Source organism: Lissotriton vulgaris, unplaced genomic scaffold (assembly GCF_964263255.1).
Source record: "Lissotriton vulgaris unplaced genomic scaffold, aLisVul1.2 SCAFFOLD_4172, whole genome shotgun sequence".
NCBI lineage: Eukaryota > Metazoa > Chordata > Amphibia > Caudata > Salamandridae > Lissotriton > Lissotriton vulgaris.
This window is the reverse complement of record NW_028242404.1, coordinates 1-72,089: the sequence shown is the minus strand read 5'-3', so window position 1 is coordinate 72,089 and position 72,089 is coordinate 1. Positions and strand designations below refer to the sequence as shown.

Here is a 72,089-nt window from a genome sequence, read left to right as displayed (position 1 = left end):
TATTCTTGCACTTTAGAGATTGTTATGTATTCTGCACTTTATGATGGAAGAGCAAAAAAAAAATGTTTTTGTACGGAAGAGAATTGAATAAGTATATTTGTATAGAGTGGTACGTTTACTATAAGAGAGTTGATTATAGTTTACTAAAGCACTTGCACTTAAATTTTTTGAGTACTGTAGAACAAAATGTTTACATTGAGAAAATGATCAAAGTTTACATAAGCACTAGCACTTTATTATGTATCTAGGTCGATATAAATATAAGCTGCTTCTGTGCATATCTTGAATTTTCCATATTTTTTTATGGAGAGTTTTTAATGCTTGAGGTTTATTATTTCCCCCGTACTGCATTTTTGCACTTTATATGCAAATTAGGAAATACTGCACTAGCACTTTTTTTCTATTTAAGGAATAGCAATGTTGTTTTGTGTGAGAATATATGAAAATACAAGAAATGGCACTTGCCAATTTAATTGTGATGAAAAAAGAACTAGTTCAAAATCTAGTATACGGACATCTATACTCTCATTATGTACGATTTGTACAGGGGAATTTAATTACATAAATCCTGTTAAAATGCATAGTTGGAATATAGATATTTTGACTATAAAAAAAGAAATACTTTTTGTTATAATTGTACATGAAATATATTTAAAATGAGGCTTGATGTCTGACAAAATCTTGGCGAAGTAACACGTTATAATATGGCAGCCATGTTATATAGAATTGTGGTGTTCTTAAATGCTGAGTCCATTGTTTGTTTTCACTACCTCCATGAAGTGTGTTTTAATCAAGCCAAAATGGTGCTGAAACATCGTGAACAAGGGAGCTAGACTCCTGAAACGCGTAGATGTACCTCATCATAAGAATAAAAAGGGCTTTTGTAATCTACCCTGGAGTGCCGGATGATTTATTATTTCAGAAATAAGTCTTATATCGAATATATATATATATATATATATATATATATATATATATATATACATATATATTTTGCTTTTCCCCATTGTAGAAAACTAGCTACGTAGGCAAACATTGGAATATAGATATATATATATATATATATATACATATATTTATATATACATATATATATATATATATATATATATATATATATATTCCAATGTTTGCCTACGTAGCTAGTTTTCTACAATGGGGAAAAGCAAAATGTGCAGTTTTTCCCTCACCAGGGCTTATAAAACATCTTTTATAATGTCCCTGCTTATAGTTACAAGGCACCCTCCTCATGGCCACCTAGAGGTGACCATATGGGTGACTTGTATGTACAAATAAGGTTGTCTGAGAATTTGGAAGTACCTTTAAATCAAGTCGAATTGGTAAGATTTTAAGATTGGTGTTAGGATTCCCACATTGTTTAGAGTTTACAAGGGTTTTTTCAAGCAGCAACAACATTGATTCAAGGAAATTCTGAAATGCATGTAGAGTGTTAGAGAGATCTTCATAATCACCCACGGGTTTGTAAAAGAATTTTTTAACCCCTTCGCCGTGGGGCTAATTCCCCCGCTGCGCTGGGTGGAGGAGGGCGCGCGCATCGCCACCATGCTTGTGATGAGCTCATCTCGTCCCGCTGCACGGTGGCACTGTGCTTATGACGAGCTGAGCTCGTCATGACCACTCCCATTTAATGGAACGCTCAGCACCGGGGGGGAATTAGCCCCGCGTGTGAGTGCCGCGCGTGTCATGACGAGCTCAGTTCGTCATGAGCACACAGCCACTGTGCCTCATGACGAGCTGAAGCCGTCATGAGCACAGAAGGAGTTAACGGAAATTTAGATGAACAACGAAGATTGTTAAGTCAATCACTTAAGGTGCTGCTAAAAAAACATTAGTGTTTTTTCTCAGTTTTATTCTTCCTTAACTATGTTAACACATTCAAATCAACTTCTGGTAGTCTATACGCAGGGGGGCAATGCCTGACTGATTTTCTTCTAAATTCGAACATTATTCAACTTATTTTCAAGAGATGATGCATTTTTTGTCTACAAGAGATAAAGGGAAATTGTACTGGTATGTGCCTTCAGTGTCTGTCACAGAAGCAAAGTCCTGTGTGATAGGATCATCTTCAGCATTGCCCTTGCTTTTTTTTAAGTGAGCTTTCCTGTGGCAGTAGATTTCTGTTTGGGAAGACATTTGAGGATGGATGGAAGTCCCTCTGGTGAAAGAACATGCAGACATGTTTTCAATCCTCCTTTTGCTCTTGGTGCCACGGATTGTCTTTTCATCCAAATACATCCACAAGGTATTTGATATACTTATTATTAAAATCAATCAAGATAGGTTTAAAAAAGATCATAAGATTTTAAAAACACCTTTAGTTAGAAGCTCATTGCTACTTCAGAACGAGCATGTGGTAATATGCAGGGTTATTGCTCACATTAAAACATCCTCCGACCTTAACTAGCAATCAGCTTCTAACTAAAACACTTATAAATTGATTAAATTTTTTTAGAAAAGCATATGCATCTGGATATTAGAGAGCCAGTGTTATAACCACTAAGTGATCTATGCATGTATACACAGGTACACTGCCCAAAAAGCCATTTCAGACTGAACGTTCTCCCATCTTCTGAAACACTTACACAGGCAGAGTACTCCTTCCCAGTAGACAGCACCTACTATGGCAGCACCTACTATGGCATAACAAGTACCTGGTCTTCTCACTTTTACGCTATCACTGTTTTCGACACAAATACGTTGTATGGTCTCCAGCTTTACCCATACCTAGTTCAATTCCTGCTGTGTCTGTCTAAAGCCAATATGCCACCAGTTACTAATTATGTCCCACTGCTTCTGGCGAAAGCTCTGATTTCACATGATTACTTTTATACCTGGCAGCCTCAGGCTGGTCTCCCCCAAACTTTTCGCCTGCTTGCCTCATGTTTTTGCTGATTCTTTTTTGTTGTTTCCTTAGGACTCTGAGTACTTTCCCACTGCCAACCTGTGCTCTCTCCCCTAAACATGATTTGATTGATGTATCCACAATTTGCATATTGAATTTATTTATAAGTCCCTATTAAATTGCACAACAAGTTCTCTGGGCCTGTAAATTAAATGTTATTAGTGTAACTACTTTTTAATAGTTGGGGTGGAGAACTCCACACATAAAAAGATAGGCATGTCATATATTTGTATATGTTGAGCAAACTTCTTATTAAAATGCCGTTTTGTGAATTCTAAAACACACATAAACTTACACAAAAGTGTGTGTTTAGCTTTATGACTGAGAGCCACAGTACACTCCTGAACCTGAAACCTCTCTGTCAGGAAGAGGAAGTGCTGTGTGTAAGGACTGCCAATCTGCTGGACTGCTGCTCTGGAAGAATTATTCCTTGCTGTTAGGCCTTGCTGCCTACTGCCTTCTGAATGGGTAGGCCCAGACTACGGGATCATCACCAACACATCACTCCACTCCACCTTGCATCTTCGCCTCTTGGGTCCCTACATCTGGCCTGCACTCCATCGCAGCCTTTTTGAACTTTTGACTTTGTCCCAGTCCGGCATGACCAGATATCCCTACAGGAGTGTATTGCTTTAAGTGCTATTGTCACCTTAATTTCTTAGAGATTCATATCTTGACTTCTACTTATTGGATTTTGTCACTTTGATCTTGTTTATTTATTAAATTTGGAGCTATTTCTCTAACCTGGTTGGAATCTTTTGGTGTAGTATTTGCGATGTTTTACTGTTTGGTGTGTTGCACAAATACTTTACACATTGCCTTTAAGTAAGCCTGCCTGAGCAGTGTCAAGCTACCAAGGGAGGAGCACAGGTTAGTTTATAGTGCTTTGTGACTTATCGTGGTTAAGTTTGTGGTTCCTGCTTGGACAGGTATCATACATCTGCCAACCAGAGACACATTTTCTACCAATTTTCTATTGATTTGTGAATATAACCTGGGTCTTATACCACTGTGTTATTATTTGAACATGCACTTGTAGAGGAAACTAGATGTGCTGAGTTCATATAGTGTGGACTCGTGTGTGTATTTGTTTGAATTATTGTTGAGGATTAAATTGAAGACATGGCTTGTGTTTTAATCGGATCCGAAGTAGCCTAAGGTTTTATAATTACATGATAATGTGTTTATCACTGTTTATCTACTCTAAGTGCTCTCTTTCCTACAACATTTTTCTACAACTCTTGTTAAATACTTGTGAAAGTATTGTGTTGTGATTTTATTCTCGCAATTTCATCATTTACACATATAAGATTTATTCTTTTTGTATTGGATTTGTCTATTTCTTCTGTTTACAAAATACTTCAATAAAATCATTTTGAACAAAAAAATACTTGTGGAAGTTCTCCAACGCAAATTCCGTGATGAGCTAGTATAATTACATTTAGGTCACGGTATCTCAGACAAGAGTTGTCTTTACAAGTGTGTTTTCAGACTAACAACTGATTACATGCCCGTCAATCGCTTCGGACATTAGTACTACTGAAGTCCCTTTGGATTGTAACAATTAGTCTTTTGCGCCACTCTCTGGACATCTCCTGTACTGCACAGCAGGTTTTTGCTTTAAAGAGTGATGTATTTGCTGCACTGTGTCTCTAGCACAATAATACGTGGCCGTGTCTTCTGCTTTCAGTCTGTCCATTTGTAAATAAAAAGTGGAGCCGTCCTTGGAGGCCGTGAACCGATCTTGGATGGCGCTGTTATAGTGCTTGTTGCTGGGATTCAGGTAGTAAACGAGCCATTCCAGGCCTTTCCCCGGGGCCTGCCGGACCCAGATCATCCAGTAGCTGTTAACATTAAACCCGCTCACAGGACAGCTCAGCTTCAGAGACTCCCCCGGCCTCTTCACCTCTGAGCCCGTCTGGGTCAGAACTACTTGAGAGCGCGCACCTGTGAACAAGTGAAACATAGAGAAAACATGAATTGCAATGTTATTGTTGATTAATATCTATATTCATACGTTCTGTGGGAGCGGTGTCCTTACATGAGGCCGAAATGAGAACACACAGATAAACGAGCACTGGACTCATGTTCTTCTAAAGTAAACTTCGACCCTTTGAAGTATTCTCAGCCTCTGAGCGGACGGCTCCAGGGAGACCCTTTCACAGGCCATTTAAAGAGGAAACATAACAGTGATTTGCATATTGTGAACAACATATACGGAGGTTAAAGCCTAGCAGGTGCTGTGCAGACCCACAGGAAGCTTCAAGGGTGCCAGCAGTGTTCGGAGCTCGACTACTACGGCTTTCTCCGGGGTTCTGGGCCTTGGTAGAGACAGATGTATTACGATTTATACTTTGGTTTTGTAGCACTGATGGCCAGTGAGTTAATGACCCCTCCAGAGAGTTACTGATTCTGACAGTGGCTCAGGTGCTGTACATTATAGAAATGGTTCAACTGGGTCTTATGGTGAGTTACTTGTGGTTGAACTTTCAGCACCAAAACATACGGAGAATAATTTAGTAACATTAGCACCCCTGGTACACTGATTATGACTCAGCAATGGCATTATTTGCACTGATGTCAAATATTGTATATAGAAAATTTTTGCACCTAAAACGCGCAGGAAATGTTGTTTATTTTTTCCTTTTTCTTTTTAGTCAGCTATACTGGTCATTAAACAGCAGGATTGGCCATTGTGATTGTTGTTTGTATGATGTTTGTAGATTAATAATCCAGACTCACAAATCATGGAATTTTCTCCAAAGCTGTAACTGCAGGCTCCATCCTGGAGATGGATTCAGCCTACACCAACTTATTCATCATTGCTGTAACCAGTGGCCCAGAAACATCATATCCCTCAAAACATCTGTTCTGGTGCCATGCTGGTAACACTGGGCAGAGAGTTAATTATTCTAAAGGACTTCTCATGAAAATGACTACCCTCAGCACCACTCATGTTTTCTCTAGCATCGCGTGCAGCACGTCACAACTGAGTGGGTGCTTAAACAGCAGGCTTTAGGGGGCATATTATCAAGGGGGTTTATCTCTGCTTTTTTGGCTTTAAAAGCCAAGAAAGCGGAGATAAAATTATCTCCCTATTACCTAGCTGTCGCTAACACCAGTTAGCGACAGCTAGTAGGAGATAGCGACCATCTTGGGCCCCACTTTGCATGTCAGTGATATTTATCACTAATGACATGCAAAGTGGGCGTGCCAAGATGTTAGAGACTGAAAACAGTCGCTAACATCGCTATCTCCTATTACCAACTTTTGGAGATATTTGCGCTAAGCGCGAATATCTCCAAAAGCTAACACCTGCCCTGAGCAGTTCTTAGCCATGTTATCCAATGGGAGGTGGATAACCTGGCTAAGAGCATTAGCTCGGTAATGCATGAATATCGCTGACTTTTCAGCAATATTCATGCATTGCTGCGATTTTTATCACATTTGCGATAAACCTTGGTAATACCAAGGTTTATTTGCGGTAAAAATCGCCGCAGCTCAGCGGTAAATTTTTGTCTCTAACCAAGCAATAGCGATAATTATCGCTATTGCTTGGTAATATGCCCCTAGGACCTTAACTAATGATACTTGTTATTTCACAAACATGAGGCTGACGCGGGCTCCCTGCCTACAGCTACAGCGGGTCTTAACCATCAAGGGATTGCACTACCATTTAGCAGCATGTCCGGCATCGATACCCGCACACCCAGAATTTCTGACCTCATTTCGATATTTCGAGCTAAACAGGGCGAGGGCAGTGGCCCCTGGCCCCACTGCAGACAGGCTCTAGAGCACATCCCCTCAGCAGACAGACAGTGCAAGGCCTCATCGATGGTCAGTGTTTGCGTCTGCCCTCGCAGTGGAGAGTTGCTTTGTTTGGCCTCGCGCTGGGCAGAAGTACTTGTCCCCTCAGTGGATGAGTAACAATTCCAGCAGGTAGTGGAACCTGCCCTGTCAGCTGATTACAATGTCCAGCCTCTCACTGGGCAGGTCACATTCAAGGTCGGGCTGGCCCTACCGGGCATCCGACGTTTCCCGGAAGGCTGGAAGGGTGGGAGCTGGTTTTGTTAATGGGTGCCGGTTTTCTACACCGGCAGCAGTTTTAAAAGCAGCCTCTGCAGAGTTCCTTGTATATCCAGCAATTTTCAGGCAACAATCAAAGTGTCAAGATAACTCGGATGATTAATGTACCCATGGCCAGGTTCAGCGCTGGTTGAGGCTAATGTGACTAACTCCCCCCACCCCCATGATCTCTTCCTTGGATTCCCTCACTAACACCTGGCAAAGGTACCCGTCACCCCTACATGACCCCTCTCTCACATATGTTTCATATGTTTTAACCCCTTTACTGCTAAGGCATATATTCTGATTATCATATAATTTCCATTGAAATCAATGGAAAGTCCATGACGAGTTACCCTTGTCATTAGCAGCCAAGAGGCTAAAGCGCTGGTATAGGCTGACTAATAATCCACTCAGTAATCCACATAACATACAGATATGCTCTTTGCAGCAGGTATTTTAACCCTCTGTGCTACTTTATGGTGAGTCAGAACTGCCACTGAACAAAACTTTTATCTCTCTCCAATAGGAACATTAATCGCAAGAGTTATCTTGACATTTGTACTGCTTTCTGAAAGCTGGTTGCACAACGAACTCTGCAGTAGGTGCTTTTAAATCCTACATTATTGCTAAACACAACTCCACCCCTGAGGCCGGTGCCCCCCCTCCAGGTCAGCACCCAGTGTGGATGCACCAGTCACACGCCCTAAAGCCGGCCCAATGTACCTGCTGCAACTAGAGATCTCAGTTTTGTCTAGTGGCAGATTGACTCATCTACGGTAGCATAGTTTGTACTGTAAAGGGCTCCAACACCCTACACTAGTATGAGAAGCACTATAAAATCAGTGATAGAAGTGGGCGGGATCGGAAGGGCATGCTGTGCCCCTACTTCTAAAAATTATTTCAGTCCGTTCCCCTACTTCTTTCTTTAAAAAAATCGGCCCGGGACGGCAAGAATAGTCCTTCCTAAAAACCTTAACTTTTTCATTCAGCTTCATTGGGCTGCTCGCACTTCTCTGTTGAACTCCAGAGGCTGCAGCAGCCCCTCACTGAGCTCGCACAGACTGAGGGCAGGCCCATTGTCATTCCGATTGAGGCTTATTATCCCCTTTTGAATGACAATGCGCCCGCGCCCGCTGTCTGCCTTTAGCATATCATGTGAGAGTGAGATCATAATGAGTGATTACAGAGGAGCTTTCCCCAAACAGAGTACTGTGGGGAACTTGTCCCCTTGTGTAATTTGTCAATGTTGTACACAGAGTGAACTGAGCAGGAGCAGTGACGGGACAGAAGTGACGGGACAGGAAAAAGGACAGGGCAGGAGAGGCGATAGGGCAGGAGAGGCGCCAGGGAAGGAGAGGCCCAAGGGAAGGAGAGGTGACCGGGCAGGAGAAGTGATGGGCAGCAGAAGTGACGGGCAGGAAAAGTGATGGGTCAGGAGAGGTGATGGGGCAGGAGAGGTGACGGGGCAGGAGAGGCGATGGGGCAGGAGAGGTGACAGGGCATGAGCAGGAGCGGTAACCGGGCAGGAGCGGTGAAAGGACCGGAGTGGGGAAAGGACAGGAGGGGTGAACAGGGCAGGAGCAGTGAACAGGGCAGAAGCAGTGAACAGGGCAGAAGCAGTGAACGGGGCAGGAGCAGTGAACGGGGCAGTAGCAGTGAATGGGGCAGGAGCAGTGACGGGCAGGAGCAGTGAAGGGCAGGAGCAGTGACGGGCAGGAGCAGTGACGGGGCAGGAGAAGTGACGGGGCAGGAGAAGTGATGGGGCAGGAGAGGCGACAGGGCAGGAGAGGTGATGGGGAAGGATAGGCAACAGGGGAGGAGAGGTTACCAGGCACAAGAAGTGACAGGCAGGTGACATGACATGCAGGAGAAGAGATGGGCAGGAGAAGAGATGGGCAGGAGAGGTGACGGGGCAGTAGAGGTGACGGGGCAGGAGACGTGGCAAAGCAGTAGAAGTAATGGGGCAGGAGCAGTGATTAGGCATGAGCAGGAGTGGTAACCGGGCAGGAGCAGTGAACGGGGCAGAAGCAGTGAACGGGGCAGAAGTGACGGTGCAGGAAAAGTGACAGGACAGGAGAAGTGACGGGGAAGGAGAGGCAACAGGGCAGGAGAGGTGACAGGGCAGGAGAGGTGACCGGTCAGGAGAAGTGAAAGGACATGAGATGTGACGGGACAGAAAAAGGGACAGGGCAGGAGAGGCGACAGGGCAGGAGAGGCGCCAGGGAAGGTGATGCACCGGGGAAGGAGAGGCACCAGGGAAGGAGAGGTGACCGGAGAGGTGACGGGCAGGAGAAGTGACCGGTAGCAGTGCTGATGGGGCAGGAGAGGTGATGGGGCAGGAGAGGTGATGGGGCAGGAGAGGTGACGGGGCAGGAGAGGTGATAGGGCAGGATAGGTGACTGGGCAGAAGCAGTGACTAGGCATGAGCAGGAGCAGTGACCGAAAAGGAGTGGTGACGAAACAGGAGCGGTGAACGGACAGGAGCAGTGAACAGGGCAGGAGCAGTGAACAGGGCAGGAGCAGTGAAAATGGCAGGAGCAGTGAACTGGGCAGGAGCAGTGATGGGCAGGAGACGTGACGTGCCAGGAGAAGTGACGGGCCAGGAGAAGTGATGGACCAGGAGAAGTGACAGGGCAGGAAAAGAGACAGGGCAGGGCAATTGATGAAGCAGGAGTGTTGATTGAGCATGAGCAGGAGTACTGACTGGACAGGAACAGTGAAAGGGCAGGAGCAGATGTTTCCCAGGGCGACTGGAAGGGTAGGGGGCCAGTTTAGTTTTAGGGGACCGGTTTTTTACAAGTGCAGGAGTTTTAAAAACACTGCAAAGTTCTTTGCATATTCAGCAGGTTTCGGTTAATGCTACAAGTGCCAAGATAACTTTGGTGATCAATGTACCTGCTGGAGAGAGATGAGAGCACGTTTTGTCTAGTGGCTGTTTTACTCATCTAAGGTAGCGCAGAGGGGTAATATGCCTGATGCAAAGTACCTGTACCATGCATATCAAAGAGCAATATTTTATGTGCATAGTTCAGTGGGTACTGCTTTGTGTTCACTTCCCGAATGAAAGGACACTTGAATACATATGGCCTGGTAGTGTGGGCTGGACTGTTCACATTGGGCACAGGATCAAGACTGATTTGCATATGGCTGGGTCCAAACAGGAATGGCATGGGGAGCAAAGAAACAATGGATTTAGGCCCAGATCTCTGTACTAGGGTGAATGTATGATATTATTCTGCATTCTGTCCATCAGTTGTTCTTTTTGCTATATTATGATTGAGCAGCTAGCTGGCTGACATGAATATGAAGGAGCCTTTGTGGGTGTCCGTGAGTCTAGATTCTCCTGAAGAGTCCCTTTCTCTTATGATCCCTGCTTAACACATGTGTACAGGAGGAGCCCTGTGTTTATGACCTCAATGTTTGAGACTAAAAATAATCATGGATTTCTGAACAATGAGAGAAAAAGCATTAAGGTAAAATGTTGTTCCTGTTTATATTTTGCACGCTTTACATAAACCTGTATTCCCTATGAGTGTTTGCTTTTTCCTGAATTAAACCTCAAATGAACATGTTTATCCATTGTTTGAACTAAATAGCATTATAAGCTGTAACTGGTCAGTGAAATCCCAACCGTACCAAAATTGGTATGTTTTGCTTTTTCTAGCCACACACTTGACTCCTCCCACTGATTCAATCTTCGGTTATTCCCGCCCCCTGATTCTCCACCCATAGTTCCCCTACTTTTTTTCCCCCAATTCGGACCACTGTATAAAAGAAACAAAATACATGTGAGAGTGGGGCTATGGAGAGGGGAGAGGCACTGTTGGAGGGCGATAGTAAGGGAGTAATTGAAGAGGCCTAACAAGGACTTCTGCATTCTGGTGCAATGTAAACTCATAATTTACTATGTTTTAAACCCTAATATAGCATTAGAAATTTGTTGTATGTAGTAAAATGCACTATTTTGTCATTTTTTTCATATTTTCTTGGGAAAAAAATATAACCCTTCTTGTGGTGGTCATGCCCACTCGCTAAGCACCGTACGGGGGATGACCTGACACAATTTTCCAAGGCTGCGTTGGGTTCCCATTCTGGCCCCGGCCACAGCAGTATACCACTCTACAGACAGGTACCATTGCTTGGAGCTTCAGTGAGCCAGCAGCAGTGAGTGACCTCTCAGTGAGCAGGCAGCAGGGAGTGACCTCTAATTGTGCAGGCAGCTGGGAGTGACCTCTAATTGAGAAGGTAGCAGTGCTTGGCACCTCTGTAGGAAGGTAGAGTGCCTGACCTTTCCATCTGTAGGTAATGTTACCTAGATAGTGCACACACAGTCTCAGACATCCCTCATGTCTCTCTTCGTGCCATATTGGACTTGGCTGAGTTAATGCATCATCACATGGTTCAGCCTGAAGGGCCCTTTCCCAAGAAAGAGACATGCTTTTAGTGGGAAGACGTGGATTCAGTCCCAAGAAACTATACATTCAGGAGACACTAAAGAAAAGATCTGCGAGAAATATACAGGCCATGAAGGGAACACTCACACACAGAGAACGTGAGCACACATCCATGCCAGTCAGCACAAGAGTGGAACCAAACATCACCATTCCAAGGTCCTACTAACTTTCTCTCCTGAAAGGGGCTGCTGAAGTGCCTGGAAGGAGTACCTGAGCACTTTCTCTTAGAGGCTGCACTTTCACACTTTTCAGGTGTATTCTGGTTCGCATACTCGTTCTTGTGTAACCTTAGAAAGGAGCGCAGCTCTACCGAGTCTTTCAACCAACACCATAACTTTGAATTATACTTACACTAACACATACTGACAGCAGGGACATGTAACCAGACAGACAGCCAAGCTTGATGCACGATTCATGGCTTGCTACACAGGTGAGCAACACCAGACTTGAGTCCGGCCTCATAGTGGCCAGAGCCTAATAACACAACAGATTCCACGCACTCGGTCTGTTTATCCTCATTCTCACGCTTTGGTCTCCTTTCCATTAGGCCCTGCCTTCTCAACAAACAACGGTCATAGCTTGAATAACAAAGATTGTTAATGTGTTTAAGTCCATCACTTAAGCTTAAGTATTCTTTTCTGAGTTTTCTTCTTCCTTTACTAAGTTAACGCACTCAAATCTACTTCTGGCAGTGTGTACTCCGGGGGATAATGCCTGACTTATTCGCTTCAACAATTTGAACATTATTCAACTTATTTTCAAGAGATGATGCATTTATGACTACAAGAGATAGAGGGAAATTGTGTTGGTATGGACCTTCAGTGTCTGTCACAGACGCAAATTACTGTGTTTTGTGAGAGGATCATCTACAGCATTGCGCTTGTGTTTATTAGGTCAACTTTTCTGTCGCAGTAGGTTTCTGCTTGGGGGCACCTTTGAGGATGGATGGAAGGCCCTCAGGTGAACGAGCATACAGACATGTTTTCCATCCTCCTTTTGCTCTTGATGCCACAGATTGTCTTTTCATCCAAATACCTCCACACGGTATTTGATATACTTAATATTAAAATCAATCAAGATATGTTTAAAAAAGATCATAAGATTTTAAAATCATATTTAGTCAAAAGCCGATGTCTAGTTCACAACTGAGCATGTGGTAATGTGCTCAGTGATTGCTCACATTGAACTACCCTCCCGACCTTAACTAGTAATTGCCTTATGACTAAAAACACTTTTGAATTGATTATGATTTTCTAGAAATTCATATGCATCTGAAGATTAGAGAGCCACTGTTCTAACCACTTAGTGATCTTTGCATGTATACACAGGTGCACTGCCCAAAAAGTCCTTTTAGACTGAACATTCTCCCATCTAATGCTTTATGTGAGCAGCCACTTACAGTCTCCGAGCTCCTACACTTCTTGTATTGGAAAGCGTGAGCCTGCACCTTTCAGCAGAACAGAAATAATTACACAGGCAGAGTACTCCTTCCCAGTAGGCAACATTTACTATGACATAACAAGTTCCAGGTCTTCTCACTTTTATGCAATCACTGTTTTTGACAGGAAGACCCTGGATGGTCTCCAGCTTTACTCATACCAAGTTCAATTCATGCAGTTTGTTTGTAAGAGGCCAGTATCACATCAGTTACTAATTCTGTCCCACCGCTTTTAGTAAGAGCTCTGATTTCACATGATTAATGTTAAACAAGACAGCCTTAGGCTGGTTTCCCCCAAACTTTTCGCCTGCTTGCTTCATTTTTTGCTGATCCTGTTTTGTTGTTTCCTGAGGACTATGAGCACTTTACCACTGCCAACCAGTGCTAAAGTGCATGTGCTCTCTCCCCCAAACATGGTTTGATTGATGTATCCACAATTGGCACATTTAATTTATTTATAAGTCCCTATTAACTTGCACAACATGTGCCAAGGGCCTGTAAATTAAATGCTACTAGTGTAACTTCATTTTATTAGTAAGTTTATGAGTGCAGAGACTCCACAGTAGGGGCGGAGAACTTCAAGCATAAAATGATAGGCATGTCATATCTTTTTATATGTGGAGTAAAATTACTATTAAAATGCAGTTTTGTGTGAATTCCAAAACAAAATAAAACTTACACGAAAGTGTAAATTTAGCTTTGTGAATAAGACACTTCTGGTCATGAAACCACTGTGCCAGGAAGAGGAACTGCTGTGCGTAAGGACCGCCAATCTGCTGGAATGCTGCTGTGGAAGACTGATGCCTTGCTGTTCTGCCTCCTGCCTGCTGCCTTCTGACTGGGAAAAGACTGGACTTCCATCACTAAGCCCAGAGAGATTTCAAGGGCTAGCTGACTAGTCTTCTGATTTGAAGACTCAGGGATATTATGTTTAAATGTTTTTATTAGCATGGTCAATATCAGTAAACAAAACAAAGCCACAGGTGAAAAAACGCAATACGACTTACAGTCCACATGAGTTCATATGTCAAAGAAAGCATTTTTCGCATCATGAAAATTGTGCGAGGTAATCATTAGAAGAGCGAATAATGCACTACATTGTAAAAGATCAACCTTTTGCCAAAAACCATTAACTTGAACATACCCTCCTCCCCGTCCGACATTTCAAAATCATGACTGTCCAGTCCTTGTCCCATATCAGTGGCGTCTCCCTTTAGGCAGTGGAGGGTGTTTGCCGTTCTGTCCCTAAGTCCGAGAGCCGCAGCACTCTCAAGTATTTGGGCTGAGTGACTTTGTTGAATTCTGCTAAGAGCAGCTTTAGGAATCTGCCCAATATAATCTGAAAGGTGTCAGCTGAGTCACTTAGTTTGGCTGATATGCGTTCCATCCCTACAATGTGCCATATCCTATGGAGCCCTCCAACGTATGTAGGAGAAGTGGTGGTCCCCCAGTGGATCAAAATATTGTGGAGCGCTGCCCCCAATGCTAAACCCATCTGGCACCCTCTCATGCTCTTCAGGGGATATGTGATCAGATTGGGGAGGCCAAGTATTACGTATGCCGGAAGCCTAGGGATGTCAGTATCAAAATGCCCGTCTACCTCATCCAGTATTTTAGACCAATAGTTAGACAGTAGTGGGCAGTCCCACAGTATATGTAGCAGTGTTCCCTTGTTACTGAAACCCCTCCAGCAAGTGGGACTCTTATGTGGATTGCCTCGGTGAAGGTGCGCCAGTGTAAGGTACCAATAGACTCGCGGACATTAAAGTCTTCCTCCCTGCTCCTGTGCCTGGCACATTGGAAGTGGAATTAGGTGCTTGCTCCAGTGGAATCGATGGATCCTCTGCTGCGAGAGCAGACTCGATGCCTTGCTGCTGTTGTGAGAACAGAACCGGTGCACTCGGATCAAGCGAATAAAACATCTGAACCACCGCATTGCAGCCACTGCAGAGACACAATCGCCGCATTCCTGCGACTGAGTGGAGAAATCTGGTGCATCATCTTTGGAATTATCACATCCTGAAGCCAACATTTTGTCTTTGGGACTAGCACCTTGCCATCATTGCATGGAGTAAAACTACATATCACCACGACTGCAGGATCAATACCGACACATCAGTTGGCTGCACCAAGGACAAAGGTACTTTTTTTTCAGAAGGCCTTTCGGGTGCCTACATCTGGCCTGCACTCCATTGTGGCCGGTTTGAACTATTGACTTTGTCACGGTCTGACATGACCAGATTTCCTAACAGGAGCATATTGCTTTAAGAGCTATTTTGACCTTCTTTTTTATTAGAGACTCATATCTTGACTTCTACTTATTGGATTTTGTCACTTTGAACTTGTTCATTTATTAAATTAAGAGCTATTTCTCTAACCTGGTTGGAATCTTTTTATGTAGTATTTTCACTGTTTTAGTGTTTGATGTGCTGCACAAACACTTTTCACTTTGCCTTTAAGTAAGCCTGATTGCTCAGTGTGAAGCTACCAGAGGGTGAGCACAGGTTAATTTTAGTGTGTGTTGTGATTGATCCTGACTAAGGTTGTGGTTTCTGTTTGCACAAGGTGCATACCTCTGCCAACCAGAGACCCAATTTCTAACAATTATCTATTGGTTTGTGAATATAATCTGGGTCTTATACCATTGTTGATTGTCTGTTCATTAAACATGCACTTGCAGTGGAAAATAGATGTGCTGAGTTCATTTAGTGTGCACTCGTGTGTGTATTTGTTTCAATTATGGTTAAGGATTAAATTGAAGAAATGGCTTGTTTTTCAATCGAATCCAAAGCAGCCAAAAGGTTAATAATCACAATGTGTTAATCACTGTTTATCTACTCTGAGTGCTGTCTTGCCTATAACATTTTTCTACAACCTTTGTTAAATACTTGTGAAACTTTTCCAACTCAAACTCAGTGACGAGCTAGTATCATTAAATTTAGCTCACGGTATCACAGAGAGGATTTGTCTTCACAAGTGTGTTTTCAGACTAATTCCATAACCGTCAGTCGCTGCAGACATTACTACTGCTGAGGCCGCTTTGGATTGTAACAGTGAGTCTCACTAATACACTAGACAGATTGTTGTAATTTGGCAGCAATTAGGTTACGCATTAGCAGAAGACATCCTGTATTTAGAGACTATCTTGTCCGTTTTGTTGAATCCATTTTGTATTTCTGTCAGCCATTTTGTTTGCCATGTGCTACCATGTGCTCGCAATGTGCTCTGTCTTACCTTCCTGTTAACTGCTCTTGAAATCTGCCTAGAGACGAGATATATTTAGAATCTTACACCTTCACACATGCTCAGTTGAGCTTGCAGCTGTCTTTGCAGCTGCCACTAGAATGTAACTGCCAGGATGTGCTTGCCAAAAACAGCCACGGTTAGCTCCTCCCACCTGTTGACTGTGCATTTTCTGTATGACCATATATGTACCTAAAACCAGAATTGTGTACTTGTACCGCCTTCATTTGAGCCCCTGTGTGGGTATAAAAGGACCAAGCTCCTTCCATTCAATGTTCTACTTCATACATAGGGGTACTGTTTGATGCGGATCTCCAAATGACCTCTCAGACCAATAAAACCATCAGTGTCTGCTTTGGATTGTTGAAAGCACTCAGACAGATTTTGCCCCTTCTGCCTGATGAGTCCAGGCCATTAGTAGTTAGGAGTGTGATCCTGGCCAGACTGGACTACTGTAACTCTCTATATCTAGGGGCCCCCCTATACATCCTACAGGGGCTCCAGAGGGTCCAGTCTATAGCGGCCAAGCTGGCACTTAAAAGACCTCGCAGCTCCTCCACTACGTTGGCGCTAAGAGATCTACATTGGCTGCCAATTGGGAGTAGAGTTGTTTTTAAATCCTTATGTATTGTGTACAGAGCCCTGCACAACACGGGACCTATCCCTCTACAGGAAAGGCTCTCCTGGTATAGGCCCTCCAGATCCCTGCGCTCCTCTAGCCAGAGTCTGGCAGCTACTACCAGGATCGGGAGGTCGAAGATGGGAGGCAGAGCCTTTTGCATCTCTGCCTCTAGGCTGTGGAACGAGCTTCCCCAGAACATCAGACAAATTGGCACCCTACTGGGTTTCAGAAAGAGCCTGAAAACATGGCTATTCGCCAAAGTCTAATCCCCGTGACTTTATTTAATAGATCCGGTGGCTGTTCTACATGTCTTGACAGCTAGTGTATTGTAGTACCATCTGACTACTTCCTGTTTGGGCGCCAGGATACCCGTAGGGTGACAGTTGCGCGTTACAAATAATAAATACAATACAATACAATAATAAATACAATACATTACCGAAGGGTGCTGTGTGAATGTAGTTCCACCTCATGAGGTTTAATAAACTCTGTATTTTCTATTCCAGTTTCTGTGCCAAATTCTTCCTATTGGTCTGAGGACTCTGTGCAGAGAAGGGCGAATCCCTTGCACTGGTAGGCCTTGCTGAGGCTCACCACCACAAATTGGCGCATCCAACGCGGGGCTCATCAGCGACTCGGATGCCTGAAGGAGTGGTCGAGACGAAGGATTGGAATCTCGCTTTGGACGCGATCGCTGCCTGAGGAGACACAAATCTTGGCAACCACAGTGTTTTTCCTTTCTTTCTGATCTGACCATCCAGGTGGCGCCGGTCATCGACTGAGATCTCTTCTGTTGATTCACCTTGCAGTGACCATTTGGTCGATTTGAGAACTTGGCAGTTGGAACCTGGACACCATTTGATTGGTAAGAGCCGTTCTGCGGCACTTGCTGTTGGTTTTTGATGCCTTTGATTGGTAAGGTAGTTTAGTAAAACTTACTGCAGCTTTTGTTTGAAAGACTAGTCAATATTAGTATTTGTTTGAAATTTATATATGAATTTCAATTTATATAGGCAGGTAATGAGGAGATTTTTCTCTATTTGAATCTGTTTGAACGGCGCGACGTACGAAGAGTATCTTAAGCGCTACTTTGATTATAATACTGCATATTCTGCACTATTTTTGGCATGCCTGTTTCCAGCACGCTTTGTAGGATGTGTTGCTTTTGTAGTGGTACAAGTTTGAAACCCAACGAAGCACAACCGCCCCCCTGGAGGGGACGCCTAATAGGGACATGTATATTAAGTATGGTATTTCTTCTATAATGTACAGCACGTTATAGAATAAATACACTCGTAAGGATCCTGAGTTGCGTTGTCCTATGCATGGGTCATTTGATTTGTGAATGATTCAGAATGTGGAGCAACGAATGTTTAAGCGAAAGGCTAGGCAAGATTTGTTTGACTGTGTGCGAATGTGGGAGAAAGAAGTGCGTGAGCGAATGAAGTGTTTGCAAGCCTTTATTGAAAAAGAACAGCGAAAGAGCATTCATGCGAAAGCATTGGACATGTAAAATAGGGAAATTAAAGAGAGGGAAGATAGGGAGCGTCATTTACAGGTAAAGGGTCAATACACTGTTCGCAGACTTCTTTAACCTATTCTTAATAAATCAGAAGATGATTCTCTCTTATTTGATTGTTGTCAACCTCCGTATACTCTTCCTTCTGCTCCGCATGAATCAGATGAGGACTCTTCTACAGATCAGGACAAAGCTCGAGAAACTCGCTCAATGTTATCTGCTGAACGTGCATCTGAGATTTGATCCACTGCGCATGAAGCCGTTATTAGTACTAAAGCTGCTTCTGAACTTTTAGATAGTATAAAAGATTGGCAGGAAAGGGAGCAAATCTAGTTTACCGATACATTTGCCGCAGAGGTTATTGAACGGTTTAGAAAATATTCGGTAGAAATGGAGCCTGATGATGTAGCAGCTGATTGTAAACAACTACATGAAGGTCTTTTCGTCTTCTCCCAGGTGGATGACATGATCAGAGGCTTGGTTAAACTGTGTGTTGACGCAGCCCGTTTGCGAGAGGAGAAAAAGGCAGCAGATGCAGCTGTACCAACATCCCGAATCAACATGGCATGAACTTCTACTCCTGAAACAGATAAGAATGTTGTAATTAATGTGAAACCCATGCGTGAAGCCGCGCCTTTACATGTTCCTCCTAAGGGAATGTGTAGAAGTGATAGAAGAGATGATAAGACTTCTACAGATGCAAAAGGGTATTTTATTTATAATTGGTTTTACACTCCTTGGAATAGAGCAGATGTTATTGCTTGATCCGCGCAAAAATCCAGCAGCTTTTTATGAGGAAGTTGAGGGTGCCATTAGCTCTTGTACTATGACTTTGTCTGATATTGATTTTATTTTTGGACTAATATTACCGCCTGATATGTGGAGAACTGTGCGTAAAGTTGATGATCGTGCGACATTTGGAGCATTGTGGAAAGATTTAGAGCAGTTAGAGGAAAATAGAGAACCTGCAGAGAAACCTTGTCAGTTAATTTTAAATCTTCCGGCAGCTATATTAGTTAAGTTAAAGACGATCATTCCCCCTAAAAAGATAGATTGGACAGAGTTAGCGTCTTGCAAGCAAAAGGTAGATGAATCAGTTTCCGACTTCTTCACACGCTTTGAAGAAGCATTCCACAATTTTAGTGGCCAGTCACTGGCAAATGACACGGGTAGGCCTCTGTTTGTCGATAAATATGTTGAAAACCTTTTGCCAGGAATAGCTAGTCATCTAAAGGCGATAGAAAGTTCATGGACTACCTCTTCTCCCATTTATCTCCTAATTATGGCTCAGTATTATGAGCGACAAGAGTTAGAAGCTAAAAGTAATGAGGATAAAAAGTCTAAAGAGTTGAAAATAAAGGTTATGTTGGCTCAAGCTTATGGCCCGCCTTCTAGAGGTAATGATAGAGGTGGACGTGGATCTTATGGTTCGTCCTTTCTTTCCTATACTCGTTCGAATTTGTCTGTTGATCAGTGTGCGTAGTGCAAGAAATTTGGACATTGGCTTTCTGATTGTCTAGTACTGTGTGCTCAGCAGTGTCCACGTGGTCGAGGACAAATGAGAAGTCATTCAGGATACTCAGGGCCTAGAGGAAGCATGAATGATCGCGCTAGGTTTGATGCTAATACATGTGGGCAGGATGGGTTTAACACTTTTGACAGAAGGAACCAATATCAAATGTCCGACTATGTGCCGTCTAATTTTCAAGATTCTGCTTATGCATAGGATTGCCTAGGATGGGCTAAGGAATCAGTTGAAGTTCCAGTAGATCAGAGGGGCCCCTATGTTGATACAGGAGCTACTCATAGCGCCTTATCTAAAAAATTGGTTCCAAGAGCTCCCCTGTCTGGCTCAACCATTACATCAAGAGGGTTCGATGGAACGCCTTCCCTTAGCCCATTGTCACAACCACTCGCATTCCATGTTGATAAGTTTACTGCTCCATGTCTATTTTTGCTCTCTCCGAACACACCAGACAATATTGTGGATCTTGATATGCTCAAGTATTTCAGGGCTACGATACGATGTTCTCCTGAAGGAGTGCGTGTTATTTTGAATGACAACTACCCCATGACTGAGAAATCTTGTTTGGTTAAAGAAGATACTGCATTAGCTTCACTGCCTAGTGCTTTGTGGGCTACTTCAGACACTGATGTAGGACAAATGGTTATTCTGCCAGTGCATATTAGTGTCAATGAGGGTGCTTAATTGACAAGACTGCCTCAGTATAACATTTCTCGAGAAGGAGAAGAAGCACTCACACGCATTTTCCATTATTTGATTAAAATGGGGTTTGTGGAAGAAGTCCCTTACAATGTTTGTAATAGTCCGATTCTTCCCATTTTGAAAAAAGATACTGACACTAGGATTTACAGATTCATCATTGACTTGAGAGAAGTTAATAAGATTGTAGTACCACAGTACTCCGTGGTTTCTGACTTAACAACAATACTTGCCCTAGTCCCTCCAACAGCAACTACATTTCCTGTAATTGATTTGAAGAATGCTTTCTTCTCAATTCCTAATCATCCAGATAGCCGATATTTGTTCGGTTTCACTTTAAATAATCAATTTAGTAGAATTCCTCAAGGGTACACTGAGAGTCCTAAGATCTATAGCCAAGCACTGAAAAGACAACTTGATTCTTTCATCCTACATAAAGGGGTGGCTCTCATTCAATATGTCGATGACATCTTGTTGGCAGCCGATACACCTGAACTATGTGAAGAGTGTACTTAGTCTTTGCTTTCTTTTCTTGCTACACACCACCATAAAGTGTCACGAAAGAAATTACAATATTGTCGGCCAAAGGTTATCTACTTAGGTCACCTTCTGTCTAAGGAGGGCCGTGCACTGACACCAGATCGCATTCAAGCAATTTTAGACACACCAGTACCTTCTACTCAGAAAAATGTCCGTGCATTTATTGGATTGACTTTGTTTTATAGGCAATGGATATTGGGTTTCTCACACATTGTTAAACCCCTGATAGCGCTTTTGAGTAAAGACACTCCAGTGCCCCTTCCATGGACAGATGAATGTCAGAATGTTTTTCATCAGTTACATCAAGCTCTTTGTTCTGCACCAGTGTTAGGCACTCCAGATTACACAAAGGCTTATACACTCTATGTACATGAGAAAGATGGGTGTGCATTGTCAGTTTTAGTACAGACACACAGGCATAAGCAGCGCCCCTGTGCATATTTTTCTGCAGTTCTTGATCCTGTTGCTCGTGCATTACCTGGGTGCTTTGGTTCAGTTGCAGCAACAGCTGTGTCCATAAAGAGAGGGAAGATAGGGAGCGTCATTTACAGGTAAAGGGTCAATACACTGTTCGTAGACTTCTTTAATCTAGTCTTAATAAATCAGAAGATGATTCTCTCCTATTAGATTGTTGTCAACCTCCGTATACTCTTCCTTCTGCTCCGCAGGAATCAGATGAGGACTCTTCTACAGATCAGGACAAAGCTCGAGAAACTCGCTCAATGTTATCTGCTGAACGTGCATCTGAGATTTGATCCACTGCGCGTGAAGCCGTTATTAGTACTAAAGCTGCTTCTGAACTTTTAGATAGTATAAAAGATTGGCAGGAAAGGGAGCAAATCTAGTTTACCGATACATTTGCCGCAGAGGTTATTGAACGGTTTAGAAAATATTCGGTAGAAATGGAGCCTGATGATGTAGCAGCTGATTGTAAACAACTACATGAAGGTCTTTTCGTCTTCTCCCAGGTGGCTGACATGATCAGACGCTTGGTTAAACTGTGTGTTGACGCAGCCCGTTTGCGAGAGGAGAAAAAGGCAGCAGATGCAGCTGTACCAACATCCCGAATCAACATGGCATGAACTTCTACTCCTGAAACAGATAAGAATATTGTAATTAATGTGAAACCCATGCGTGAAGCCGCGCCTTTACATGTTCCTCCTAAGCGAATGTGTAGAAGTGATGATAAGACTTCTACAGATGCAAAAGGGTATTTTATTTATAATTGGTTTTACACTCCTTGGAATAGAGCAGATGTTATTGCTTGATCCGCGCAAAAATCCAGCAGCTTTTTATGAGGAAGTTGAGGGTGCCATTAGCTCTTGTACTATGACTTTGCCTGATATTGATTTGTTTTTGGACTAATATTACCGCCTGATATGTGGAGAACTGTGCGTAAAGTTGATGATCGTGCGACATTTGGAGCATTGTGGAAAGATTTAGAGCAGTTAGAGGAAAATAGAGAACCTGCAGAGAAACCATGTCAGTTAATTTTAAATCTTCCGGCAGCTATATTAGTTAAGTTAAAGACGATCATTCCCCCTAAAAAGATAGATTGGACAGAGTTAGCATCTTGCAAGCAAAAGGTAGATGAATCAGTTTCCGACTTCTTCACACGCTTTGAAGAAGCATTCCACAATTTTAGTGGCCAGTAATTGACAGATGACACGGGTAGGCCTCTGTTTGTCGATAAATATGTTGAAAACCTTTTGCCAGGAATAGCTAGTCGCCTAAAGGCGAGAGAAAGTTCATGGACTACCTCTTCTCCCGTTTATCTTCTAATTATGGCTCAGTATTATGAGCGACAAGAGTTAGAAGCTAAAAGTAATAAGGATAAAAAGTCTAAAGAGTTGAAAATAAAGGTTATGTTTGTAATAGTCCGATTCTTCCCATTTTGAAAAAAGATACTGACACTAGGATTTACAGATTCATCATTGACTTGAGAGAAGTTAATAAGATTGTAGTACCACAGTACCCCGTGGTTTCTGACATAACGACATTACTTACCCTAGTCACTCCAACAGCAACTACATTTTCTGTAATTGATTTGAAGAATGCTTTCTTCTCTATTCCTATTCATCCCGATAGCCGATATTTGTTCGGTTTCACTTTAAATAATCGATTTAGTAGAATTCCTCAAGGGTACACTGAGAGTCCTAGGATCTATAGCCAAGCACTGAAAAGACAACTTGATTCTTTCGTCTTACAAAGGGGTGGCTCTCATTCAATATGTCGATGACATCTTGTTGGCAGCCGATACACCTGAACTATGTGAAGAGTGTACTTAGTCTTTGCTTTCTTTTCTTGCTACACACCACCATAAAGTGTCACGAAATAAATTGCAATATTGTAGACCAAAGGTAATCTACTTAGGTCACCTTCTGTGTAAGGAGGGCCGTGCACTGACACCAGATCGCATTCAAGCAATTTTAGACACACCAGTACCTTCTACTCAGAAAGATGTCCGTGCATTTATTGGATTGACTTTGTTTTGTAGGCAATGGATATTGGGTTTCTCACACATTGTTAAACCCCTGATAGCGCTTTTGACTAAAGACACTCCAGTGCCCCTTCCATGGACAGATGAATGTCAGAATGTTTTTCATCAGTTACATTAAGCTCTTTGTTCTGCACCAGTGTTAGGCACTCCAGATTACACAAAGGCTTATACACTCTATCTACATGAGAAAGATGGGTGTGCATTGTCAGTTTTAGTACAGACACACAGGCATAAGCAGCGCCCCTGTGCATATTTTTCTGCAGTTCTTGATCCTGTTGCTCGTGCATTACCTGGGTGCTTTGGTTCAGATGCAGCAACAGCTGTGTCCATACGTCAGAGTGAAGGGATAGTTCTGTCACCAAAACTGTTGGTGCTAGTCCCCCTGGCAGTTTATGCCCTTGTGAATTAGACTAAGACACAACACTTAACTAGTGCTCGCCTGACAGAAAATAAATTTACACTGTTAGCACCTCATATTACCTTGAAGAGTTGCTCGATACGGAACCCAACCACTTTGTTGCCATATCCTGTGACTCAGTCTCAGTCAGAGGAGCCTCACAATTGTATATTCCTTACTGAGAACAGACAAAGGGTCACATCGATTGTCAAGATACGCCCCTTACAGATGTAGATGGGGAACTGTGGGTTGATGGGTCCTGTTTGAAGTTACCAGATGGCACGACTTCAGCTTCTTATGCAATTAATACACTTGAGACAGTAGTGGAAACAGCGTGAAATCCACAGAAGTCGGCTCAAGCAGTTGAATTAATAGCTTAGCACTGACTTGTGTGTGAACATCTACACGGATAGCTGTTATGCTTTTGAAGTGGTCCATGATTTTGGCCTACTCTGGAAGGAATGAGGCTTTCTTAGATCCCACGGGGTGCAGATAATGCACTGAGAATTAGTGCATAATCTCTTGACTGCACTTACATACCCAAAGAGAGTTGCTATTATGAAGTGTAGCGCGCACAAGAAAATCATTGAGAAAATAGGACAACGCAATGCCCTTGCTGACCGCGTAGCCCGTGAGACTGCGATGCAGCGAAGCACTACATCCATGTACGTAGTGAAATCACAAGCTGAGCGTTGGCATAATGATAGAGAGGAAGTATTGGATATACAGAGATCTGCCTCTGTGGACGATCTTGAGCAATGGTCTAAATAAGGAATGTTAGAAGATGAGGGCTGTTGGCGTAACAAAGAAAAGAATAAGTGGAAATTGCCTGCAGCCTATATACAACCTATGGTTCAAATGGCACATGGGCTGGCACATGTTGGAGCTCTAGCAATACCTAAATTGCTTACACAAGTTTGGGAGCATCCTGAAATTGCCAGCACAGCTAAAAGAGTAGCACAGTCCTGTTTTATCTGTTGGCAGTATAATTCTGGAAAATGGACACAAACTCGTACAGGAGGGTTTGCTACACCAACCGCACCTTTTGAAGGTTTGCAGATGGATTACATCCAACTTGAATGCTCCAATAATCTCAAATATATCCTAGTGGTATGTGCCTTCAGTAAATGGATAGAGGCATACCCTACAAAGGATAATACTGCTCTCACCACGGCGAAGGTGCTTCTAAAGGAGTTTTTCCCTAGATATGGTGTTTGTAAGCTTTTATGGAGTGACAACGGACCTCATTTTATTGGGCAAGTTGTTGAACATGTCCTGAAAGGATTTGGGATCAAACTGAAATTCCATGCAGTTTTCCACCGGCAATCAGCAGGATTAGTGGAGAGGTACAACGCTACCTTGAAATTGAAATTAGCGAAAATACTTGCTTCCACGTCTGTGAAGTGGCCAGATGCACTACCCTTGGCATTGTCATCCATAAGATCGGTGCCACATTCACGATCTGACCTTACCCCATATGAAATTGTATTTGGGACATCAATGAACATTTGGGGAGTTCCTAAGCCACGCCCCATACATGATGTTCCATGTCTTCTGAATAATGATTATTTGGCACAGTTAAACAACAGTTTGATCTCTATTTATCAACAGGTACGAGAAGCGCTTCCTGACACATCTAAAGGTGAAGCCCATGAACTCTGTCCTGGCAACCACTTGACGGTCAATGTCTTCGACAGATCGAACAGTTTGGATCCGAAGTGGCGAGGACCGGAGCAGGTGCTCCTAGCAACAAGGACAGCAGTTCGAGTGACGAACAAGAAGAACTGCACACACTGCAAACCTGTGTCGCCTGCCTTGGTGGAACCTGCTGTGTTGACCGACCATCGAGAGATTCTGTAGACGGAGAAAGGTCAAGCTATCTCACCTGACGAATCTGCGGAAGGCTTCCCGGACCACACGATCGCTGGAGAATCCCAATATCTGCTGAGACCAAGGAAAGAATCTGCTTTGCCGAAAAAGACTGGTTGAGCTACCGCCCTGGGTTATTGAAACGGAGAGCCGATGTGGCAAGTGGGGGATCAGTCCTGCGTAGTGTAGTGACACCCGTCTTGGCCCGTGGTGAAGAAATCAGCGGCTCCCAGGGATAAGAGCTCCAACGAATATTTTAACGAATTTGTAGAAAGATCAATTATAGCTGTTGCTAAAATGCATAACAAAAGAATTGTTTGTGCTGTAGGGTTAGTTGTTGCTCTGGTGGTTATGGCAATGATCACCTGGTTTGTTGATAAAGTGGCTCCTGCTCAACAGCTTTTTGTTGCCATTACTACAGTACCAATGGAACACCACTACTTCACGCTTCCCTACCATGAGCAGAAGCATCGACAATCCTACGTAAATAATACATTCATCCAGATGCTACATCATAGTCATAATGCCACAAATACCACCAACTGTTGGGTGTGTGGGATGATACCTGCTCACCAGAAAAAGGGAGGAACACCTTTTATTCCTCTGCCGTTTTCCCATAATGGTTCATGTCAAGCTTGGCATGCACTTTTGTTTGCTTCTGGAAAGCCTTCAGTAGGTGGGATTAACTTTCGTCTGAATAAAGTATGCAATCTAGATAAAGAAGGTTATCCGCAAGCTAAAGGAACTTAATTCGGAATGGGAAGAGTATAAACCTGACAATATTTCGACTCCATATGTCTTTACAAATATGAAAAATACCAAGAACAATGGACCTTTTGTAATTTCTGTGACAAGAGCCAAAGCAGATTTATGTATTAGAAGTGATGGGAGAATTCCAGTGGGGAGTAGTGAATGTACTGTAATTCTAACCATTGAAGCTGCCAACAACAGCACTTTTACAGCCTTGCATTATATTTACTTTGTATGCGGTAATAAGGGATATTATCAATTCCCCATTGGATGGTCTGGGGTATATTATGTATCATTCTTGTTACCCCTTGTGTTCTTGGCCCCTCCATTGTATCAACAGGACTTGAAACTATATAATGATATCTCCAAGAACAGATACAAAAGAACATTAAGTACAGATGAGGCTGATCAGACTGATAACACTCTGCAACAATATGTAGATTTTAATTTGGGTTTGTTTTTCTTTGTGGGTGCTGCATTGAACAGTAGGAAAATAAGGAGATTGACTCGTGTTGTGGAAGCCGTTACCAATCAGACAGCAATAGCACTTGGGAAAATTACAGAGGAACTACAAATTGCAAGGATTGTTGCACTCCAAAACAGAATGGTGCTTTACGTGATTTTGGCTGATCGAGGTGGTGCATGTCGCATCATCGGCAGCAGCTGTTGCGTGTTCATACCAGATCACTCACCTTCAGTATATGACGCAATATCAAAACTGCATAAGATTGCTGCAGAAATTCACCCACAGACTGGTACATGGACTTTTTCGACCTGGTTCTGGACACTATTTGCTACTCTGGGGCTGGAAATTACTGACTATTTTATGTGTAGGGCTCCCGGTTTTATGGTGTCCATTTTTTTGCCATTTCCGTCTGTATTTATACATATTTATTTTTTGGGCATTTTTTCTGTATTTAGCCACATTTATTTTTGCCACAAGCAAAAGACGAAGCTACAGTGAGTATTTTTTCACATTTATTTAAATTGACAATGCACACCTGCGCCCGGTTGTTATTGGTCAACACAATATATTCATTTGAAAACTTTGCCATTTTAGTACAAGCACATGTGCATTTCAAGAGACTTTGTGGACAACTAGGCTCTTTCTGGTTTGTTAATGAAATGAAGACCACTGAAAACCCGTTCAATATTTGCTGATGATACTGGAATGACCAAGAGATTCAAAGAAAGATTCCACATTGTTGGCCATTCTTGCTTCTGAGAACGTCAGTATGTCATTGCACTGATGTATTTTTGTGGGATAGGGTGCATTATATATTTCTTGAATTCCTCTTCTACAACATTCATTACATCATCAAAAGCTCCAACCAACATAAATAAATCTTTGTAATCATTGAAATCCTTACTAAACTGAACTTTTTTGAATGGGTCCAGGATTGTAACCCTATTGCAAAAAGAGCTGTAACTCATTTGCCCAGTTATGTTACGAGCTAGGACAGCATCCCACTTGTTTTTAAATGCATCTTTAAAAGTAATCATCTCCTTTATTAGAGCATTTGCTTTTTTTGTGGTAAAATTTGCAATATTCTGGCGATCATTGGGTCTTGCGTATAGTCTTGCTCCAAAGCCAAAGTCATGTAAACATCTATGGCTGAATATATTTGGTGGGCATGTTTATCTTCTGACTCGAGCTTTTTCTGAATGTTGATGAAACCAGTGAGGGTTTTAACAATGAAATGCAACTTGACATAGAAAGATTGATGGTTTGCACTGTTGGGGCCAAGGAGTTTACGTAGGTGATCAATTTTTGATCCAGTGGCTTCTTCATTGTTTACAAAAGCAAGGAAGTAGTGCCCTATTTCCCAATGTCTTACTGCTCCCTCATACCAGCTGAACCATCGGATCACAACAACTGCCCTTGGATATCTCATTCTTTCATCTACATTTCCTTGTGAATAAATGTGTTTTAAGTTTCGCACATACTTAAATACTGCTCCTTTATAACAAAATCATACATGTCCCGGTTCTCAGTCCGAGTCAGAGCATAGGAAACAGCAGCATGTATAAGATGACATTGATCTTTTACATGGATGGAAATAATCCTCTGAGCAGCGCGCAAATCAGTTACTGCTTTTGTCATATAGGATGCAGAATCAGAACATATTGCAACAAGATCATGCCATGATTTACCCAACTTTTGAAGCACACTGTATACAATTAAGGCAATTTTATCAGAATTACACCCATCAGATACAGTGATGTCGACTAAGGCTGAGCGGCGACCCTTTTCTTCATCATCACAGTAATATGTGACCAATGTTCCAATGGCTGGGTCATCATGCATCTCTGTGGTTTTGTCAATTGTTAATGAGATAGGGATATTTGCTACAGCTTGACGTATGTTTCCCAGCTGTGCTTCAAACACGGGGAGATATTTCTCATACAGTTGGCTGGATTTGCACATTGTCCTTGCTGCAGGGCACAGCTGCCTAATCAGGTCTCCAATTGGACAATCAGTCTGGTGAAGTGTAATCCCACTTTCACACAGAGCTTTCACAAACATGTGCGGGATATCAGCAGCCTCTTCAATATTTTGGCGTGCAAGAGTTGTGCATTGCTCCATGGTCTTTTGCTCCATGCGGGCCTTCTTTACAACTGAAGCAGAAAGTCTCTTGTGGGTTTTGCTGCTCAGGTGGGCTTTGATATTATCTGCTGCCCTGTTTTCAATGTCAACAGTTGTTCGACATGACTTGCAGGTGAACATTTTCTTCCCTTTAAGGGATACGGCTTCAAATTCTGCATACTCCTGTACGTAAGCGTTAATGTCCTTGCGTTTGCGGCCCATCTCTATAAATGTAAGGATTCAACAACTAAGCAGCCATTTGTTTGATGTTTAAAATACTGTATGTGACCATGACAAAACACTAAGCCATTATCTGCACTGCAGAATTGGGTATGTAGGATTTCAAATCCATCAATGTTTCCCGTTTATCTTAGCTTGTAAATTTTTAGTTGCAAATAGTTTCTTCTTTATCAAAATATGTTCACATATAGCAATTGTTTCTTCATTGATATATTCACACACTCACTTAATAAGTTGATTTATAGAGCTAAGCTAATCACCCGAGAGGGTGTCTAGGCACTTGCAGGGTCTGAGAGACTCATTTAAATAGCCAGGTCTTAAGATCATTTTAAAATTCCAGAATAGAAGGGGCGGTCTGGAGCTGGAGTGGGAGGTTGTTCAACGTCTTCACTGTGAGATAGGAGGCGAAGTATCTTCTGTTTGTTTTATGATGTGCTTTTGCTGTGAAGAGTTACCCTCACCGTAGGTGTACAACATACTGACTTAAAACTAGGCGTTTTATCGATCTGATTAGGATGAAAGGCCGAGTGGACCCACCGGATTCAAATCTTTTGTCAGAGAGACTCTATTGTTAAGTAAAAATATTAACATAGAACAGTGAGCTATTAACTGTCACGTAAGAGCTGTATGCAAATTGCAAGGTATACGTTAAGGTATTAAGTTTTACATTTTGAGTTTGTTTCTCCAGACCAATCACTATTAAACTTTGCTGCCTACTAGTATGGTTGTCATGTGACTCCTACACCTTGTAGTCCTTTGTTGCAAACTAGGATATTTTGCATTTCATTTTTGATCTACTCTTGTGGAAAAAGGGAGGAGAATTGCTGATCACAGAAACTCCATGGCTGGGAGAAAATTGGCTTGCAATTCCACTTTTAAGGATATTAGGACATTCTATGATTAGAAATTCATCGCACTTTGTGAATGTATTTTAATTTCAATAACACATATTAAAACTTACATAAACATGTATATCTATAGGTTACATTAAATAATGTAATAAGCTGTAACCGTTTAGTAAAATGGGAAACAAATGCTAAATATGGGAACCACTGGTGTGATGAGAGCATGAAACTGCATCTCGGCCTTGGAAGACCAGTGATGTCTACATACTGGCCGCTGCTGGCTGAATTTCCCTTTAATCACTTCTCATCAAGCATGCAGCAACCAGTGACAAAACTGCTTGTGTGTAGTTAACCCATTTAAACAGCTCCTACCACAAATCTACAGGCCAAGACTTTCCCTGCAAGAAGCTGGTGAGGCTGTGAAGTGCCAGCCTTATGGCAGATAATTAGGGCTACATGTGCCGCTGGAAATTAATGAGAACTCTAAAATAATGTGCCTTTGGAAGCATGCTGCAAAGGCATGTCACGGGGAAGCCTGGAAAATATTTCATTCTGGGGCAGGTTAGAATACAGGCTGCGCAATGTTTTCAGAACTAGTAATTCACTTGATTTTCAAGGGCTAACAGCTGTCCTTCTGACCCCTATCCCGCCCCCCTCTAGTCTGTTAACCTCATGCTAAGTTGGCCATCAATCGTGGAATGGCGCAACGGCGGTCCCTTTCCCTCCACCACCGCTGTAAACTATTAAGCTTTTCTGTACTTGACAAGGCACCCTGTGGCATTCAGCACACACAGTAATTTAGAAAATAAACGCCAACAGCCCCCACCTCCCCCTCACCCACATGATGATGGAGAACACAATCCTCTGCTGCTGCTGGGGCATAGGGGGGGCAGGGGAAATCCTCTTACCTTGACTGTAGAAATGGCGGTGGGCTGGTGCAGAGCTTGAGTGGGGGAGCCCTGGATATGCTGAACGTCGAAAAGGGCCGGTGCAGGTACAAAACCTGATGGTGGCAGGAAGGCGTCTTCATACCGGGCAGGGAGAGAAGAAATAGAGTCAGGCGAGCCCCCAAATAAAGAGAAAAAGTCATGAGGGCGAGGCCGTAGCTGTGTTAAGGCAGGTGGGGGACAGAATCATCATGGCTCTTGAGTCAGTCGGACCTCTATCCCGCTCCCCACCCCCCCAGTTTGTTAATCTCATGCTAAGTAGGCGATCCTAAACCCATCTCTGAAACCCAAATACAACATCTGGGCTTCTTGTCCATCTCTTCAGTGTGACAAGCAGTAAAGCATAGTATATAGCACAGTAGGCGAGAGTGCCGGGCGGCAAACACAAATTGAGGCAGAGGACTTCACCTCTAGCCTGTGGTGAGTGAGTAGGTACTGTTGATTCCCTTCATTAGCTCTTGCTTTCTTGTGGCATTGGCACTCTGGGCGGAGGGCAGGCCACGGAAGGAGAGGACGTGCATTGTATTTGCCAGCCACAGGGCTTGATGGCCAGCTCTTCTCAATGCAAGCCCAACAGCATCCGTTTCTGGCACCCTGGCCCAGGGGGGAGGCCTTGAAGGAATGACCAGGTCTGATCCCAGGGCACGCCTGGTTCTCCTCCTACCCTTGGTATCCTACAGCGCAGAGGCGTCCCCCACATCATCTCAGGGGCAGCAAATATATCCGATTCATGGCATCATTTCAGGGTTGACTCTGGGATATTTGCCAATGCCTCTAGAGTCGATAAGACCCCTATTCCCCCCCTCCCCCAGTCGGTTAAACTCATGCTAAGTAGACCATCAATCGTGGAAAAGTGCGACGGCGGTCCCTTTCCCTCCACTACCGCTATAAACTAGTAAGCTTTTCTGTTCTTGACAAGGCACCCTGTGGCATTCAGCACACACAGTAATTTAGAAAATAAACGATAACAGCCCCCACCTCCCCCTCACCCACATGATGACGGAGAACACGATTCTCTGCTGCTTCTGGGGCATAGGGTGGGGGGGATCAGGGGAAATCCTCTTACCTTTCCTGTAGAAATGGCAGAAGGCTGGTGCAAAGCTCGAGTGGCAAAGCCCTGGAGATGCCGAAGGTTGAGAAGGGCCGGTGCAGTTGCAAAACCTGATGGTGGCAGGAAGGCGTCTTCATACCGGGCAGGGATAGAAGAAATAAAGTCAGGTGAGCCCCCAAATAAAGAGAAAAAGTTATGAGGGCGAGACCGGAGCAGTGTGAAGGCAGGTGGGGGACAGAATCATCATGGCTCTTGAGTCGGTCTGACCTCTATCCCGCCCCCCCTCCCCCTAGTTTGTTAACCTCATGCTAAGTGGGCCATCAAGCATGGAATTGGCACGCCCACACACATAGGCTTGATTCCGACGAGGATTGGCTCAGGTGAGCGGCCGTCCTTGAAAGACCCTGTGCCAATTTGTCCACATGAGGGTGCCAAAAGACTGTGATTGGAAGGGATGAAAATGAATTAATGTAGCGGCAGCGCAGCAACATTTGCCAGTCTTTTGCCGTTTCTAAATATAAATACAGACAAAGGAAATATAGTTTTCCGTCTGTATTTATATGTAAATATTCGTAAAAACGGAAAACCGGGAGCCCTATTTATGTATACTGTTGGCGATATTATTTACATGCTGTGCTTGTATACAATGTGGTCCTTTGCTTTGCTCCATATGCATCACTGCTTGTACACCTGCCAAGAGAAATATTGCAGAAATTAAAGCACAACAAATGCTTAACAAAGAGATCACTGATATTATGAGCATAAATGTACAGGATGCATATCTAGATTACCCCAGACGAACGAATGTCTTCAGCTAATGCTGAAAGGGTCATCTGTAGTAATTTGGCAGCCATTAGATTAAGCATTAGCAGAAGACATCCAATATTTAGAGACTATCTTGTCCGTTTTGTGGAATCCATTTTGTATTTCTGTTAGCCATTTTGTTTGCCATGTGCTACCATGCGCTCGCCATGTGCTCTGTCCTACCTTCCTGTTAACTGCTCTTGAAATCTGCCTCTAGATGAGATATATTTTGCATCTTACACCTTCGCACATGCTCAGTTGAGCTTGCAGCTGTCTTTGCAGCTGCCACTAGAATGTAACTGTCAGGATGTGCTTGCCAAAAACAGCCACTGTTAGCTCCTCCCACTTGTTGACTGTGCATTTTCTGTATGACCATATATGTACCTAAAACCAGCATTTTGTACTTGTACCGCCTTCATTTGAGCCCCTGTGTGGGTATAAAAGGACCAAGCTCCTTCCATTTAGTGTGCTACTTCATACATTACCGAAGGGTGCTGTGTGAATGTAGTTCCACCTCATGAGGTTTATTAAACTCTGTATTTTCTATTCCAGTTTCTGTGCCAACTTCTTCCTATTGGACTGAGGACTCTGTGCAGAGAAGGGCGAATCCGTTGCACTGGTAGGCCTTGCTGAGGCTCACCACCACAAGATGATCAATAATGATGAAGGACAATAGTAAAAAACCCAATGAGGGGAAGGACAGTCTTGGTATATGCTTTGTTCAGTTACCAGCATTCTTTATCATAAAAACGGCGATCCGTATGGTATATATTTAAGCACAGGATCCCATGGCAATACGTGTAATATTAGACGTGATTCTAAAAAAATAAGGAATCAGTCTTGTGTATTCGTTTTTTTAATGAGGTCTCATTGCCACCTCTTTGTCATTTTTCTTAGTTCACGGCTGGGTCCCACATCAGTATCCTTCCTATATCTTCGCTTCCTGGGTTTGTACTTCTGTCACTTTGGCAGCATTTTCCTCTCTCAGGCAATTATCATGTTGCGAATTAGCATTTATTGCAGCCTCAGCTGGTTCTGGCCCCACCCTGACTCACCCCAGTATCCCTGCATTGCTAGGTCCTGAAGAGACCCCCCACTGGAAACAGGGTTGAAACGCCGCCAACAATATCTTAAAGCGACCCATTTACCAGTCTACACTATCATGTTAGAAATCTCTGCTTATTATGCATTAATTTGATGGTCGACTTTTGTTATTATGGAAACAATTGCTCTATGACCCAAAGTGTTATGCACTGTTTTGTAGGTTTCATGGTCACTTGGGGACACTATGCACTTTTTGGATATAACTGTGATGTTTTATGTATATAAATATTTTAAATTTATAAGAATTGCGTTGTATATGGTCTTGCTTCTCCTTTTGACATCCTCATTACACCTCTTGATTGCCATTGTGCACATTAATATTGTCTATTATGAATATATTTTCTCCACAGGAACCACTGTTTCTGGTTATTGACTCCATCCCAGGTCAGCCATGACCTCTTAAGTCCTCTCCACACTCACCTTGTTACCCTCAACGCCTGCCTGATGCCTGCAGAAGCTGCATGATGGACCAGTCCTTGGCCAATGGCTGGATCCTCTTCAGCAACACGTACCATGAGGAGCGCCATGAATCCTTATGAGGGCAGGAAGGGCGGACCTCATTCATCGAAGTGACTGACCTTCCAGTGAGGGTTGGAGCATGATCCGTGGGAATGGACCGGTCTAATCGTGGAACAGGATCTATGGGACGAAAAATACCTACGTGCTGGTAAAAGTTCTATGGAATAGTCCTGGCCTGTGCATTGCTACCACTGGTGTGACCTTGGCACTCTTGCTGTGCACTCTAGTGCTTGATTGGAGAAACAACATCAGCACTCATGTATGGTTCCCATGCATGTTTCCACTGTTATTAGTAAATAAGGGCCAGATGTACAACGCCCAAAATAGCGCCTCGCAAATTGCGAGTTATTTGGGAACCGCAATTTGCGAGGCACTATTTTGGATGTATAACAGTGTGTAACACACTGTTAGCGATTCCCAATGGGGTCGCAAATTGAGAGGCTCATGAATATTAATATGCCTCTCGCAATTTACGACCCAATTGAGAATGGCAGGCACTCCCAGATATGGTGGCCTGCTCGGCTCAGCAGACTTCCGTGTCTGGGACTGCTTTAAATGAAGCAGTTATTTTTAAATGCAGCCCATCTTGCTTTAAGGAAAACAGGGTGCGTTTAAAAATGAAAAGAATGAAACGTTTTTGTTTTATTTTTTAAGGGCAGGCAGTGTTCCCTTGGACCACTGCCTGCCCTTAATAAAAATTTTCCCTGCATTTGCACAGAGTAAGGGGTCCATTGGGGACCCCTTCACTTTTGCGACCCCATTATTACCCTCTTGAAGAGGGTGGTAATTTGCAAAACATTTGTACATGGGGTTGCGCTCGCTATTAGGAAGGGAACCCCCTTCCTATTAACCATTCGCAATTCCAAAATAAATTGCGACTCGCTGTTTTGGAATGGCACATACCCCTATTGGTTTTTGTATGTGCAAACAGGTTTGTAAACCTGTTTGCACATGCAAAAACAATCGAACATCGTACATTTGGCCCAGAGTCATATATGAAATTTGAATAATATTTTCAGGAAATAATCATGAAATACTTTTACAATCTTAAACCCACAAACATTGTGCCATTTCTTTAACTTCCATTGGCCGTGGAGAAAAACAAGTTGCGTAGGTACTTAGTGAAAAGCTTATTATTGGAAGCAGATACACATTTTTTACAAAGCACTGCACACTGTTGGTGTCCTTGTCTCGCTCTAGCAACTGTAACGATCACCCAATCACTGTTATCACTGTTCTTAGTGGTCCTTGAATGATAAAAGGTTGAGTTGGCCCTTCTAGTTTCTCACCTGTGATATGCTGAATACACACCTCACAGGTCCTAGCAAACCTCACAATGTCCATCTAAACTTTATGTCAAGAGGCAGCGCATGTGTGCTACCGAGGCTTAAGCTAAAAACATTAGCACTGAAGAGAATTAGCCTATGTGTGGAAGTGAGAATGCAAAATGCGGTAAGTCGAAGTGAAGTTAACCAGTGGCCTAAGTAGGCAGGCCCACTGCCCCATGCTATATGCATTGCAAAATGTGAATAACACAACAACTTACTAATATATTATTCATACTATAGCAAAACCAAAAGATCTTGGCTAACGCCAGAGTAAAAAAACATTAACACAGGCAAACGATCTCGCATAGGTATGACCTATTAGCTTTCACAATGTTTGCAGGTCTGTTTATGGTCTGATGGGACAGTTTTATTGTGGATTTCATAGATATTAGCCCAAACACTGCCTGTAGCATTCACAGATGCATGTAGCCTTCCATAAACTGCAAGGCGCCTACACAGCATGTTTAACAAGCATAAAATTGCACCAATTTACAAATGTGGACCACATTTTTACTTATCTCAATCATTAGTGAGGGACACTTTTATTTTGGTGCCTATGGCCTATTTTCTACCCCAGTCTGACCCCACCTGCAGGCATCTCTGGGCACTAACCTACACTTGCATTTATTGTATTTACAGCTTTTCTTCAGATGAGGTGCTACTACATGCCTTAATAAAAAAAAATATTTTATTCCTTGTAAGACGCATCAAATGGGGTTCAAATCGCCTTATTGTCACTCTGTAGTCCTTTATTGTCCAATGAAAATAATATTTTGATTTTAATAAAGTGCTTGTTAAGCTGATGTTTGTCATTTTATTGCACTGGTATTGCAGTGTTAAAAGCAGTTGTTACTATTGCCCAACTTGTTGTGTCCATTATGGTCTTTTGAGCCCAAAGTATTGTTAAATGTTTTCTGTGATTTCCACTGCGATCTTAAGGAGAAGTAAATAATTTTCGTTTCACAGCTCATTTTCCAACATCATTCTCACCTTATGGGTGTTGTGTGAGTTCACAGTGCTCACAGTGAACATCCTTAACATCCCAGCGCTGCCATTTCAGCATTAGCTTCAGGTTTAAACTACGGGTCACTAATTTGGACCATTGCAGCAGCAACCTTGCCTTTTATCCTTTCAAGGTTGATACACTGAACAGAGCTCAGTTCGGCAATTGTAATGCTGGCTTTTACCCCTCTGGGAAACCGCTTAGACTACTTATGTTCATAAACTATTCCAATTCAGAAAAGGGGGTGGTGATGAACAGAGTGTCTGAATTAAGCAGACCACTCTTACCCAGTCCAAAGATCAGGTCACCGTTATTTATCTCACTGCACATTCCCAGCTCAGAACCTGGCTATATGCAAATCAGTCTGTCCCTGGCCCAGTGCATCATGGGAACAGGGCAGACTAAACTACCAAGCCAATTCTTCACCTTCCCAGTATAAGAATTGGCTTGGTAGTTTGGTCTGCCCTGTTCCCATGATGCACTGGGCCAGGGTCAGACTAATTTGCATGTAGCCAAGTTCTGAGCTGGGATGGTGCAGTGAGCTAAAAAACGGTGATGGATCAGGCCCTGATCTTTGGACTGGGTAAGAGTGGTCTGCTTAATTCAGACACTCTGTTCATCACCACCCCCTTTTCTGAATCATTTTTGTTCACCATAAGCGTGGAAGGGTATACTCAGATGTGAGTCCCTTGCTCATTGCACCATCAGGATTCAAGCAAGCCGGGCCGAAGATGGCTGAAATGCCAGAAACCGGTCCCCGGTAGCTTGTTTCCTTTCCAGTATAAGAATTGGCTTGGTAGTTTGGTCTGCCCTGTTCCCATGATGCACTGGGCCAGGGTCAGACTAATTTGCATATAGCCAAGTTCTGAGCTGGGCTGGTGCAGTGAGCTAAAAAACGGTGATGGATCAGGCCCTGATCTTTGGACTGGGTAAGAGTGGTCTGCTTAATTCAGACACTCTGTTCATCACCACCCCCTTTTCTGAATCATAAACTATTCCAGCCACCAAAATATGAAGATCATTTCAAGGCCCGACTAACATTTTCCCAGTAGGCTACCGACTAGACAGATCTTTGCAGAGCTGGTTTAGGAATATACAGCCTGATTCATCATTCTCCCGTTTTGAAAGCCCCTAATAGCGATTCATAGCGAATCGCAATTAAGGACTCGCAAAACGGGATTCATGTAGAAATTGCATAAAGAAATGCGATTCCTACATATTCCTTATTTGCGATTAGCAAATTGCTAATCGCAAATAAGGAATAACTCGCCATTCATTCCTATGGGTCAAAAGGCCTATAGGAATGAATGGGGAGTATTCCTTATTTGCGATTAGCAATTTGCTAATCGCAAATAAGATAGCGATTTGAAGGGTGCCAGGGGTGTCCAAAGGACACCCTGTAGCACCCCTCAAATGAAATTTTACACAGGTGTTGCACACACACATGTCCAAATAACGTGTGTGTGTAACATGCAACTCAGAAAAATGCATTTAAATGCATTTTTCTGAGTTTTCGCAATTTGCCACGAGGTCTGACCTCGCTGTAAATTGCGGCCATAAATTGCGAATTCGCAAAAAAAAAATGGATGATGAATTGCATTTAAGGAATCTCAAATAGAGATTCCTTAAATGTAATTCCTCGCAAAATTGCGAGATCGCAATTAGCGATTTTTGCATTTGGGATGCTGAATCCCAAATGCAAAAATCGCACTCGCAAAGGGCCAGATTCTCAGAATCTGCCCCTTTGCGAGCCGATTTCGGCTTCATGAATGAGGCTGATAAAACATTGATGGATGGATTTATTGAATTATTCTCAGCCATCAAATCGCTGGTGTGACTTCTTGCTCTCCATTTTACCTTAGAGAGGACCCAGCCATATGCATGTCAGCCTTTTGCCCTGATCTAATAGGACCAGTCCAGATGCCAGACCAGGTCGATTCTGAACAGGAACAAGCAACGTCATACCAGCATAGGCCTATTTGGGCCTCTTCCATAGGGCTCAGATTGGATCCAGTGGCACAGTTCAGGGGAAAAGACTAAACAATGCTAGCAAGCTCTGTGTAGAAGTATTTAATTTTAATTTTAAAAAAAAAACTGTTCCTGCATCTAGGTGATGATTAAAATTTCAAGGCTGGGATGAACATTGTTTTTCACTCTGACGTTTTGCCAGTGAGCTAAAGGTTAAAGAGCTTTCAAAGTTGGATGGGCTGCCATGACATCATCTGAGCTTTTGCCTTCTGCAATGAGGGGCTGTTTTTGCACGATAGGTGCTGCAGTCCAAAGATGGCATTTGACTTTTTGGTCCTGGGTGCATTTTCGATCTCATATATTAAGGACGGTAGGCATCTTAAATAAGTTAATTAGGGAGAAGTCAATTTAACTGTGTTAAAGGTAGAGAGCAGGTACTTTACTACTGTTCAGCATGGGTACCAGTGCACAGATATTTAAGCCAGACAAAAATCGAATTCAGAAAAAAGTTTAAAATGTGGGGTGACCATGCACAAAAGGCGGATTCCCTCTAATATTTCTTTTGCATGCTATGCGTCAATTTCAAGTTGGAAATAGTTGGAATAGAAGATGTAAACCATTCCCTTTCAAAACCTCAAGCAAGCGTAATAGCTACTGTTGTAAATATCGCACCCTAGTCTGTGCAATTTGTAACCGGGGTCTAGGAAGCCGCAGGCGAGCATTTTCCTTGTTTAGTAAATACTGCGGGAAAGATGTACAATTACTGGAGCATCCCTGCATATCAGCAGGGATGAGCCAGTTATTGTGCGTCACGGCTCAGCCACCATGGATGCGCCGCATTTTACAATGCGGCGCACCATGGGGCAAAAACGGACAGATGCGTGACGCATCTGTACCGTAAAGGCGGCGCATTGCTGGAGTTGCGTCATAAGCGCGATGCAGCTCCAGCAAGGCTGTGGGCTGCCCTATCTTTACAATGCTGCGTCAATCCTTACTCCTGCTTCAAGCAGTCGCAGGGTTTGGATGCAGCATGGGCTCAAAAGTGACTGAGTGAAAGCTTGTAGGTTTCACTCAGCCACATTTAGGAGGCGTTCCTGCTGCGGAACGCCCCCCCCCCCCCCCCCCCCCCCCCCCCTGCGCAGGAACACCTACTTCTGGCGCAGGGCTTTACAACGTAACGCATCTCCCAGATGCGTCACGTTGTAAATACCCCGCAGCATGGCGCTGATTTTGCGCTGCCGCTTCATCACAAAAGTGACGCAACGGCGGCGTAAAAGAGGCTCATGGGGCTTGTAAATCTGCCCCTGCCTATTTTCTTTCACCTGCCGACCGTTTTACTGTAACTGCGCTATCAGACAAGTCTAAGGTATCCAAGACCTTTAATAGTAAGTCTCTAGCGCCGCTCTTTGGACATCTCCTGTACTGCACAGCAGGTTTTTGCTCTGAAGGGTGATGTATTTGCTGCACTGTGTCTCTAGTACAATAATACGTGCCCGTGTCTTCTGCTTTCAGTCTGTCCATTTGTAAATAGAAAGTGGAGCCGTCCTTGGAGGCCGTGAACCGATCTTGGATGGCGCTGTTATAATTCTTGTTGCTGGGGTCATAGTACCGAACAAGCCATTCCAGCCCTTTCCCCGGGGCCTGCCGGACCCAGTGCATCCACGTGCTGCTCACAGTGAACCCAGACCCCTCACACTTCAGCTTCACAGACTCCCCCGGCCTCTTCACCTCTGAGCCCGCCTGGGTCAGAACTACCTGAGACCGCACACCTGTGAACGAATATAAGAATAAAATACACATTACATTAAAGGCTGTCATTATTAGATGGAGAGTGGCAGGGTTCGTCTATCCGTGACTTCCTTACATGAGGCGGAGAGCAGAGCGCACAGAAGCCAGCAGACAGGACTCATCTTCAGAGCTGAGCTGCCTCCCTGGATCCCCTTCTGAGCCCAGAGATTCAGGGGAACCTCTCACAGGCCTTTTAAACCGGAAGCAGAACACATTTACATAAAGAACACCCTTTAGAGGTGGATGTACAGAAGAAGCGCACCTGCCCCTGAGCAGGGGGTGTGAATTTACAACAACCACTGGAATGAAGAGGGCGGGATTTATCGCCAGTAAGAGCACAAGCCATAGATGGAAATGCAGGAGTGGAGCGGGGATCAAGGCACATATTGCTTTATATACTGCTTTCATTTCACATCCACAGGGCTTCTCTTTTTTTAAAGAACAACTTTTAAAGAAGCATTGTAAGGTGATCTAAAATATACAATCCCAAATATCAAAAAAATCATTTTTGTATGGCAGTAGTCTTGTAAATCATTACAAAGACGTACTACAAAATCAATTAAAAAAAAAATCTTAGTCTTGTAGAAAAATTGACCCATACCCAATCAGTTTCCCAATGACTAATCTAACAAAAAAGGCATTTTATCCATAAGAATAAAAAGCTTATAAACCTTTCAGCGATATTCATGCATTTCGGCCGATTTTTATCGCTTAGGAGATAAACCTTGATAATAGCAAGGGGGCATATTACCAAGCAATAGCGATAATTATCGCTATTGCTTGGTTAGCAGGAAAAAAATATCGCCTAGCACCGAGGATTTTTACCGCTGAGATACCTTGATATTATCAAGGTTTATCTCAAAAGCGGTAAAAATCCTGCGAAATGCATGAATATTGCTGAAAAATCTGCGATATTCATGCATTATCGTGACAATGCTCTTAGCCATGTTATCCACCTTCCGTTGGATAACATGGCTAAGAACTGCTTTTAGCAGGCGTTAGCTTTTGGAGATATTCGCGCTTAGCGCGAATATTTCCAAAAGTTGTTAGTAAGAGTTAGAGATGTTAGCGACTGTTTTCAGTCGCTAACATCTTGGCACGCCCACTTTACATGTCATTAGCGATAATTATCGCTGACATGCAAAGTGGGCCCCTAAATGCCCGCTATCGCCTACGAGCTGTCGCTAACTGGTGTTAGCGACAGCTTGGTAATAGGGCGATAAAATTATCGCCGCATTAGCGGGAAAAAGTCCCGCTAATGCGGTGATAATGCCCTTGGTAATATGCCCCAAGGTTCCTAAGCGATAAAAATCGCCGCAGCTCGGCGATAAAAATATTGCCGCTAAGCCAACATAGCGATAATTATCGCTAGTTGTTGGTAATATGCCGCCTGATTACTCAGTCAGTCAGTATAAAAATTCCCCACCTGGGTACGAGTCATTAGTGGAGCTACCCCTTCTCGCTAGAGCAGGCAAATGTTTTTATGGTTTGAAGAGTTAGCGAATCAGTTAGCTTCCAAAGAGAACAAGTGCTGACAAAGCCAATAGGCTTTGTTTTCACGACCTATTGGTTTTGCCAAAGTTTTTGCTGATGCTGGACAGCATCGGTAAAAAAAACATTTTTGCAAATTCTCTATGTAAAAAAGCTAAGGAGATGGGATAAGCCACGCAATTATGATTTTTAGGTAGGTTTTTAGAACTTTGTGGAAGGTCGATTCATGTGGGATCTTGAGCAGTACGGGAGTAAGACGGTTCCAAGCAGTCCCAGCCAGTACAGAGAACTAACAACCACCACATCTTTCCCCCGTGAATCTGGGGACAGAGAGAAGCATGGCAGAGGTATCTCACACGTGTTCACAGCTGGAATCACAATATACGATATTTTGGGCCTTGATGATGATGATGGCAAAATCTAAGCAGTTACTCTGATACTTTGTTCAAGTGACAGTTTAGTATGAGAGATGAGAGAATGAGGCTCATGCTAATTAAGGTTGATGTGATTGTGCTTATACCTATGTAGCCTGGTTGCTAGTTTTATACAGAGCAGCTTCTAAACGGTCCGGCTCGGGCTCATACCTCCTTCCATCACTACACCAGGAAAGGGCGGCTTTGAGGTCCATCCATCAGGTAGGAGAGCTCTTTAATTGTATCATACTCATCAATTCGAGAATGTATTCCAGAGCCCACACTCTGATGAATGTTCGCCTTCAACAGGACCTTCTTCCTAGTCTTTCCTGTCTCTCCCCTTCCCCCCATACAATGAGCCAGTTCGCCATAAGACTTTACCCAAGGCTGCTGCAGCATGGTACGGATGACGACGGGTTACATTCTGATACCACGAAGGTATTCAGAGGCCCTGACAATACTCATGCTCAATTGCTTTTTGAATATGGAACGAGCAGCAGAAGATTTCAGCTACCGGGCCCCTGCAAAAGTAAAAATAAAATTGCTTGGGATGGAAGTGGTGGGATAGTTAGGGAGTAGTGAGTGGGGGATAAATTAATGGGGGTGGAGCAACAGAAAATGGGCAGAGGAGCAACAGAGGAGCTTGAGGTGCAGGCAACAATTTAGAAAGAAACAAAGAACAAAAATTCTGGGTGGGGAAACAGTGTTGGGGCTTGGATTAGGTGAAAGAAGAGGCAACACAGAGCTCTCAGGAGGTGGGGGCAGATTATGTGAGTTGCAATCATGCATATGGGAAAGAGATAAAAAAATCAATCCATTAATAAATTTATAGAGTGCGCTACTCACCCGTTGGGGTCTCAAGTCGCTGGGGGAGGGGGGTGCTGCTACTGCTCGAATAGCCAGGTCTTGAGGTGTTTCCTGAAGCTGAGGTGGTTCTGGTTCAGTCGTAGGTGAGGGTGTTCCAGGTCTTCGCTGCTAGGTAGGGGAAAGATCTTCCTCCGGTGGTGGCTCTGCGGATCCGTGGGATGATGGCAAGGGCGAGGTTGGTGGAGAGGAGCTGGCGGGTGGGGGTGTAGAACGTGAGTTGGCTGTTGAGGTATTCCGGGCCTCTGTTGTGGAGTGCTTTATGTGCGTGGGTAAGCATTCTGACGGTGATCCTTTTGCTGACGGGGAGCCAGTGGAGATTCTTCAGATGGGTTGAGATGTGGCTGCGGCGAGGAATGTTGAGGATGAGTCGTGCGGAGGCGTTTTGTATGCGCTGGAGACGGTTCTGGAGTTTGGTGGTTGTTCCAGCGTCGAGGGCGTTCCCGTAGTCCAGTCGGCTGGTGACGAGGGCTTGTGTGACCGTTCTTCTGGTTCCGGTGGGGATTCAACGGAAGATCTTCCGGAGCATGCGCAGGGTGTTGAAGCATGAGGATGAGATGGCGTTGACTTGTTTGGTCATCGTGAGCGAGGAGTCCAGGATGAAGCCCAGGTTGCGTCCGTGGTCCGTGGGTGTCGGTGTGGCGCCCAACGCCGGGGGCCACCAGAAGTTGTCCCATGCCGAGGGGGCTTGTCCAAGGATGAGGACCTCTGTTTTGTCCGAGTTGAGTTTGAGGCGGCTGAGCTTCATCCAGTCTGCTACCTCTTTCATTCCTTCATGGAAGTTGGATTTGGTGGTGGCTGGGTCCTTGGTGAGGGAGAGTATCAGCTGGGTATGGTAAAAGTAGGAGATGATGTTGATGTTGTGCTTGCGTGCAATCGAGGTGAGAGGGCTCATGTAGATATTGAAGAGTGTTGGGCTGAGTGAGGATCCTTGGGGTACGCTGCAGATGATTTAGGTCGCCGAGGAGCAGAAAGGGGGAGGCGGACTCTCTGGGTTCTGCCGGTGAGGAATGAGTTGATCCAGTCCAGGGCCTTCCCCTGGATTCCTGTGTTGTGGAGGCGGTGTATTAGGGTGCGGTGGCATACGGTGTCAAAGGCTGCTGAGAGGTCTAGGAGGATGAGGGTTGCTGTTTCTTCTTCGTCCATCATGTTTCTGATGTCGTCTGTGGCTGCGATGAGGGCGGTCTCGGTGCTGTGGTTTGCTCGAAATCCGGACTGGGAAGGGTCGAGCGAGTTGTTGTCCTCGAGGAACGCGGTCAGCTGTTTGTTGACGGTCTTCTCAATGACTTTAGCCGGGAAGGGGAGAAGAGAGATGGGCCAGAAGTTCTTGAAGTTCCTGGGGTCTGCGGAGGGTTTTTTCAGGAGGGCCTTGATCTCTGCGTGCTTCCAGCTCTCTGGGTAGGTGGCTGACATGAAGGAGCTGTTTATAACGTTCCGCAGGTGGGGTGCGATGATGGTGTCGGCCTTGTTGAAGATGTGATAGGGGCACGGGTCGGAGTGGGAGCCGGAGTGGATGGTGTTCATGACGTGGCTGGTGTCTTCCTTGCTGATGGAGGTCCAGGCGTTGACGGTGTTGGTGGAGGTCGTAGGGCAGGGTTCCGGAGGTGGGGGTTGGAGTCCGAAGCTGTCGTGTATGTCTGCAATCTTGCGGTGGAAGTACATGGCAAGGGAGTTGCAGAGGTCTCGCGAAGGGGTGTTGTCGTTGTTGCTGGCGTTCGGGTTTGAGAACTCTTTGACGATGCTGAGGAGTTCTTTGCTGTTGTGGGCGTTGTTGTCTAGTTGTTCCTTGAGCGATGTCCTCTTGGTGTTCCGGATCTGCTGATGGTATTCGCGGGTGGTGGATTTGAGGGCTGTCATTTTCTCTGTTGTCTGTTCTTTGCGCCAGATCTTTTCGAGAGTTCGGCAGGCTTTCTTTGCGGCTTTGAGGGTGTCCGTGAACCATGAGGTTTTTCTGGTGGTTATCTTGCCGTGGGTGTTCTTGAGTGGGGCGAGGTCGTCAGCGCAGTTGGTTATTCAGTGTGCGAGGTTGAGCGCTGTGATGTCGGTGTCGGGAATGATGGTGAAGGCAGTTTTATAGAATGCTTTAATTGAAGAAAAATAAATTCTGAATGTGGAGCCGGAGGAAACAAGCAAAGTAGTAGCAGGATTTGGCAAGAAGGGCGGATGAGAGAAAGAACAAGAAAGAGATGGACAAAAGAAAAGAAAAGAAAAGAAAAAAAGAAAGGGAAAGAAAAGTGAAAATGAGAATTGAAAAGAAAAGGCTCAGTGAGAAAGGGATGAGGGGGCCCGACCATGAGAAAGGAGCATGTAAGGGGGCACACCAAGAGTGTAGAAGAAGTGTGTGTGATGCAGCGCCACTCCGGAAATAATTTCTAAACCATGTCACCTTTCCCTGAGGTACAAAATCCATACATCTACTCATCAGTGGGGCACATAACACTGCGAGTTACTCACAAAACAGTTTCCATCCTACTTCATGGATCAGTGAATCTCAAAGGAGAGCTGCTGTATCATGGCGGAGTGTCTAAATCAAAACTAAATATTTATACTATTTACACCTGCAATTTAAATGAGTTTTACCATGGTTTTTATTAACAAAACATTTTATTCAGACACACCAACCATTATGGTCTACGAATCTGCTAGTAAAAAATTAGGCACAGGAAAATACAAGACCAGCTTAATTCTCCATTTATCTAATTTTTATTAAAAGCAAAGTTCAGCATGTCTGAAAGTTTATTCGCTTTAATTATTTCTTAATTCAAAGTAACTTTTAAAAAGGAAATTTTATTTCAAATAGTCATTTTCATTTATTTAAAAGATTAAGAAATAGACATTATTATTTAGATTTCAGAATACAAGTTTTAGCAAAGACAGATAGTTCCCAACATTAATTTTCTCCTAACTTCCCTAACAAATACCCTCATCTAAGGCTCAATTCTCATTCAAATAAATAAAACATTTATTCAAGAAAATCTTACATCTCAGGAAAATCAGCATTCCGACAGCATATCTAGAGGAAATGAAAGAGGAGCATAATTTTAAGTAAAGTAAATGGGTTATATACACTATTTCACTAACTTTATCTATCTAAAAAGTAACTATCACCACAAACTCGGATTCCGATTGGACAAATTTGGAATGGATGAGCATCACCTCATCATTTTAACATTCAATTCCGTTGTGTCAGCTACATTTTAAAAGGTCCTTTGTTTAAGAAAGTCTTTGGCCTAGTTACATCCTCAACTGGCAACTCCATGTACTTTTCTCACGTTGAGTAACTCAAACGTCCATCCTTTTTGGCAGTCATCAGGACTTCCAGGGCATATTGGCCTTGAACTGACTTGATTCATGCACAAGCAGCTCACATTCAACTAGGACTTGGGCTGCGCATGTGTATTATCTCTCACTGTCACAGTAATCGAGAGACTCCATGTTTTTGGTAGGTCTCATCGAGCTAGAATGGGCACTATCATAGAAACAAACACAAAATAATGTTAATTATGGAAATATAACCATTCTGTTTACCTCCCCCCTTACTAAGGTTGCCCTGTTAGTTATTACCTAGCAACCAAGCTACATATAAGCAATTTATACTCACTTATCCTCTGGGTTCTGCCACAAATACATGCACAAAAAGCACATTTATTCAGTTTTTGTTTATTTCCAAGCATTGCATTAATTTACATCACAACATCAACATGAATTAGTTAGTTATATTTCTTCATGCAAGCATATTAGTATTCCCACGTATATATGTGTGTGTGCATTCAATACTAAGTTGGTTAATATTTTCCAAACCACACAATTAATAAAGGTTCATGTTATGAGGAAATGACTTCATGAGGGGTATGCAAAATTTTGCAAAATTTTGTTATCCCACCTCGCTCCATCAACTCCCTGCTCTGGTTATTTTATCACCAAATATCTGCAAATTTTTAACAAAACATGTTTCAAGCTCTTCAGATTAGTATGGTTTATACTTTCGTATCCTTTTCTTTGGTTTCTTTAAAAGCTTTTTCTCGAAATTCCTCTATCTCTATATCACAGTTTTCCCTTTCTCTTTCTCGTCTTTCTTGAATTGCCTTCTTTATCGATTTTCTAGCATTCCTTCTCTTTCTATATATGCAGCATAATCTTATCAGAATCACAAATACCATTATTGTTACTGGAATTAGTATCTAACCTATAATTGAACTACCTATTTCTTGGAACCAATGTTTAACTGCTGAAAGACTTTTACTAAGTCGTTCAAGAACACCCTCAACCTCCAGTGGTTCAAATTCTTTGTGCAACTCTGTAATGTTTGTAATGTATTTTTCAATATTTGGACTTTTATCTGGAATATAGGTGCAACAGTGTTGTACCTTCAAAATTCCACAAACTCCTCCTTCTTTTGCCAATATTATATCAAGAGCAAAACAATTTTGCATTACCATAGCTCTCATAGCAACCATTTCAGTATTTACCATTAAGAATCCACCCGCTGTGTCTGTTGACAAACGATCTACTATTGTTGATAATCTTCGAATTCTGTTTGCATTGAATGAAATTCCCACTGCTAGTATCAGTGCTCCAAAAATATCACCTCCTATTTCTATTACACACTCTCTTTTTCTACGACTTAATGGTTTACCTATCTCATGTATTCCATTTGTACTACCTACATGAAAGATTTTTGGAAAGAACAGACCCACATAGCAAGTCCCATACCAATGGTCCGGTAATCTATAGTAAGCTTTGTTCCCACAGATAAAATATATACCAGGGAAAACTGGATCTTTTCCCCCTTTAAAAACCTAACCCCCTAAAATTATATAGGTGTCTTAACATTGACTCGCTCCCACAAAATAATTATCATGCACAGTGTTGTCTCTTCTTATACAGAATTTCCCTAGCAATGGAGTATCTATATTTATAGCCACATTCACATTTCTATCGTCAATATTTTCATCTTCAAATGTCCAATATTTGGATTTTCATGCTTTACTTTTTCACTTCGTTTATAAGCAATTCTCTCTTTAACCATATCTAGAAATCCTTTCTCTTCAACTCTCATTTTACATGTCGAATTATTTTTGAAGGCGTACTCATGACTCAATTCATCTATTTCCAAAAAGAATTCTCCCATTACTTTTGCAGGCTTTATTCTATTCAGAGCATTATCAATTTTTAACTTAGCAAATACTTCATCTGAATTTGAATATTGTTATCTAGCTTCCCTGTTTGATAAAACAGGCTTGCAATCACACTACATGTAACACCATATGTAAATGGAAGATGGTGATATGTCACCCCTTCTGAAACAGATGCAGGTAACTTTACACAAACATAGCAGTCACTGGCATCCATAGTTTTAACATATTCAAATAACAATCTATTTTATTTATTTATTTATTTTTGATATTTGTAGAGCGCATGCAATGGCCCGTGGGCGTCTCGGCGCTAAGTATCTGAATATTTACCCTGAGGAAACTATGGATGATTTATTGATTAAAGAGCCAGGTCTTAAGTTGTTTACGAAAAGACCATAAAGATGGACTGGCTTTAATCATTGGTGGCAGAGTATTCCACAACTTGGGGGCTGATACCAGGAATCTTCTATCGCCCCATGAGACCGTTTTCGTGCGGGGTATAACAAGATCTCCTGAACAAGATGAACGTAGTGTTCTGAGCGGACGATAAGGAGACAGATTGCGGATGAGATGTGCTGGTCCTTGGTTGTGCAACACTTTATACACAATGCACAGGGTCTTGAACTTTATCCTGTTTTTAATGGATAACCAATGCAGCTCTTTGATGGTTTTAGAGGCAGAGTGATGTTTAGGGATATTTCCCAAAAGCCTTGCAGCAGAGTTTTGTATTGTTTGCAATTTATTCAAGACTCCTTCCTGTGCATTGAGGAACAGGGCATTGCAATAATCCAAGGTGGACAGCACAAGGGAGGTGACAAGAGTTTTACCAGCTTTTTTCAGGTAGAAAAGGGAGGATTTTTTTGATAAGCTTCAGTTTGTAAAAGGCTGAAGAGGTAATCTGGTTGGCATGTGGGTGGAACGTGAGGCGGTCATCAAAGATGACTCCCAGATTCCTCACTTTGCTGACAGGCTCGGGGGGAGAGCCTAAGGAGGAAGGCCACCAATTGGATGACCACTCAGGTGTTAGTTGTCCAAAGATGACTACCTCTGTTTTATCCGAGTTTAACTTTAAGCAATTGGAGGCCATCCAACTCCCTATTGCCATCATGCCAGCCCTGAGGTCATCTGCCACTTTATAGCCATTGTTCTTGATGGCTAGAACCAGCTGGGTGTCATCTGCGTAGGACGTAAGGCTCATCCCATAAGCCCGAATGACATTGGCTAAGCCCGACACGTAGATGTTAAAAAGTGTCGGGCTTAGGGATGAGCCCTGAGGTACTCCACATGGCAGAGACATGGTGGACGAATGAAATGGTCCCGTTGTGACTACCTGAGTTCTATCAGCCAAAAAGGAGGCCAGAAGTTTGCTGGCAGTCCCTTGTACACCCAGGCCCTCGACACGGTCAATCAGGGTGGTATGATCGACCGTGTCGAAGGCTGCAGATAGATCAAGTAGTATCAGGACTGCTGTGTTTTTGGTAACATCACTAATGGACCTATCCTGATGCATTTCTGGTCTATATACATGCTGTTTATTAGGCTTTGATTTCACTTTCTGTCCACTTGAACTCACATTATGTTTTGATTTCACTAAATTATCCTGATGAGGAATAACAATTGCTAAAATTATCCATCTCAATATTAGTAATCCAGTACATATCAAACATGATCTACACCATTTTCTAAAAATATAACATTTTGTTTTATGATCACTACTAGCCATTTATTTTTTTTACACAGCAATTTTTCTAACAATTTTCTTTGACTTTTTGTCACCTATAGGCTTTTGCCTTCAACTTACAATGTCCTTCTTATCAGGATTACAGGTTTTATCTTTCACCTTACACTTTTGAGTAATTATCACTTTTCACTGTGATTCAGTCCATTACTCACTTTTTCCCTTTGGCTTTTGGCAGTTTAAGTTCTCTTGGCTACTGTTCACTTCTTCAATAGGCGGTAGAACAATATAGGACCACTCAGGTGATTTATACTTCTGATTTGGTCTTCTCACTCTTTTTGGCCTTTGAACAATTTCTATTCTTTTTCCCAATGACTCCTTTAACTGGTTATTTCAATTACTTGATCTTCTAGTTTTCTTGCTTTGTTAACCAGTATAAATATCAATCCATCAGTCTCTTTTGGCCAATTATCTCCTTTACAAACTCTTTTTTTCTTAGGCTCTTGGTGTTATGCTCCACTCTCCAAGCCCTTTTTCTTGAACTTTTTTTCAACGGAGTCTCATCTGCACTGTCATCAGTTTCACTTTCAGTCTCTTCGACAGTTTCATTTATGACAAACTTTACAATGTCTTTTTCTTTTTCAAGACCAGTTTTCTCTTCTGACAGTTCTTTCACTCTGTTAGGAACATCTCCATAGCTGGTACTTGGAATCTCATCCTTATCGTGAGTTATTTCCTCTTTTCCAGTGTTAGGATTTTCTTTCCTGCTTCCAGAGCTTTCAGACTGTTCCTCAGTATTTTCCTGACCACCAGTTTTATCTTTACCTTGCTCAGTATCTTTATTGTTGTCAGTTTCTACCAAATCTCGATCTTCAGACTGATCTTCAGAATTCAGTACTTCAACAGTTTCTCCTTCTCCTTCAGATGCAGAGCTAGCCTCTGATACTTCCAGATGTCGACGTTCTTGTCGATCTTCAGTATCTGGACTTCTTTCTGGTTCACCTTCCGAGTCAGAATCAGTTGTGCTCCACCTTCTTTATTTGGATTCTCGGGTTCAGGCACACTGATGGTGTGACTAGCATGCACCCCTCTCTTTACTCCAGCACATTTAACTGCGGTGGTGCTAACCAAAATAACCTGTCTTGGTCTCTGCCAACGAGGTACTAGGCAATTTCTTCCCCGATGTACCTTTATTCGAACCCAGTCTCCAGGGATTAGATCATGAGCTGGATTTTTCTCTTTCGTGTTTGATTCAATTCCCACCTGATGGAACACAGAAGTCACCACATCAGACAGGTTTTTGCAGTAATCCAGTATGATGTCATCATTAATTGTCAACAATTTATCAACTGGTACAAATGCTTGTCTCATCACTCTGCCCATCAAAATCTCATGTGGACTCAATCCAGTCTTTTTGTCAGGAATACTTCTCAATGTCATCAAAACAAGTGGTAAGGCATCTGGCCACTTCAATCCTGTGGCCAAACACATTTTTGCAATTCTGTTTTTAATTGTCCCATTCACTTGTTCAACTACCCCTGAAGCCTCAGGTCTGTAAGCACAATGCATTTTCTGACGAATGTCCAATGCTTCACAGATCATTTGCATAAGTTCATTTTGAATGTGGGGTCCATGATCAGTTTCAATCGTTACTGGAAATCCGAACCTTGGGAATATTTAACGTAAAAGCAATTTTGCAACAGTCAGCCCATCGTTTCTCCTCGTGGGGAAAGCCTCTACCCATCAAGAGAACAAACAGATGATCACTAGAACATATCTGAGTCGGTTACAAGGTGGAAGTTCAATAAAATCCATCTGCATTCGTGTGAATGGACATCCCTCGCGTCCTATGGTTCCCAGACTCACAATTGTCTTTCTGTTTGGATTAAATTGCTGACATACCAGGCATCTCTGGCACAGACTTTCAGCAATCATCCTGAACTTTAGATTGTACCACGTCTGTCTAAATAGACGAACCGTAGCATCTCTTCCAACATGAGCTTGACCATGATACATTCGGGCAATGTTTGAAATCATGCTATCAGGCATTACTGGTCTTTCATCTTTGTAAACCAGATTTCATCTTCTTCTCTTTGTCTGCATCCTGCCTTTAACCAGATATTTTTCTCTTCCTCATCAGCTTCTTCCTGCATTTGCCTCACTTCCTGCCAAGTATCAACTACTGTGGTTAGTATTAAAGAACTTGAAACATGGTTCTTTTCCCTGCCCTGATTGATGGATGCAAGATTCTTAGCACAGTATTTCGCAATTGAGTCTACATACCTGTTACCTCGGGTGATATAATCATCCCCCCTCTTGTGAGCCACACACTTCACCACAGCAATTTTGTCAGGCAATTGAATTGCATCTATCAACATTCTCACAAATTCAGCATTACGTATTGGTGATCCTGCAGAAGTCAAATAACATCTTTGGGACCACAGTTGTCCGTAATCATGGACAACTCTGAATCCATACTGACTATCTGTGACTATGGTAACCTTAATCTCCTTTCCCAATTCACATGCTCGAATTAAAGCAATCAACTTTGCTACTTGAGCAGAACGAATTCCTTTCAGACAAGATGCTTCCAATACATCTGCCACTGTACAAAATGCATATGCTGCACTCAGAACACCTTCATTTGTTCTCAGGCACGAACCATCAACAAACATTATGTAGTCTGATTCAGGCAATGGCTCATCTCTGATATCTGGTCACGGTTTGGTACAGTATTCAAGGACATCTAGGCATTTGTGATCAACCTAATTTTTTACTTCAGTTTCCATGGTATCAGGCAATAGCGTAGAAGGATTTACATTTACGCATCTAGAGATTGTTACGTTTTCTGCTCCCAGAATTATTTTCTCATATTTTGTCATTCTATTGTTTGTCAGATACTGTGTTTTTGCCCTAGTGAGGAGAATCTCCACAGTATGAGGTACATATACCCTCACAGGAAATCCCATCACTATTCCTCCACTCTGTTCTAGCCTTACACTTGTAGCTGCTACTGCTTTTAGACAACCTGGTAATGCCTTTGAAACTGGATCCAAAACAGCTGAGAAATATGCAATTGGCTTTCTCATTTTTCCATGTCTCTGAATTAGTACTGACAATGCACATCCTTCTCGTTCACTGCAGTATAGTTCAAACTCTTTTTCATTGTCAGGCATCCCTAAAGCTGGTGCTTTACACAAGCTTGTTTTTAGCTGTTCAACTGCTTCCATCTCAGTTTTAGTCAAAACTATAGGGTCTCTAATATCTGCTCTGGTTAATCTCTGTAATGGTTTTGCTATCAGTGAAAATCCGCTAATCCACTGTCTACAGTAACCTACCATTCCCAGGAACATTCTTACTTGTCTTTGCGTTTTCAGTGGCTGCATTCCCTGTATCATTTTAATTCTTTCCGCAGTAACTTGTCTGATTCCTTTGGCAATCTTATGACCTAAGTATTGCACTTCTTTCTGACAAAATTGTAATTTAGATGGAGACACTTTATGTCTCTCCTCTGCCAAATGATTTAGCAATGCAATGGTATCTGTTATGTTACACATGCATCTTTTGTCTTTGATGCCACTAGGAGATCATCAATGTACTGAACCAATACAGATTCTCCAGGCATGCTCAAACTTTCTAGTGATTTATTTCGCAACTGATTAAAAATAGATGGAATTTCTGTGTACCCTTGAGGAATTTGGCACCATTCCAGAATACGATCACTGAACCGGAATGCAACAATTGGTTGGGTTTCTGGGTGCAATGGAACTGTAAAGAACGCATTACACAGATTGATCACAGTGTTCCATTCTGCATCATGGGGAATTTGATATAAAATCACTGCTGGATTTGGTACAATTGGACAACATGGGACAACAATTTTATTAACCTTTCTAAGGTCCTGTACAATCCTAAATGTTCCATTTGGCTTTTTCAATCCCATTATCGGTGAATTACAAGGAATACTCTCTATCTCTCTCAGTATGCCTTGCTCAATAATTCTGTTTATCACCAGTGTTATTCCTTCAAGTATTTCTGCTGTCATTTTGTATTGGGGAATGTTCGGGTAACTCACACCTTCTTTTATAGAGACTTTTACAGGATCTACATTTCTCATTAATCCTATATCTTCCCCTGTGAAATCCCACACCTTTTTTTTCACTACCCTTTTCAATTCATCAGGTATCTTCTCTCGATCAAACACAGGAAGCAATTAATTTTGTTCTGCCTCAATTATGAGCATGGCCATTTTATACAAACTGTCTTCATCTGGAGTTTGCAGTTCTATGCCATCTTGTGAACAGTATATGGCACAGTTCATCTTACACAAAATGTCTCGTCCTAACAGATTTACGGGTACTATCACACACCACAAATCAATTCATGTCTTTGAAATTTCCAATTTCTACTTCACCTGGTTGTGTTAAGGAGGTTTTAATCTGTTTATTAGCTACACCTACAACTTGGATGTGCTCTCCCCTGAGAGGAAGATTTTGTACTTCCACTGATCTAACAGTAGAACGGGTAGCACTAGTGTCCACTAGGAAAGTTATTTCTACAACATTCACCTTTTCGTTTACAAATGGACCAGACTGATCTACCTCAAGAGTGGCGTGAAGCACACACTCTTCTCCCTCTCTCAGGCACCGTCAGAAACTTTCATCCAACTCACTCCCACCTTCCTCTTGTAACCAATACTGGGGACTCACATTCACTCTAGGTGATCTATTTACCTGCTCGCCTCCGCTGAATCCTGTCTCTGCACTGCATCTCTGTTGATTTATACTGTATGGAAGTGGTGGTTGTGGCACCTGACTCTGCTGAGAAACTATCTGCTGCTGTTGTGGTTGCTGTTGAATCACCTCATGCTGCACCTGTGGATTCAATGACATATTTTTGGGATTAACTCTTGGTGGATACTTACACTTTTTTCTCCAATGCCCTATTCTGACGCAATTATGACAAGGGATCTTTTTCTTAAGCTCTTCTATATTCCCTACCAATTTTGTTTTGTTGAAATTTCCTTTAAATTTTCCTTGACTCTCTGTATTTTTGTTCTCCAATTATGCTACTTGGTGTTCAGCTACTTTCACTTGTGCCCATATGGTTTTCTCTTTTAACTTCTTTTGCTTGGCATCAATCTCTTCACTGCAATATTTGGCTTTTCTCAAGGCACATGCACATATCCTCCTCCTGGTATTTCTCTCATGGGAAATTCATTTACTGTTGTTTCTTTTTCTCTGACTGGGAACGCTGATGTAGATTTATCACTAGCCTCTTCTTTCTTCTTTGCCAATTTCACTCTCTACTTATTCACATCTCCCCATTTTCTTACCAGCACAATTAATTATTTTATTTGAGTTATTCTTCCAGCTGTATTCATATTTTCAATGTCTTTTTCTGAAAAGTCTACTCTATAAGTCTTTTGCAATGTTTTACATTTTGTGAAATCTACATTTAATTCACTAGCACATCCTTCCAGCTAATCATGTATAGATTTTGTTTTCCAAGTAATTCTTTTACACATGATCATCAGTTCATTATCTTGATAGGCTTTTAATCTGTCTGTCCCAATTGTTCCAATAATTAATTCTTCCATATCGACCTTTAATCTAGCAAAATCTAATACTTTGGGTTCATTCTCTTTTCATTTCAAAGTTTTAAGCCAATCACTTAATTCTTGTTCCGACGGACCTATCAGGGTTTGTGTCAAATCTATTTTTTCAAAACTCTTTTCAAGTGTAGCAGAATCAAATTCTGCTCCGGTTGCATATTTATAGGGTGAACTCTGATTAAAAGTCAAGTCAGGCAGATTTACATTACTTGCTCGTCTGCTTTCTGTCAAGTTAGGATAAATATTTTCTTTTACCTTTTACAAACTTTGTTGTAGAGGGATTGTTAAGCTTGGCTCTTTAATTCTTTGGTTCTCAAACCCTAAGATCACAGGTCCTATCGTTACTGGGACTGTTACAGCTTTTATATTTTTCATAAGCTCTTGTATCTTTTCTGTCAATTCATTTGTAGATCGTATATACTCGGCAGTACTAGTTTGTTCCTCAACTCGTTTTTCTACTCTATTCATGCTTCCTCTTTCGTTATTCTGTTTGGGAGAACCAGTAAGTCTCGTTTCTGTCATTGAGATGTTTGGATTGGATCACTGGCATAATATCGAGGGACATAATATCGAGTACCAAAAATATCGCCGTCAAAATATTGACAGACAGAATATCGACTTTGTATCTACAAACAGATAAGTACAAAAATAATGAGTAAAAAATATCGTTTACAATAATATAGTTAGTAAAAATATCGACTTTATTAAAAACAATGTTAAATTAAATAAAAATTAAAAATTATTTTCTAAAATATACTTAAAAATACTTAAATTACCTTATAATAATGAAATAATTAATGTAAGTTATAATTTTTTTTTACAATAATATTTGTTAAAACATATATATATATAGTAACATAATATAATTAAAATGTATCCAATATTATTACCGTAGGATAGAGAAAGTATAAAATTACTATTCCCACTCCAGACAGTGCAACAGTAGATAAGGCGTTGGATAGCGTAGAGGTAAAAATTACTATTCCCACTCCAGACAGTGCAACAGTAGATAAGGCGTTGGATAGCGTAGAGGTAAAAATGACTATTCCCACTCCAGAGAGTGCACCAGTAGGGAAAGCGTTGGATAGTGTAGGGGTAAAAATTACTATTCCCACTCCAGAGAGTTCAACAGTAGGGAAAGTGTTGGATAGCGTAGGGGTAAAAATTACTATTCCCACTCCAGAGAGTGCGACAGTATGGAAAACGTTGGATAGCGTAGGGGTAAAAATTACTATTCCCAATCCAGAGTGTGCAACAGTAGGGAAAGTGTTGGATAGCGTAGGTGTAAAAATTACTATTCCCACTCCAGAGAGTGCAACAGTAGGGAAAGGGTTGGATAGATTAGGGGTAAAACTTAGTATTCCCACTCCAGAAATTGCAACAGTAGGGAAAGCGTTGGATAGCGTAGGGGTAAAAATTACTATTCCCACTCCAGAGAGTGCAACAGTAGGGAAAGCGTTGGATAGTGTAGGGGTAAAAACTACTATTCCCACTCCAGAGAGTGCAACAGTAGAGAAAGCGTTGGATAGCGTAGGGGTAAAAATTACTATTCCCACTCCAGAGAGTGCAACAGTAGGGAAAGCGTTGGATAGCGTAGGGGTAAAAATTACTATTCCCACTCCAGAGAGTGCAACAGTAGGGAAAGCGTTGGATAGCGTAGGGGTTAAAATTACTATTCCCACTCCAGAGAGTGCAACAGTAGGGAAAGCGTTGGATAGCGTAGGGGTAAAAATTACTATTCCCACTCCAGAGAGTACAACAGTAGGGAAAGCGTTGGATAGCGTAGGGGTAAAAATTACTATTCCCACTCCAGAGAGTGCAACAGGAGGGAAAGGGTTGGATAGCGAAGAGGTTAAAATTACTATTCCCACTCCAGACAGTGCAACAGTAGATAAGGCGTTAGATAGCGTAGAGGTAAAAATTACTATTCCCACTCCAGTGAGTGCAACAGTAGAGTAAGTAGATACTTCAAATATTATTTAAAAATATATATATATTAATATCTATAAAAAATTTAATTAAAGTAATTACCACTTTAATATAATATAATAATTAATTAATTACAAATACTAATTTAATTTTATCATTACAATTAATTATCTATTAACAATAATTAATTACAAATTAACAATTAATTAATTAGTAATTAAACAGTTACTTAACAATTAATATCTAATAAATACACAAAAATATTAACATATGTAATTAGTTATAAATAAATTACTTCCCACCCTACTCCACTATAAACCCACAACCCACTACAGAAATTAAATTAGTTAAATTACCATAATTATCAATTATTCAATTAAATAAAATGAATTGGAAACTAAAATGTAATGAATTACTAAATAAAAATTAATTAACAATTTATTATAAACAAATACCAATAAATACATTTACATATTTAATTAATTATAATTAAGTTACACTACATAAATTAACATATTTAATAAATTATAATTAAATTAGACTACATAAATTAACATATTTAATTAATTATACTTAAATTTCTTCCCACCCTACTCCCCTATAAACCCACAACCCGCTACAGAAATTAAATTAGTTAAATTAACATAATTATCAATTAATCAATTAAGTAATATTAATTGGCAATTAAAATGTAAATAATTACTAAATAAAAATAATTAACAATTAATTATAAACAAATACCAATAAATAAATTACATATTTAATTAATTATAATTAAATTACTTCCCACGCTATTCCCCTATCAACCCACAATCCGCTACAGAATTAAATTACGCAAAATTTAAATAACATTAAATTCATTAATTAAATTACATTATAACATAAATAAACACTTTTAACACATAAAATACACTATAAAAAATTCGATATTATTAAAATTTCGATATTTTTCTTAACCTATATTTGTACTTCGATATTTTGACTATCTATATTTTAAAATTCGATATTACATTACTTACCTTCAAAACGATATTTTTGATGTCTATATTCTGTCCTTTCGATATTCTGTCCAGTCTATATTTTGCACTCGATATTATGTCCATTCGATATTTTGTAGTCGATATTTTGTCTGTTTACCGTTTGGATTATATCTCACTTCTACTCTTTCTGGTACATCTCTAAAATTCGAAAATTGCCTTGGGGTTTCATTAACTCTGTCTTCTACTGGTGGAGCATTAGGAGTAGTCCATAAAGAACCTGGTAAATGTTGCTTGCGTTGATGTTCCATCGGAAGTGGGAATCCCTGCCAACAATGGGGAAGGGCAAAGGGAAGTATCCAACCTTCACACAATTCTTCCTCCACCAAGTTCCCAATCTCTGCTGTCAATCTCTCCGTGGGATCGATGTCTGGTAGGAGCATATTTAAGTGCTCCTCATTTTGGCAGCTTTGCCTCCTCCTGAACCAGGAAAGATACGAGGCAACGACGGACAGGTAAGGGGCTGTGTCAAAGCAGTGTATTTAGAATAATGATGGGTGATGTTATCTTTTGCCAAGGTTAATGGTTTAAAACACTGCTGAAGTTAAGTAGCATTTGAATGCCACTAAATAACATTGCGGCAGTATAAGGTTGGCCACCGAGTTGTTAGGTGGGTTGAATTATTGTTGGGGAGTAGGTGTTTGTAGGGAAATAATGAGGGCTGGAAGCCAAGTAGATTAGAGGGTGACAGATTGTAGGTGCAGGGCATACAGTCTTATTCCCGCCTCTACATTAAGCATCCGAACTTGTCTTCACAGTGCGTGGCCTCCTTTCTCCTGAGACAGGTCCAGGTGAGGTGAGGCTCTATCCCCTGTCACTATGGGTGAGTCAATATTTTAATTGTTATGAGTACTGTTTAATCAATAAATAATTATCAACACACTGACACCAGCTATGTTTTATGTATTGTAGGTGAGCAACACGCCATCTGACATGGAGGAATAGACATGCATATCCTTTTTGTTTTTGAGTTAGGCACATTTAACACTTGTGGTTTTCTGAGAGCAACACTTTGCTGCAGTAGCATTGACTTAAGAGAACAGAGGCCCTGAAGAATACCTAGGGAGGTTATTCCCCCGTTATGGTAGAAACATGTTGGCCCCTTTGCAGATATTTGTTTAAACTGCATATTTTTGCGCTGTTCCGGTTTTTAACTTGAAAGAGACCAACATTTATTAAAGTTTGTTTGTTGTTGGTTTTCTATTCCTTTTTAATCACTTCCACGTAATCACTTAACTTTGCACTGCACGTTCCCACCGAGTAATCATACATATGGTCTACTTGTGATCGTGGGCAAATTACCCCGTCCTACTTGGTGAGTGCTGGTTGAGTCTCGATACCCTAGAGATGACCCACCTTCACCTTGGGATGACCATATGATAAAACGATCACTTCCAAGAGTTTGATGGGAATCCATCATTGAGGGTCTCACCTACTTTCGCTGGTGACTATGTGTGTTGATGGCTATTAGATGTAATTAAGACTGTTAAGTTGTGGTGGCATACCATGGTGATGCTCTAGCCTTATCAATAATCCGAGTACTGTTTTGACTCTGGTGCAGACCCCCGGGTTTATTTAGTGGTAAAATTTGTGTATTTGGGGATATTAACCTGGCTTGGTCTTAAAACTTCCCTTAGACCCTACTCTCATTCGTGTGTGGTTAGACTTGTCCCATTCCCCAGTGTACTGAGAAGGGGCTTGAGCAAAACTCTCAGCAGTTGACCTGCACTGTGGTGGAGTTGTAAAGTCACCAGACCTTGGCTATGGATTCCTCATCAAGGCCAAACTGCCAAAGCGTCACAAAGAGGAAGGTCCTCTGAATCCTGTCAAACTCCTGCTCAGCATTCACAGAGAGGGCAAGGGCTGCTTTGGGGAGGTCCCTCGCTGAACACAGCACATGAGCCAGCATGTTGAGATAATTGCACGATGAGTGCCCAGGGACCCACCTTACCTGCGAATAATGGATAAGGGTTGGGGGTTAGGTGTGGGCAGTATATCTGCTCTGCCAGCAGAATTTTTGCCCCTTTGAATAAAAAAAATAACTCTGCCTGCCTCTCTATGGCTGAGTTTAGCAGCACGTACCCCTTTTCTATGCCTATGATATTTTGGATGTATTGAACATAGACCACTAGAGAGAGAACCCAGATTATAGAAAAAAATATACACTGCATGGTTTTCAGAAGGATACAGCATTGCTGCTATGAATGCATTTAGCTGCAGCTTGGGTGACTAAGCAGATTACTTCCTGTCTATTAAGTCCTACCTGTTCCTGAGTAGTCAACGGGCTGTTGTCTGGCTAACAGCGTGCTGAGTTCAGCTGCCAAGGTTAATACTCTTATAATGTACCATTTATAGAGATGTGAGGAGCAGATTGAGAAGCTGCTTATGTGGAAATGTCCAGGGTAGTGGAGGCTCAATAAGGGAGTGCTGCAGGTTGGTGGGCTGAGTTGGCTTGGCAGCGAGCGCAAGGTAATTCATTTTATTTATTTAATTACTTAGCTTACTCAATGTCAGTAGTATGCACAAGTCCACTACCCCGCACCCTTCCCCTCCCCCATCCTGCCCACAGCCCTGCAGCACTCCCTCGGTGAGCCGCTACTGATCAGGGTGTGTTTATGAGAACATTGTTGGCCCCTGTCAGTCACTGTCCACCCTGTTGCCAGGTCCTTTGGAACCTGGTAAACTAATGAGGCACCAGCAGGGGGTTATTCTGCACAACCTCGCTGTGGGCTGAAAGGGTTAACATTTCCTTTGAGACAGCAACCTTCCCGGAGAGCTGGAAGCATGCCGAGATCAACTCCTTACTTAAGAAACCCAAGGCGGACCCCAAGGACCTAAAGAACTTCTGGCCTATATCCCTGCTCCTGTACCCGGCGCAGGTCATCGAGAAGACCGTCAACAAACAACTGACCCGCTACCTCAAGGAGAAGAGCATCCTGAACCCGTCCCAGTCTGGGTTCCGCAGCAACCACAGCACCAAAACTGCCCTTATCGCCCCACCGATGACATCAGGATCCTACTAGACAATGGAGAAACCATGGCCCTCATCCTCCTGGACCTGTCAGTCGCCTTCGGTACAGTCTGCCACCGCACACTAAGCACACGCCTCCACAATGCAGGGTTCCAAGAGAAGGCCCTGAACTGGACCACCTCCTTCCTCTCCGTCAGAGCACAGAGGTTCCACTTCCCCCCCTTCTGCTCCAAAGCCATCAGGATCATCTGCGGCGTACCCCAGGGCTCTTCCCTCAGCCCAACGCTGTTCAACATCTACATGGCACCGCTCGCCCATGTTGCCTGACTGCAAGACCTCAACGCCATCTCCTATGCCAACGACACCCAGCTGATCCTCTCCCTCACCAAGGACTCCCACACCGCCAAAACCAACCTCCATGAAGAAATGAAGGCCGCCGCAGAATGGATGAGGAACATCAGACTGAAGCTGAACTCACACACGACAGAGGTCCTCATCCTCGGATCCACCCTTTGGCCTGGGACGACTCCTGGTGGCTGACTGCACTGGGAACAGCTCTAACACCGGCCAACCACGTAAGGAACCTAAGGGTCATCCTCGACTTTACCCTCTCCATGACTAAGCAGGTCAATGCCATCTCTTCCTCCTGCTTCAGCACCCTCCATATGCTCCGCAAGATCTACAAGTGGATCCTCACCGAAATGAGAAGAACGGTCACCCAGGCCCTCGTCAGCAGCAGGCTGGACTACACAAATGCCCTCTATGCAGGAGCCTCGGCCAAATTCCTGAAATGGCTACAATACATCCAGAACACCTCTGCATGCCTGATCCTCGACATCCCTTGCCACAGCCACATCACACCCCACCTGAGAGACCTGCACTGGCCCCACGTCAACAAGAGGATAACCTTCAAGCTCCTCACCTATGCACGCAAGTAAGCGTTCCACGAATTCATGGATTTCCCCGCGAAATCGCAATAAAAAACAGCGAATTTTTCAGTGAAATCGCAGATTTATTTGCGATTTGCCCTGGAGTACTTTCTACTGGCTAATCCAGTAAGTGCTCCCTCATTGGGTAAATGTATAATGCTTTTACTACACTGCAGCTGCGTAAAGGGCCAGAAGATGTGTCTCCAGTGACCATGTGTGCCTGTAACAGTTGCATCACTTTTGTGACACAGCGGCAGCACAAAAGATGACTCATGGTCGTGAGTATTAATAAAGTAACACATCTGAGAGATGCGTCACGTTGTAAAGCCCTGCACCATCAGGAGGCGTACTGGCGCAGGGGAGGGCGTTCCTGTGCAGGAACGCATCCTAAAAGTGGCTGAGTGAAATCTACAAGATTTCACTAAGTCACTTTTAGGCCAATGCTGCGTCAAAACCCTGCGCCTGCTTGAAGCAGGCGCAAGGCTTGACGCAGCATTGGGGAGATAGGGCCCCCCAGAGCATTGGTGGAGCTGCATCGAGCTAGCGACGCAGATCCAGCAATGCGCTGCTTTTACGGCACAGATGCGTGACGCATCTGTGCCGTTTTTGCCACATGGTGCGCCGCATTGTAAATGAGTGAGATAAATAACGGTGATGGATCAAGCCCTGATCTTTGGACTGGGTAAGAGTGGTCTGCTCAATTCAGACACTCTGTTCATCACCACCCCCTTTTCTGAATCGATTTTGGCCACTATAGGTGTGGCAGGGTATACTCAGACATGAGTCCCTTTCTCACTGCTCCATCAGGATTCAAGCAAGCCGGGCCGAAGATGGCTGAAATGCCAGAAACCGGTCCCCGGTAGCTTGTTTCCTTTCTGGTGAAGAATTGGCTTGGTAGTTTAGTCTGCCCTGTTCCCATGATGCACTGGGCCAGGGACAGACTGATTTGCATATAGCCAGGTTCTGAGCTGGGATGGGGCAGTGAGATAAATAACGGTGATGGATCAAGCCCTGATCTTTGGACTGGGTAAGAGTGGTCTGCTCAATTCAGACACTCTGTTCATCACCACCCCCTTTTCTGAATCGCATTGTAAATGCAAACACAACAGGTGATGGACCGAATGTGGATCAATGTCACACACTCATCCCAGTCCAAAGATCTGGGCCCAAATCCATCGTTTTTTTGCACTCCACACCACCCTGGGTTAGACAATGGCGATATGAAAATCAGCTCTGACCCTGTGCCCCATGGGAACAGTCCAGTCCGAACTACAAAAGCCATGTCCTTTCCAGAACGGAATCAAGCATCCGAGGACCGGACCGGTTTCGAGGTAACACCTCTCATCAGCCCGGCTAGCTTGACTCCAGTGGTGTGGAGTGCCTGGGACCCACGTCTGGGCATCCCCAGCGCACCCAGGGCTGAATATGCAAACACAACAGGTGATGGACCGAATGTGGATCAATGTCACACACTCATCCCAGTCCAAAGATCTGGGCCCAAATCCATCGCTTTTTTGCACTCCACACCACCCTGGGTTAGACAATGGCGATATGCAAATCAGCTCTGACCCTGTGCCCCATGGGAACAGTCCAGTCCGAACTACAAAAGCCATGTCCTTTCCAGAACGGAATCAAGCATCCGAGGAGCGGACCGGTTTCGAGGTAACACCTCTCATCAGCCCGGCTAGCTTGACTCCAGTGGTGTGGAGTGCCTGGGACCCACGCCTGGGCATCCCCAGCGCACCCAGGGCGGAATATGCAAACACAACAGGTGATGGACCGAATGTGGATCAATGTCACACACTCATCCCAGTACAAAGATCTGGGCCCAAATCCATCGTTTTTTTGTACTCCACACCACCCTGGGTTAGACAATGGCGATATGCAAATCAGCTCTGACACTGTGCCCCATGGGAACAGTCCAGTCCGAACTACAAAAGCCATGTCCTTTCCAGAACGGAATCAAGCATCCGAGGACCGGACCGGTTTCGAGGTAACACCTCTCATCAGCCCGGCTAGTTTGACTCCAGTGGTGTGGAGTGCCTGGGACCCACGTCTGGGCATCCCCAGCGCACCCAGGGCGGAATATGCAAACAAAACAGGTGATGGACCGAATGTGTGCCTCGAAACCGGTCCGGTCCTCGGATGCTTGATTCCGTTCTGGGAAGGACATGGCTTTTGTAGTTCGGACTGGACTGTTCCCATGGGGCACAGGGTCAGAGCTGATTTGCATATCGCCATTGTCTAACCCAGGGTGGTGTGGAGTGCAAAAAAACGATGGATTTGGGCCCAGATCTTTGGACTGGGATGAGTGTGTGACATTGATCCACATTCGGTCCATCACCTGTTGTGTTTGCATATTCCGCCCTAAGTGCGCTGGGGATGCCCAGACGTGGGTCCCAGGCACTCCACACCACTGGAGTCAAGCTGGCCGGGCTGATGAGAGGTGTTGCCTCGAAACCGGTCCGGTCCTCGGATGCTTGATTCCGTTCTGGGAAGGACATGGCTTTTGTAGTTCGGACTGGACTGTTCCCATGGGGCACAGGGTCAGAGCTGATTTGCATATCGCCATTGTCTAACCCAGGGTGGTGTGGAGTGCAAAAAAACGATGGATTTGGGCCCAGATCTTTGGACTGGGATGAGTGTGTGACATTGATCCACATTCGGTCCATCACCTGTTGTGTTTGCATATTCCGCCCTAAGTGCGCTGGGGATGCCCAGACGTGGGTCCCAGGCACTCCACACCACTGGAGTCAAGCTTGCCGGGCTGATGAGAGGTGTTGCCTCGAAACCGGTCCGGTCCTCGGATGCTTGATTCCGTTCTGGGAAGGACATGGCTTTTGTAGTTCGGACCGGACTGTTCCCATGGGGCACAGGGTCAGAGCTGATTTGCATATCGCCATTGTCTAACCCAGGGTGGTGTGGAGTGCAAAAAAACGATGGATTTGGGCCCAGATCTTTGGACTGGGATGAGTGTGTGACATTGATCCACATTCGGTCCATCACCTGTTGTGTTTGCATATTCCGCCCTAAGTGCGCTGGGGATGCCCAGACGTGGGTCCCAGGCACTCCACACCACTGGAGTCAAGCTGGCCGGGCTGATGAGAGGTGTTGCCTCAAAACCGGTCCGGTCCTCGGATGCTTGATTCCGTTCTGGGAAGGACATGGCTTTTGTAGTTCGGACTGGACTGTTCCCATGGGGCACAGGGTCAGAGCTGATTTGCATATCGCCATTGTCTAACCCAGGGTGGTGTGTTGTGCAAAAAAACGATGGATTAGGGGCCCTGATCTTTGGACTGGGATGAGTGTGTGACATTGATCCACATTCGGTCCATCACCTGTTGTGTTTGCATATCCCGCCCTAAGTGCGCTGGGGATGCCCAGACGTGGGTCCCAGGCACTCCACACCACTGGAGTCAAGCTGGCCGGGCTGATGAGAGGTGTTGCCTCGAAACCGGTCCGGTCCTCGGTTGCTTGATTCCGTTCTGGGAAGGACATGGCTTTTGTAGTTCGGACTGGACTGTTCCCATGGGGCACAGGGTCAGAGCTGATTTGCATATCGCCATTGTCTAACCCAGGGTGGTGTGGAGTGCAAAAAAACGATGGATTTGGGCCCAGATCTTTGGACTGGGATGAGTGTGTGACATTGATCCACATTCGGTCCATCACCTGTTGTGTTTGCATATTCCGCCCTAAGTGCGCTGGGGATGCCCAGACGTGGGTCCCAGGCACTCCACACCACTGGAGTCAAGCTGGCTGGGCTGATGAGAGGTGTTGCCTCGAAACCGGTCCGGTCCTCGGATGATTGATTCCGTTCTGGGAAGGACATGGCTTTTGTAGTTCGGACTGGACTGTTCCCATGGGGCACAGGGTCAGAGCTGATTTGCATATCGCCATTGTCTAACCCAGTGTGGTGTGGAGTGCAAAAAAACGATGGATTTGGGCCCAGATCTTTGGACTGGGATGAGTGTGTGACATTGATCCACATTCGGTCCATCACATGTTGTGTTTGCATATTCCGCCCTAAGTGCGCTGGGGATGCCCAGACGTGGGTCCCAGGCACTCCACACCACTGGAGTCAAGCTGGCTGGGCTGATGAGAGGTGTTGCCTCGAAACCGGTCCGGTCCTCGGATGCTTGATTCCGTTCTGGGAAGGACATGGCTTTTGTAGTTCGGACTGGACTGTTCCCATGGGGCACAGGGTCAGAGCTGATTTGCATATCGCCATTGTCTAACCCAGGGTGGTGTGGAGTGCAAAAAAACGATGGATTTGGGCCCAGATCTTTGGACTGGGATGAGTGTGTGACATTGATCCACATTCGGTCCATCACCTGTTGTGTTTGCATTGTAAATGTGGCACACCATGGGTGGCGGAGCTGCAGCACACAATAACTGGTGCATCCCTGGGGATGCGCCAGTTATTATAAATCTGCCCCTATTCATTTAGCCAACAAAGGAGCACTTACTGATTAGACAGTAGAAAGTACTCCAGTTGACTAGAGGTATTGCACAAAAAGGTGGCATCTTCGCGGACAAACACGCAGGGCGGGATTCATTCTGCCCCCTGTTAGACTCGTTTTTTGTGCCCTTCTGCCCTCTGTTAGACTCGTTTTTCCCTTGTTTTTGTGCCCTTCTGCCCTCTGTTAGACTAGTTTTTCCCTTGTATTTCTGCCCTTCTTCCCCCTGTTAGACTCGTTTTTTGTGCCCTTCTGCCCTCTGTTAGTCTCATTTTTCCCTTGTTTTTCTGCCCTTCTGCCCTCTATTAGACTCGTTTTTTGTGCCCTTCTGCCCTCTGTTATTCCTTTGTTTTTGTGCCCTTCTGCCCTCTGTTAGACTCGTTTTTTGTGCCCTTCCGCCCTCTGTTAGACTCGTTTTCTGCCTTTCTGCCCCCTGTTAGACTCGTTTTTCGTGCCCTTCTGCCCTCTGTTAGACTCGTTTTTCCCTTGTTTTTCTGCCCTTCTGTCCTCTGTTAGACTGTTTTTTTGTGCCCTTCTGCCCTCTGTTAGAGTCGTTTTCCCTTGTTTTTTTGCCCTTCTGCCCTTTGTTAGACTGTGCCTTTCTGCCCTCTGCATCACCACATCATCACTCAGCTCTACCCCCGCATCACTCAGCACCACCACATTATCACTCAGCACCACCCCAGCACCACTCAGCACCACCACAGCACCACTCAGCACCACCATAGCACCACTCATCGCCACCACAGAATCACTCAGCACCACCACAGCACCAATCAGCAACACCACAGCACCACTCAGCGCCACCACAGCATCACTCAGCACCACCACATTATCACTCAGCACCACCACACCACCACTCAGCACCACCACAGCATCACTCAGCACCACCACAGCACCACTCAGCACTACCCCAGCATCACTCAGCACCATCCCAGTATCACTCAGCACCACCGCAGCACCACTCAGCATCACCACAGCACCACTCAGCACCACCACAGCACCACTTAGCGTTACTCAGCATCAATCTGCGCAACCATTCAACAACTGGTTCAAATATGTTCTCTCAATGTTTCAAGCTTTATTACAAATGTCACAAAAATATGTTAATATTTCACTTCTGTTCTTGGATTTTCGTCACAATAAAATACACTGAACATAATCTTCACACAAGTTATTTACAAAAGTTTAAGCTATTGCCATTATAAATTAAAATTACTTTTATTAAAGTATTAATTATTTAAAAAAATTAAAAGCCGTTGTAATTTGTAATATCAATACATCTAAGTCTCGTAAATACAACACATGTTGCATTACAAATGCTATACGTGTCACATTTGCGAAAGTTATAACTATTGGCATTGTAAATGACAAAGCTATTAATTTAGCTATTTTCAAAACCAAAACATAAATAAAAAAATGTGTCATTTACAAAACCAATAGCTCAAACTTTCCTAATGCAAGACCTATTGCATTGCAAATGCTTGTTTTTATATCTGTCAGTGCTTCCTGAGAGGTTTAATTTTCGTGACAGGCGCCTCATTGCCTACTTGTAACTATTCTCTGACCCTGCTTCAAGGGTCAGAGCAGGGTCGGAGAATAGTTGCAAGTAGGCAACGAGGCGCCAGGAAGCACTTACTGGCTTACAGCAGCAGGTGCCCAAGTTGAAGTTAATTTCTTTGTAACCGTTTTGTAAAAGGTTACAAAAAATTAGCTTCAACTTTTGCACCTGCTGCTGTAACCCTGTAAGTGCTTGGCTGAAAAGTCGTCCCCGCTGATTCGCGGATTTTACCGCGATTTCGCGAGATTCACAGATCGCGAAATCGCTGGTAATCCGCAAATTCCGCGAGCGGAACGAATTTTCAGCCCATGCTTACACACAAGGCATTCCACAACACCGGACCAGCGTACCTCAACAGACGACTCAGCTTCTACACCCCCACCTGACAGCTCCGCTCCGCCGACCTCACCCTCGCCACAGTCCCCCGCATCCGAAGAGAAACCTCCGGAGGAGATAGTTCTCCCACCTCACTGACAAGACCTGAAACACCCTCCCCATCTACCTACGACAGACCCAAGACATGCTATCGTTCAGAAGACTCCTCAAGACCTGGCTTTTTGAGCAGTAGCAGCATTTCCCACCCCCAGCGCCTTGAGACCCTAACGGGTAAGTAGTGCGCTTTAAAAATGCTAAGATTGATTGATTTATTGATTGTGCGGTCTTTACCACCTATCCCCTGGTCAGACCACTACCTGGTAAAGTTTACGATAACAATCGATCGGTCCCCCAAGACTCCAGTAATTTCTACAGAACCAAGATTAACCAGAAACTGGAAACATTTTGACTCCGATAAATTCAACTCCTGTCTTCAGAACACTAAGCCCCTCACCTCCTTGACTAGCATGGAAGAGGAGACGGCCATTCACAGCTGGCTCCCCTCGGCCGTCAATGTGTGCCTCCCACAGCGTAAGAAGAAGTAAAATCTGCACCACCCATACCGCCCCTTGGTTCACAGACCTGGTAAAAAGGGAAAAAAACATCTGCAAAAACCTTGAGCGGAAGTGGCGCATTCACTATGACCCCTGCACCAAGCAACTCTACAAAACGGCCTTAGCCAAATACCATGCACTCTGCAACACAGCTAGAGCAGAATATGTCACTGTGACTATACTTAATGCACAAAACCGCCCCAAATCGCTCTTTAAAGCTGTACAGGAGCTCTCTGGTGCATCCTGCCAGCCTAAAGCCCCATGTCTAGACACAATGCAATGCAATAATTTGGCAGAATTCTTTATCTCCAAAATTGATAATATCTATGCCAACTTTGGAGACCCTACCCCCACCCACCCACCCTCTGAGCGGCCTGCATTGCTTGTCCCCTGCGTATACGAGCCACTGGATCATACCCTTCACACTTCCTTACAGCAGATAACTACTTGGAACCCTCTAGATATCACCACACTGCAGGATATCATTAGCAACATTAAATCCGGCTCCCCGATGGATCCTATCCCCCCAAATTTTACAAACCCTAGACACCTCCTCCCTTAATCTTATTCTAGAACTTCTTAACACCTCTCTTAGGGAAGCCAAGGTCCCCAGCTCATGGAAACACGCCATGATAGTACCGCTATTGAAAAAAGCAAATTCTGGGATGTGTTTTCTATTACTGTAAAACTTCTGTAAAATCAAACGAATATCATTATTAGAATTACCAACGTCTTACATTCACCTTAATATAACTAATGCCTAAATTCTTAATAGCAAACTCACTTTTCACACATTTCCAGACTTTTTATAAAACAAATACTGTACTTTTACATCAAAATACAGCAGGTAATTTGTGCAAGTCCTTGATTTACTGTTTGCCTTGCTGTCAATGGTTTCCTCTGTTTGATTCTTAACCACATGGCTGCTGGGCGTTTTCCCCCCCTGTGCTGGAAAATGCCATTTTAGTGGCACCATGACGAGCTCAGCTCGTCATCAGCACACGACACCTTTGGGTGATGACGAGCTAAGCTCGTCATCAGCATCAAAAGGGTTAAAAAAGTTCCATGTAATACAATGTTTATTTCACAAAGTTCCACAAAGTATTCTTGTAACAAAGGGTTTGAACCACAAAGTTTGTGGGAGATATCTTGTTCCAAATTGTCTTTACATGAATCCAGAAATCGCTGATAAAGTTCTTTCAGGCAATAAAAGGTTTTGCACTTACTTGTTGCTGAAAAGGGATACTGATCAGTCTAACCTTGACCTCTTTCTCTTTTGCAGGTCGATTGCAGTGGACAGAAGAGGGGCTGAGGCAAGAAGTAGCCGGAAACCAGAAGAAGGAAGAAGCCACGCCGTTGAAGTCAATGAAGGTCTGGAGAGAGCAGGAGTGCCAGCGCCGAAGGATCTGTTCTCAGGTAAGTGGGAGGTAGACGAGCACAAGCACTGGGTGAGCCTCAGGGGCTGCCTTTTATAGACAGGGCTGGGTGTTTTTTCGAAGAGCTGGGTGTGGTTCGAAGAACTGAGTGTGGTTCTCACAAGCAGGTGTGCAGAGCTTCAGTTATTATGCTAATGAGTTGAAGTAACACATGGCCTAGGGAGGAGTGTTCTAAATAAGCCTTGGTAAAAGCAAGGTCCAATGTTTTCTAAATAAGCCTTGGTAAAAGCAAGGTCCAATGTGCAAACAAGACAGCAATGTCCAAACTTGTGAATACATTGAGCAACATACACAGAAGTCTTAGGGAGGGGCTGAGATAACAAGAAAGGCTTTCAGTAGTATGTTTAAAGAGAGCTATTACAGAGACCACTAGTGCAATGAGAGGGGACATGCTCTTTGCTGTGCACAAACCCTAACAGAAACACGTACACTGACAGCACACACACTCACTATGTGTGAGCTGAACAATGCTTAACCCTTCATGAATGGTGCTTCATGCAAGGACATCTACGCCAAGTACATGCTTTCCCTGTGCATACACTGCATGTATTCCACACATGCATACATACACTCAGCACATGCACTCACCCCACATCTACTTTACAGGACTGCTCTGTCCCTCTACTGTATCATTCCCAGGCACACATACATTCAGTGCAGAGAGACTAGTCTGCCACTGTGCTGCACTCCACATCTACTTTATGCAGGCCAATGCTGAGTTAAGCACAGAGCAGCAGAACTTACAAATGGTGAGTGAGCCTGTAGGCCTCACTCCAGTGACACAGGATTACAAGGACCTGTTCACTACTACTGATTACTACACTGTATGCTGCCACCACTGCACTTGTGTTGCTAAACTCTTGGTGAAGGCGGTAACCTTCCACTACTATGAAGGTAGCGATTTGGGCACTCCT

At 43.4% G+C, this 72,089-nt stretch overlaps 1 pseudogene; it reads right to left on the bottom strand.

The window, feature by feature from the left end:
• Positions 1–50,754: 50,754 nt before the first annotated feature.
• On the bottom strand, positions 50,755–52,048 carry LOC147668978 (uncharacterized; annotated as a pseudogene).
• Between the last annotated feature and the right edge of the window lie 20,041 nt (positions 52,049–72,089).